At 44.0% G+C, this 72,089-nt stretch overlaps 1 protein-coding gene and 1 pseudogene across 5 annotated transcripts; both read right to left on the bottom strand.

The window, feature by feature from the left end:
* Positions 1-13,246: 13,246 nt before the first annotated feature.
* PTPDC1 (protein tyrosine phosphatase domain containing 1) lies at positions 13,247-61,035 on the bottom strand. 4 transcript variants are annotated; one of them, XM_084795075.1, is made up of 11 exons: positions 60,612-61,035; positions 46,196-46,232; positions 43,363-43,450; positions 29,996-30,167; positions 27,933-28,013; positions 27,622-27,740; positions 26,453-26,590; positions 23,140-24,383; positions 20,203-20,388; positions 17,212-17,322; positions 13,247-15,593 (listed from the first exon to the last, which is right to left on the bottom strand). In XM_084795075.1, exons 2-11 carry the CDS (start codon positions 46,223-46,225, stop codon positions 15,474-15,476), a joined length of 2,289 nt encoding a protein of 762 aa, XP_084651201.1. In that variant the 5' UTR covers positions 46,226-46,232; positions 60,612-61,035; the 3' UTR covers positions 13,247-15,473. The 4 variants fall into 4 exon arrangements, with proteins under 4 accessions (XP_084651201.1, XP_084651202.1, XP_084651200.1 ...); XM_084795076.1 differs by lacking the exon at positions 46,196-46,232 and having other exon boundaries at positions 60,612-61,034; XM_084795074.1 differs by lacking the exons at positions 46,196-46,232; positions 60,612-61,035 and adding an exon at positions 44,559-44,662.
* LOC311604875 (ras-related protein Rab-9A-like) lies at positions 37,212-38,373 on the bottom strand (annotated as a pseudogene). The gene has a single exon. The product of its transcript is annotated as a ras-related protein Rab-9A-like (transcript).
* Positions 61,036-72,089: the final 11,054 nt, after the last annotated feature.

The raw sequence follows: 72,089 nt of genomic DNA, 5'->3' as shown, positions 1-72,089 counted from the left end.
CAGGCCCAGTGTCTCAGTCTCTTCCTGCTGCCTGCAGATCCAGGTGTAGAACTCTCAGCTTCTTCTCCAGCACCATGTCTGTCTGTGTGCCGCTATGCTTCCCGCCATGATGACAATGGACTAAACCTCTGAACTGTAAGCCAGCCCCAATGAAATATTTTCCTTTATAAAGAGTTGCCATGGTCATGGTGTCTCTTCACAGCAATAAAATGCCAACTAAGATGTAAAAAGAACTTCTATTCGCCTGCTTCAGTTGTTATCTCAGAAGATTATTGGCCAAAACAGCCATGTTCTGAATTAAAATTCCTCTACACTAAGACAATAACTGTGGTCCCTGGCTCCTTACTTTAGCATTCCTGACACCCATTGCATGCCTCGCATTTAAGAAGATCTTGGAACTACAGTAGTTGTTTTATCATTAAGAAGTCAAACAACATGGCACCCTTCCCCTCTCCCCTCCCCCCATATAAAAAAAAAAGTCAAGGCCCAAGATCTGCAGAGAATGTGACCCAAAGCTCGACAGTGAGTCATTGAGCTGAGCAAGAACTCCAGCAATGCCTTGCTCTTCCTGTAAGTAAAGGGCCACGTCTTTCTAGCTTGTCGCTATCGCTGGCAGTTCTATTGTTCGCTCTTGGCTGGCCCACAGGCTTTGCGGAGGACTTGGCATTGGAGCTGAACTTGAAGGGTGGGTCATGTTTGGACATGCAAACATGAAGGAGAAGGTGCATATTCCAGAAGAGCAGTCTTTAGTGTGGGGCTGAGGCACATGTGACCCACTGTGAGGCCCCGTCAGACTTGTCAGTCCAGAAGAGAGTCCTACAAAAGGCAAGCAGCCAGGGCCAAAGATGGACACTTGCTTCAAAGACCCAAGCCCACAGTGACAGTTAGGATGATCTCTTTTGCAGAACCCTGGATCCCTGGAGAAGCCCAGGCTCACATGTTACTTACTTCCCACCCCCACTGGCCTCAATATGTTCCCAGACTCCCTAGGGCCTTTTGATCGGTCTGGTCCTGAAATCTAAGGCAACAGGATGAAAGATGACCTCCGCATCCTTTGTCCTCAGCTTGCTATGAAGCCTGCCAGGGCTCGAGGAGAGCTGCCTGGACTCTGCGCCTGCTTAGATGATCACCTGCCGCTTGCTTGCTCCAAAAGGGAAGGGTAGATTGTGTTTCATTTTGTGACAGGTTTCCTCTATGTAGCCCAGGCTAGCCCTGAACTCAGTCTTTCTGGCCCAGTCCTCCTGAGTGCCGAAATTTCAGGAATGATCCACCATGCCCAGCTGGACTGTACCACATACTAGAGCATCTCTAGCCAGGAGTGGGAGGTTGGGGGGACTGTGATGGATGGTCTTAATAGTTGGTTGATGTCTCCTGGATGCTAAGCCCGTCGTTTAATGTTCCACTGCACTGTCCTCCTCATCCTAGGGCCACCACATGAAACTGGGACGGGTTTCCTTCTACTTCAGAAGATTTACTAGATCTTCTGCTAATGTTAGGGACCAGGACAATGGCACTGAATGGCAAAGGTGAACAGGGCTCTGGCTGTGGTTTGATTTGGTGTTTGTCAGGCAATTCTGCAAAGCCTCTGAGACTTTAAGCAGGGAAGGGACATATGCTGCGGAGTCAGCCTGTGCACAGGCTGTACAGGGAGGCACAGGGAGGCAGGTGGGAGAGGGCTGGGCGTGTAGCTCAGTCGGTATTATACATGAAGCCCTGCACAAACCAGGCCCGTAGCGTGTCTCTAACTCCCAACACTTACTTACCAGGCGGAGACAGGAAGAGCAGAAGTTCAAGGTCGTCCTTGGCTACATGGTAACTGCAAGGCCAGCCTGAGAGAAATGAAGCCCTGCTTCAAAGCAGGTGGGGGTGAGGGTATTGTGTAGAAAGAGACTCCAGGGCCATCACGAGCCCTGGGACTACCTGCCAGAGACTGTTGATAGGTTAGATGGCCCTCACTTACTAAAAAGAGAAAGACTCTTAAGGAAGAGATATGTGTATGACCCTTCTAGACTTTTAAGGAAAAGATATGTGTATGTTGCAACTACGCCAGAGGTCTGTGCCTGAGCCCAGGTGAGCGACAGAGGCAGGGACGGGTGAGAGGGGAGAGTGGGGGGGAAGGGGGAGTTAGGAGCTGAGCCAGTATCTAGAGCCATGGACACAGTCTTCAGCCTTGGTTCCATCTTGGTGCTTTGGGGCCACTAAAGTATTTTACAGCCTAGAGGGATGTGGTGGGACAGAGACCCTGGGACAATAGTGGGTGGACTTAAACACGGAGGTTAAAGCTCTCTGACACCGGCTTAATAAGAACAAGGCCAGGTTTAGTGACGCACGATTTAGTGACACGTGCCAGCACCGAGACAGGGAGATCTCTAGCCAGGAGAAAAATTCTGTCTCAAAACAAAAACGTGGCAAGTACGGCACTTAGAAATTTATCACCAGAATGACCCTCAAGTTTAGTTTTTCTCTGAACTTTGTCTTCCTTGACCGGAAAGAGTATTAGTTGGTCTTCTCAGAACTAAGGAACAAAGGAATTTGCTAGGTGAGCACATGGGGCCTGCTGTGGCCTTCCCAGGCTTCACAGGACTTGGCTTGGCATATGGCTTGGCATGTCCTATGGTAAAGACTCATGCTGCCTAGGGCTGCTCTCTGTTCCCAAGTTCACCCCTCCTTTTCTGTGGGCTGTTCAAGGGTCCCTAACTGGGAGGGGGTTGGGAGGACTCCAAAGTATTTCTAGTGAGGCCTGAATGAAGGCATGGCTGCTGTGTTCAGACCTCTAATCTGCAGCTCTGACAAAGGCCCCTCTAAAGCAACATTTCTCATTAGCCCAAAGGTTTATTTTGCAGGCAGCTTTTCCCCATGACTCAGTTTCTGGCCCACAGCCAAGAGGCCTTGTGTCAGAATTCCTGTAGAGGAGGCCTCCGGGCCTTGGCCTGACCTCTCTCCGGGCCCTGCAGAAGACAGTTTGCCTGTTCCCTTTCCTAAGCAGGGTCAGGGAATCGGTATTCTTCTGTCTTCAAATTAAAATGATGTCAACATTTTAAATCATTAACCCAAAGAAGAAAATAAAAAAATTATATGGCTATCACAGCTATATCTCCTCTGTGTGTTTTAAATATAGAAAGCAGGAAGCCAAACATCTGGCAAGAGAGGTTGTGTGCTGAATGTGTGGTAGCCAGAAAAACCAAGAAGAAGAAAAAAAGCATTAGTCAGAGTCTAGAAAAATGGTGGTTTCCTTTTACTGAGTAATATTTAGAGACAGGACTGAGGAAGGATGTAAGACAGCTGTTACAACACAGATTTTTTTTTTCCAAATTCAATCCTTCAGAAATTCTCAAGGAAAAAAAACTCAAGAAATAAATGTCAATTTATTTAAAAAATAATTCAAGCCGCTTGCTTCAAAAAATACAGCAACTTGTAGAGGTTCACTGGAGATCCAGAATCAACAGGTATCAGATTTCCATTAGAATGTCTATTTCTTTTTTCTTTTTTTTAAAGATTTATTTATTTATTATGCATACAGATTACATTATAGATGGTTGTGAGCCAACATGTGGTTGCTGGGAATTGAACTCATGACCTTTGGAAGAGCAGTCAGTGCCCTTACCCTCTGAGCCATCTCTCTAGCCTAGAATGTCTATTTCTTTTTTGTTGTTGTTTTGTTTTTCGAGACAGGGTCTCTCTGTGTAGCCTTGGCTATCCTGAACTTACTTTGTAGACCAGGCTGGCCTTGAACTCACAGCGATCTACCTGCCTCTGCCTCTGAGTGCTGGGATTAAAGACGTGCGCCACCACGCCCGGCTATGTCTACTTCCTTTTAATTAAAATAATAATAGTAATAGTAATAATAATAATAATAATAATAATAATAATAATAATAATAGGAGGAGATGGCTCAGTCAGGAAAATACTTACCATGAAAGCATAAGGACATAAGAAAAACAAACAAACAAACAAACAACAGGCCTGACACTGTGTGACTGTAACCTCAGCACTTGGAGGCAGAGACAGTAGATTCTGGGGACTTAGTGGCCAACCAGTGTAGTCACATTGGTAAACTTCAAGTTCAGTGAGAGACCCACCTGTCCTAAAAAATAAAGTGGTCAGTGATCAAGAAGGACACCTGGGTGTCAACAGCTAGCATGCACATGCACACACGTGGCCATGTGCACACACAGGGGAGGGGCATGAGGAGGTGGCACTGTTAAAATTGTTTGTTTTTTTTTTTAAATCAAGCAAAGTTCACCAGACCAAGTATAATTGAAGATAGGAAGAAACTTGAATTCTGATATTGCCAGTTGGGAGCACAATGGCCCAATCACTCTGGACATTAAAACGCCACTAGGTAATCCAACTGTTCTAAATATCTACCCAGGGAGAAAACAAAATAAAACAGAAAGACTCGAATACAAGTGCTCATGGCATCTGGGAACACTGGAAGCAATGCCAGGGTCATGAGCAGGTGAGTAGGTAAACTGCATGGTGGTACCAACTATAACCCCAGTACTTAAGGGCAGAGGCAGGTGGGTCTTTGAGAGTTGAGGGCCAGCCTGGTCTACAACATGAGTTTTAGGGCAGCCAGAGCTACAGAGACTGACTATTTCAAAAAACCAACCAACCAACCAATGAAAGGGTGGGATACCCACTGAGGATGATGCTATTCATCAATAAAAAAAGAATAAGTTGCAGGTAACGGGATAATAGGGATGAACTCCAGCCGAATGATGCTGGGAAGGAAACCTGACAGAAAAAGAGAACATTCTGTCTGATTCCACTTAGGTAACACTTCAGCCAATACCCAGGCATCCTAGCAACAGAAGGCAGGTCTGCAGCTGGGGAGGGAGGTCTTGCAAAGGTCTTTTGGGAGACTCCTAGGGCCCTGGAGACATCCCAGATGCTGACTGTGGCATTGGTTTCAAGGGTGTACATATGTCAAAGTCCACTGAATCGGGGCTTGAGGTGAACCTCCTTGAAAAATCACATGCTTGCTGTGCCCCAGGCCTTGGGCTGGATCCCCCGATCTCTCTCTCTCTCTCTCTCTCTCTCTCTCTCTCTCTCTCTCTCTCTCTCTCTCTCTCACACACACACACACACACACACACACACACACACACACACACACACACACCCCTCTTACCAAATTGCCAAATACTGTGTGTCAATTCTACCTCACTAAAGCTGTTAAAATGAATAATATTTATAAATGAGGAAGAAAAAACACTCTATCGCAGGGACCACACACACACACTCACATTCTGGAAGGAGGATCGAGCTGCCATGGTAGGGGTTGCTTGTCAAAGTTGTCTAAGCTGTGTCTGCTCTTTCGCCTTTCCATATACATTTCAGAATCAGTGTTTCAACTTCTATCTGAAAAGACTGCTGGATTTAGCTTAGCATTGTATTGAAAAATAAATAAGTGAGGATGGAACACTTTGATAGTCTTGAGTGTTCCCACTTATAAATTAGGTGTGTCACTCACTCAGCCAATAGCTGCCTAATTCCTGTTGCAGTCTATCATAGTTACAGCCAGAGTTAAGGGAACCATGACCCTCACCAAAACATGCCAGAACCTGGATGTGACTTCATCTGGAGAAAAGGGCTCTGCGGATATAATCAAGCATCTTGGGAGCGTTATTCTGGGTTATCCAGATAGCCCTGCAGTCATAAAGGCCAGGAGTGAGGAAGAGGCCAGGCCAGGGATGGGGCCATGGAGAAGAGGAGGGTGAAGGTCGTGGCCATGGAGACAGAGACTGGAGCGAATCAGTGTTTTAGCAACAAGCCAAGCACCACCAACTGTTGGGTGCCAATGAGGGTGAAAGAGCGGCTGAAGGGGCCGCAGCCCTTCTACGTGCCCCTCAGCCTTGAGGGGACTCGTTCCTGGTAAGTCACCAGCTTTCATGATTTGTTGCAGCAGCTCCAGAGCTCACACAACAGGCCATTGGCTCCTGGGGTTCATGTCCTGGTAGCTTGTCTTTTAGACGCTAGGATAAATTGCACTGCCTTTGCAATTTCAAGTTTGGATTAGGGTGTTTGTAAACACTATGGACAGTCAGGCACAGGGGGGACACAGAATTCATGAGGCTTAGGTAGTTTCAGGCCACCCTTGGCTAAAGAGGGAGATACTCTTCTAAAAATCAGAAAAAGGAGGAGGTAAAAAGAAAGTCAGAGAAAGGAGGAGGAGGAAGAAGGAAGATGATAGGCAACTGATTTTTACATATTGTTTTCTGTTTGCTAAACTCATTCAAATTATTTTGTTTATGAAATAGATTATTTTCTCTCTCTCACACACAATATATATATAGTTTGTTTGTTTGTTTGTTTGTTTAGAGACAAGGTTTCTCTGTGTAGCGCTGTTTGTCCTGGAACTAACTCACTCTGTAAACCAGGCTGGCCTCGAACTCAGAGATCCATCTGAGTGCTGGGATTAAAGACATGCACCATCATATCTTGACTATAGCTCCTCTCCTCTCTACACATTTTAAAAACAAAAGTTGCAGTGATTCCTTGGTGTCACCAGATCTCCTGTGGGCATTGCCACCACCGTTTTATGATGGTTTGTTCATGTCGGGATCAGGGCCAGGTCCACAGAGTCCTCCCTTTCCTCTATACTGGTTCTTTTCAGTCTACAGGTTCTTTTCAATCTTGTGTTTATTGAAGAAAATAGGCCCTTAAACCTGTAGTTTCCCAATGAATGGATATCTACACACTGTCTCCAATACAATTTCCTGTCCCCTGATAAACTTACAGTTAAATACAACCCAGGTATAAAACTTTCAGAAATTCATAATGTCTTCTTTGCATATGTATGTATGTATGTGGTATTTGTGGATGGGCATGCATGCATGTGTGCGTGTAGTTATGTAAGGGCTTGAGGTTACATTGGCTCACTCTACCCTATATATGGAGGCTCTTGCTCAACCCAGAACTTTCTGTTTTGGCTAGCCACACTAGCCAGTTTGCTCTGAGGCCCTCCTGTGTCCACCTCCCAAAGGGCTGGGATTATAGGTGACCAACACACACACACACACACACACACACACACACACACACCAAGATGTTCACTTCTGGCATGAGTTGATTTCTATTTGCCTTTGTCTTCCCTGTAAATGTTGGCCTTTTTGTCTGGGGTTCAGAATTTTTCCTTTCCCCTTTAAAATTCAGCAATTTTTCTAGAATATTAGTCAAATGAGCTGATTTTTTAAAATATATATAAGTGGAGTGGTTTAAAAAAAAAAGAATATAGTTTTAGGTCCTATCTCACTGGAAAGAATTTTTAAACATTAACGTGCCTTGTGTTGTGTGTGTGTGTGCGCGTGTGTGTACACGCCCACATGCACTTATGTGCACAATCTTTGGGACAATCTTTAGGAGTTTGTTCTCTCCTTTCACTGTGGGTTCTAAGTATAAAACTCAGGCCATGAGACTGTGTAGCCAGTGCTTTTACACAATGAGCTATCTCACTGGCCTTTAAGTTTTTTTTCTTCTTCTTTTTAGCAAAGTAGTTGATTTGTAAAATTTTCAAATAATAAATTTTGTTGGACTTCTATAGAAGCGTTTTTCTTCCTCTTCTTCTTCTTCTTCTTCTTCTTCTTCTTCTTCTTCTTCTTCTTCTTCTTCTTCGATTTTTCAAGACAGGGTTTCTCTGTGTAATCTTGGCTGTCTCAAATTTACAGAGATCCTCCTGCCTCTGCCTCCTGAGTGGTGGGATTAAAGGCGTGTGCCACCACGCCCAGCTTAGAAGTATTAAATTATCTATAAAATTTTATTAATTGAAAAAACATATTCTCATTACTTACAGGGTTATTATTTTACACACTAAAGCATTAAATGTTTTATTCCTTTAATATGTTTATATGGAATTAACTGTAGTTCTCTGATGTCATTTAACTATTTTGATATTGATTTTTAAATCAATTTTATTTTTATTATTTTTATTTATTTTTATTTATTATTTATTTTATTATTTATTTCAAGTTTATGAGTGTTTTTGCCTGTAGGTATGTCCATGTAGCACATTCATGCTTACTGGCCACAGAGTCCAGAAGAGGTCATTGGATCCCTAGGAACTGTGAGGTGTGGATGGTTGAGAGGCACCATGTGTCAGCTGGGAACCGAACCTGGGCCTCTGTAAGAGCAACAAGTGCTGTTAACAGCGCTGAGTCACCCCATTTCTCCCTTCTCACCAACTGAATCTATTTCCAACATCCCCTCCTTGGTGGAAGGTCTTTCTTGGGTCTGTTAGTCTTGAAAATTTATAGACATCATCTATTGTTAAAGATCTCTGAGACTTCTGCATGTGTGCTCGCATGTGCACGCACACATGTATGCAAGCAGGTATACATGCACATGTGTATTGCATATATGTGAAGATCAGAGGACAATCTGTCCGGTGTTGTTCTTCAGGCACTGTCCCCCTTTTGTCTGAGACAGTCTCTTCCTGGCTTGGAAGTCACTGATTGGGCTGAGTGGGCTGGCCACTGACCGAGGGATCTGCCCATCTCTGCCTCCCCAGCACTAGCATTGGAAGCACATGACTAGCCTCTTGACATGGGGTCAGGAAAATCAGTTCAGGTCCTTGTGCCTGCAACGCCAGCACTACACCAAGCTATCTCCCAAGCACCGTATCTAGGACTTCACACTCCTTCAATGTATCAGTAAGGTTAAAACTGTTTTCAGAATTCTAAGATAGTGTGTGCTCTTTTCATTCTCATGAATGTACTGTGGAACTCTCTAGATGTAGCATCCTGCGTGGCACTATAACAGATTACATGAAAAGGCAGCTAACTATGAGAATCCAGCTGTCTTTTCTTAAATAAGATATTTGGGAAAAAAATTTTTTTAAGTACTGCTGTTGTCAGCATTCCACTGCTGGGAAAAAAATTTCTAACAGAATCATTTCAAAGAAAGAAAGATTTATGGACCAAAAGGTCCATAGTTCAAAGGTTTCCAGCCCGAGGCCTTGGCCCCACTAGCTGGGTCTGTCACGGCACAGTGCCCTGGTGGAAGTGGAGGAGGAGGATCTGTTCCTCGTGTACAGGATGTAGACAGAGACCGAGGAAGGGGAGACAGTCTAGAGGCCCAACTTTCTCTTCCAGAGATGTGGCCCCAATGACCCAACTTCTTCCACCCAGCTGCACCTCCTGAAAGTCCTGCCAGCCTGTAATAGCGCCACCTCTGGGGAGGAGGGCTTCAATGCACGGGACTGCTATAGCTTACAACCACTAAGGCTGAGGAGCAGAGGCTGGAGGTGGGCTCCAGGTCCTTCCCAAACTAGTCTTCCTCCCCAGGCCTGGGACAGCACAGCAGCTTGGCAAACCTTTGAATCACCTCCAGGATATTCTCCCTTGGGTTTTGAGGAATAGCACCAGGCTACCTTCTGGCCACACTGAGCTTTTCAAGGATGCCTGGTTTGAAGCTCTGCGCTCTGCTTGGCCCCCTTATAAATTCTGTTCTAAACAATTTCTTCTCCTGCCTTACTAAAAGCAGCTAAGCAAAGCCAGGCAGCACCTGGAACACTCTGGGGCCTAGAGATTTCTTTGACAGAAGAAATCCGTTGACTATTCTAATCCATAAGCCCTAAGTTCTGACTTCTAGAACCTTCTAGAACAGGCATGGTGCCAAGGTGATCTGAGAGCTAATAATAGTGAATAAGCTTGTAATTAAGAAGCCCATGCTTAACAATATCCAGCTGACAAGGGAAACCAGGACTACTTTACAAATTGCAGCCAAGAAAACCAGTGTCACTTGTCAATTTAGTTTACTTGATACATTCATACATTGTGAAAAGACACAAATGCCTTCTGTTTCTTGTGTAGCCAGCTCACCACACAACCACTAAGAATGAGTTGACGGTCCAGCACCAATCATGGCAAACAAAACAAGACAAACAGCAAAACCCCTCAAAGCTGTGGCAGGTCCTCACTCCCCCAGCTCCCAAGCCACCTCTACACTTTTACTTGTAGCAACACTCTACTCCTATGGTGCCAGTTTCTTAATAGCTAATGAACGATTTTACCGCTGTCGAGGCTGGGAGGTCAAGCTAAGGTGCCAGCCCCTAGTGGGAGGACTGTCTTCTGCTACCAAGAAAGTGCCTTGAATATTTCAACCTGGGGGTAGACATAGGGGGAGAACACTGCGTCCTCATATGGAGAGGGGAAAATAAGCAGACTCCTGAAGATTGGTGACTGGTGGCAAGGATCTGGCCATGAGAACAGAGCCTCATGACCTAACCACCTTCCTAGAGGTTCTACCCCCAGCACTGTCGCTGTGGGGATTTAGTCCCCAACACATGAATTTGGAGTGCGTTTCAACCATGGCACCTCGCTCTGGGATAAGGAACTCTTGACTGGGTGATTCTAGCATCAGCGCACGGCCCAGCACCGAGCAGGCACATGCTAAAAGAACCAAGGTTTCATACTGGTCTCTAGCATTTGTAAAGAAACCAGTGAAAGGGTAGGACGCTGTTTAGAATAATGGTCATCTAATCCAGACCTTACAACACCCCTGCCAGTCACAGACCCATTTAATACTAGGTGGAACTACACTCAATGGCCAATTTGACCACTTCTTTCCTACAGAATTGGCCCTCTACAGGAATCTGAAATCAAAAGCCTGGACGTTTAAAATTTTTTTCTTTCAGGGGCTGGAGAGATGGCTCAATGGTTAAGAGCACTTAGCTGTTCTTCCAGAGGAGCCGGGTTCAATTCCCAGCAGCCACGTGGCAGCTCACAACCGTCTGTAACTCCTGTTCCTGGAATTCAGCACCTTCATACAGTCATACATGCAAAACACCAATGTACATAAAATAAAATGTTTAATTTTTTTCTTTCTCTGAGGTATGTGCACATGTGCAGTGAGCATGTGCAAGCCCGAGGTTGATGTTGGTAGTTTCCCTCGATCCCTTTCCACTGTACTGAGGAAGGGTCTCTCAAGTGAACCCAGAGCTAGGAGATAGGGCTAGTTTGGTTAGCTAACTTGGGTGGGTGGGCCGTTTCTACCTTCTGAGTATTGGAAACACAGGTGGGCCTGTGTGCCCACCTTGGATTTGTGTGGGCTCAGGGGACTTGAACTCTGGACCTTGTGCTTATATGACAAAATGATTTAACCACTGAGTATTTCCCTCGCCCATTTTAACAAAGAAGACAATGAGAACAAGTCACAAGAAATCAAAGGGTAGAGGGCTGGAGAGCTGGCTCCGCAGTTAAGATGGTTATTGCTTTTGTGAGGAACCTGAGTTTGGAGTTCAGCACCCGTGTTCACAACTTCCTGTAACTACAGCTGCAGGGGATCTGATGCCTCTTCTTGCCTCTGCAGGTTACACACACACACACACACACACACACACACACACACGTGCACACGCACACACATACTCGCACACACACACACACAGAGGTAGGGGCACTTGCCTAGCATGCACACAGGCCTGGGTTTGCTGCCGTGTACTCTGCATACACCAGGCACAGAGCTACTTGCCTGTAAGCTTAGTGCTTGGGAGGTGTGGATGAGAGCTCCTGAGAGCTGTGTCTGCAGAGACTGATTAGAACGGCAGTACTGTGGAAAGATTGGAATGTTGCACTTTGTGTGTGTGTGTGTGTGTGTGTGTGTGTGTGTGTGTGTGTATGTGCATGCGCACATACTAATAACCTTATCTTGGGCTAAACCCTGGCCCTTGAACAGCTGTTCCTTGCACCCACCTCTGTGTTGGAACTTAAATCCTATGACTAAGAGATAACAGCCTGTTTTTGCAATCTACCAACTCAGCAGAGCACACGCTTGCCGCAGCCCAGAAGCTAAGAATGTCATCACATGGAATCTTGGGCTTGAGAGAAAAGTCGCCCCATCTTGCTGTGCCTGGCTCTCTGAGGTCCCCACCAACGTATTCTAAACTTGATTTATCACTTTCTCTGTTCTTTAAAACTTCATAGAACTGCTTCCACATCGGACCACAGAATCTGGAGTAACCCAAGTCTGTGCTCCCGGGCCTTCGGCACTCATATATGCTCCAGAATAAACCATATTTTTTATTCTTTTGAGGTGAGAGCTGTTTCTTTCAATGACAGAGGTGAAGGCAGGGTGATGGGAATACATCCTCAGCAATGCAGAGAGTTCAAAGCCATCCCCGAACACTGGAGACTCTCCCACCCATCCATCTATCCATTCATCAAGAGACCAGAGACAAACTGCAATCTAATGGTCAGGTTACGTAAGTAACAGTAAGTTAAGTAAGTCTGAGTCACTGGGCGAACATAAAACTTACAAGAGGTGTCAGGATATTTCAGTTTTATTGGCCCTTCTCACCCTTCTTGTCCTCCTGAAGCCAGGCCACAGGGGAGGTATGGCACACCTCCAGGTCCTTCTGCATCTCCCCGAGAAACCATCTCCTTTCCTGTAACGATGCCTGTGTCTCTGACAAGCCATTGGAAACTGGCACAAGATCCTGGAAAAGTCAGCATCTGCCCTCCAGACTCTGTGCCTGCAACACTGCGGCAGTCACAGAAAGCTGGGAAGCTGCCTGAAGATGTGACTGAGTAAATCGGCCTAGAATTTGAATTGTGCAAATAAACAAAACCAACTCTGCAGCAGGAGCAGCAACTCTTCCCAGGGGGCAGTTAGTAGCAAGCCTTGGAAGCAGGGAAACAGGCAGGAGCGAGAATCGCCTGCTTCGCTTCATGAGCATGGTATGCTGAGGGAGGTGTGCGCCGATTTCCACTTACGTTATGCAAAGTAGGCACTCTCTAATGGGATCCAGTGCTCAAGGGGGCTCTGGTGTCATGAGGGTGCTCTAGACTGGGAAGGCTCAGTGTGGCCAGGGAGCCCACAGTGAGGGATTACTAACTTGGAGTAATCACTTGGTGTCTAAATGCTTTTCAGGGTGCTAAGGGGAGTGAGGTAGTTCCTGTCCATGGAGAGAAGATACACTCATATGGTGCACTCTCAATCGCTTTTTATTAAGCAGTGTTTGCAACCTTAAAACTTCTCCAATATGTGACATTTCCATCCTTTTGGCTAGGAAGAACTCTTTATCTGTTTACATAGAGAAAGGCTAGACTCTAGCCCACCTGGGTCTTTTTTAAAAACCATTCCTCTTAGAACCCACTCTCCATCATGGTCACTGCAGCTGCAGGTGAGCATGGCTAGCTAGCTAACTCAGCTGCTAACTCAGGTAAGGGCGACCCTTCCCAGCATCCCTGGAGTACCCACGAGGCCGGAAGCGCTACAGCGAAGAACCCCAAGACCGGGTCAACAGTTGGTTCTTTTCACCTTTATTCAAACAAACACAATACTTGCACAGAGCCTGGTCGTGTCTTCTCAGGCTCGAGGGTGCCCTGGGATTTTCTGACATGCAGCGGTGTCATCACATGACTGTTGCAGAACTTAAAACAAGTATTCTAGACGCACAGGCACAGCTGGCTTTGAGGAGGGAGGGTGGCCAAGTTCCATGGTGTCACTTGCCCATTCAAGGCTGACAGAGATGAAGACAAGCATTGTCCTTGAACATCAGCTTTTAAGAGTGTACACAGGAGACAGAGTGCAAGCATCTCCCGTCATTGGGCTAGGCACTTATGAAGATGTTTCAACCCTGGGTAAGCTGGTTCATTAACAACTTTTGCATTTCATTTCCCAAGAAGAAAATTCAAGATGAAGAAAACTGCACTTATCCTTTGCCATGAGAGTTGGTGAGACTAACAATTAAAATAGTTTTTGATATACTAGACTGTAATTCAGAAATGTATAAATTAGAGAAATTTCATCTGTTCTAATTCAGTCTTGCTTCTTAAAATTCTGAGAAAGAAAGAGTTACTTATTGAATTTGAATTAGTCTAGTTATCATCTTTATCAAGAAAACTATTATAGCCAGGAGCGGTGGCGCAGGGCTTTAATCCCAGCACTCAGGAGGGAGGCAGAAGCAGGTCTGCGATCTCTGTGAGTTAAAGGCCAGCCTGGTCTTCAAAAAGTGTCCAGGACAGCCAAGGTTATACAGAGAAACTCTGCCTTGAAAAACAAAACAAGGGGCTCAGAAGTTAAGAGCACCGACTGTTCTTCTAGAGGTTCTGAGTTCAAATCCCAGCAACAACATGGTGGCTCACAACCATCTATAATGTGATCTAATGCCCTCTTCTGGCCTGCAGATGTACATGCAGGCAGAGCACTGTATACTTAATAAATCAAAAAATCTAGGGGAAAAAAAGAAAAACAAAAACAAACAAAAAAAAAAAAAGAAGAAGAAAGAAAACTATTATGGCATGGGTTCTGCAACTCCTATATATTAATTTAATAATTAATAGTTTAATCTAAAAGAACAAGTTTGAGCAGTCATCTGTTCTTATTTGAAACCAGTTAGGGTGAATGGAACCTGAGGCCAAATTCAATTTAAAAATTATAATCCTTACAGCAAAAAAGCAGCTAGCGTTAGAGGCCAAGGCAGGTGGGCTTATGAAAGGGCAGCTTGCGGGTGGGGGTTGGGGGAGGGCACAGGTCAGGCAGCAACGCCAGGACTCCTGGGACAGACAGTGGCTTGCCTGACTTGCTCCAGTTCTGAGCTGCCTGTGCAGAGTGGCCCCGAGAGAGCAGGGCTGGCAAGGAGCCTTCTCCCGGCATTACTGTCCCTTTTGCACAGGCCCTGGAAGGACAAAGGCCTGTTCTGCTCCCCAGCAGCTGCCCACACTGCCGCTTCTGATCCATTTCTCTGTACAGCAGTGAGCCAGCTCAGCAGCAGGCTGAGGAAGCAGAATAAGGCTTCTGGGTTGAGAGCTTCTCCTCCCCTGACAACCAAGGGAGACATTGTCTGGAAGCCTGACAGAACAAGGCTACTATCTAAAAGTACAAAATCCCAGTTACTCCAACCACTCTACTGCAGTAAACGGAATCATCGAGTCACTGAAAAATAATATACTTTGAAATCCTTTGCCACATCTGTTAAAAAAAAAGAAAGAAAGAAAACCAAAAAGCTTCAACATTGTTTAAAGTCCTTTAAAATGTATTAGTAGCTTTCTTAGTAACAAATATAAAACAGTTTAAGACACTTGGTGACTTTCTTAGGTCCTGTTTCTTGGAGGGGGGGGATATTTGGTGAGGTTTTACTACTAAAATGATCTATTTGGTAAAACTCCAGAAAGAGTTCTGTCAAGAAAATAACTGTTTTGGAATGAAGAATTTTTTTTTCCCAAAATGTCAAAAGGAGTAAGGTCACAAATATAACACACTTAACATTTCAACATAACAATATTAATTCACTAAATAAATAAAAGTGGCACTAACTTTATGGCAATTTTTCAAGACACAGCTCAAAGATATCTTAAAATAAATAACTACTGCAAAAAAGGAACCATCATTTTCAGCACAAGAAGACATAGCGTTGACAATGGAGTGTGGCAAGGAAGGGCAGCACAGCACGCCACATCCACACGGGAACACAAGCGCCACACTTGGGTGGATGGAGCCTTAGGCCAGATGCTTGTCCAGAGGAGAAAGCTTCAGGAGAGGCCAGGCCTAGGGCTGTCTTTTGCCATTTTTCTCTTTTCTTCTAATGTGTGCTTAAATATTTTCTTCAGGGTATTGTAAACTATTGGTCCATTTTCAGAATCAAAATTAACCTGGTGACAAAGAAAATTTCTATTTAAGACACTACAGCAAAAAAAATTTGACCAGTTTGCAAAGAAAAGATGAATTTGGGGGAAATGACAATAAAGATTTATATAAAAATACATATAGTTAAAACACACATGATACATTTCATATACTTTAGCTGAAAGACTATGTTAGAGCTGCCAAGCATGTCAACCCCACCCTCCGAGTGAAAGCTCACTGAGTGCAGTGCCTAGGGTTTAAAACAGTCCAAGCAGCCGGCCATCAGGACAGCAGTGACGCGAAGCTCAGGGACACGCCACTCAAGCTGCGAGGGGTCTCCTTACTAAAGGAAGCAAACCTGCCGTTCCGTGTCACCTTCATGAGCCCAAGGGCACCTTGGACTACAGCCTGAAGACCTGAGCACAGTGTAGCTTTCCACCTGACGCTATGCACTCCATTTTTTAATCTAAGGGCTGTGGCAGTGGTTCTCAACCTTCATAACACTGTGGCACTTAAATACAGTGACTCTCAACCATAAACTTATTTCATTGCTACTTCATAACTATAATTTTACTACTGTTATGGATGGTAATGTAAATATCTGATATGTGACTCCAAAGAGGTCCTGAGCCACAGATTGACAACCATTGGTCTATGGTCTTCAATTTTCTCATGTGAAAATATAAAACCCAGCTGGGCGGTGGTGGCACACGCCTTTAAACCCAGCACTCCAGAGGGAGAGGCAGGTGGATCACTGTGAGTTCCAGGCCAGCCTGGTCTACAAAGAGAGTTCAGGATAGCCAAGGCTGTCGAAACCCTGTCTCGAAAAACCAAAAAAAAAAAAAAAAAAAAAAGAAAATGTAAAACCCAATACCCATCACCTTAAGATTCCTGTGCGTTTAAATGTAATCTGACCCCTGTGAGTGTTTTGTATATATAAAACCCTCAGTGAGGCCTAGGGGCCCCTCTCCTTGTTGGCAAGGCATTGCTTATACACCTGGGGCCTTTGCGATGCCTTCATCCTCTGCTGAGGAGTGACGGTGACAGAACAGAGAGCCCTGAACTGTTCCCAGAACACAGTATATCCTACTGAGAAGGAATCAGGATCCTGGGTACAGCTTCTCCCTCTACAATTGTTCTTTTTTAGGCAAATTCTAACGAAGCAAAGGCTGCTCACTTCATCAGCTGCTCTACTTGCTTGCCAGTGTCTTGTAGATAGCATCCAGAAGCTCATAGCCAGAAATGAACAACTGCACTTCTCCCAGAAGCATGAGTATCATATTTTTGCCGGTCCCGACCTGACAATTTTGGACACTTAACTCTGCTTAGATAATTCTTGTTTAAACCCAAGGTGGAACTGACTGGACATGCAAATGCCCCTGACTCCCATGCGGAACAGGATTTTAAAAGGCTGGCTGAACACCCAGCTGTTTCTCTTTGCTGGTGTAAAAGCTCTTTGTTCTCACATTCCCCTTCAACAACCTGAAGGCCAGCTTTGTCCTGATACCACCCTGGGAAACTCTGTACTTACCAAACACATTTGCAGTACAAGGAAGCAGCTCAACTTTTATTCAAGAAGGCAGGTGACTCCTGACTTTCAGAGGGGTGTGAGGGGTGTGACTGGTGTGGAGGGCACAGACTCACCTTGGTGAAAGCTTTAATGGCATGTGAAAGGCAAGCTTCCTCCACCTCCACAGGAAGGGTCTGCAGGCTCACTATGCAATGCAGCACACACAGGATGGTCTGGTACTGCCCCTGTTTTGTTTTTCCCAGAAATAAAAGAAAATTAATTTTAAAATATCTCAAGAAATCAACTCAAGTAAGTAAGTGTACAGTGAGCCGCTGGCTATGAACTAGTACTCAATTTCAAAGGTTTGCTTATCAAGCACTCTGTCAAGTGTTTGCTGTATTGTATTAATACAATGTGGAAACTGTCAGGATTTTGTCACAAAGTCTGGATCGGGGAAATCTGAAGATTGGTTTTTAAACTACATGCTTCTCCTTTATTTCCTACTGTTCCTGGATGTAATCATTTCAGCGTGGTCGATTGATGCTGCAGTCCAGAAGCACAGCTCACCTGCACTCCTGGGCAGTCAATACCATGTGCCCACCTCATTGCAGATGCTATCTGCAGAGCTGGACACACGAAGCCCCAGCAACAACTCAGACGTAAGGCAGCAGCTGGAGGCCTGAGGTGAGTAGGGGAGACCTTGTAAGAGGGGTCCACTGACTTGAATACTAGGGATCGTCTACCTCAGCAAAGAAAAACACTGCGTTACCATGAACTCTGTGTGTGTGTGTGTGTGTGTGTGTGTGTGTGTGAGAGAGAGAGAGAGACACTCACTGAGATCCAGCACCAATATCTCTTCTGGTGATCTATTCTAAGAGAATAATCTGAAACACAGAGAAGCCTGTGAATGCAGACTGTCATTACAGATGGCTCGCTGTGACCCAGTACATGAGGTTGGCCAGGAAGATCCAAGTTGAGTCCTGCACAGACACCAGCCATGAATCTTGAGCAGGCCGCTCGCTCTACCTTGCCTTGTCTATAAAGGGTCCTTCTTCTCCAAGCAATCTCAAGATGGACAGAGGTGAAAGTGGAATTACTTCCCGAAGGGGCTGTCCACAGCTGCTCAACAAGGTTAATCTCCTTCCTTATCTACCATCTCCTGATTTATCTCTGATACTTGACCCCTGGGAAAATATCCTAAAAAAGGGTTCTACATGCTGGAAAAACTTACCTTATAAAGCAGTACATAGGGCTGGGAAGATGGCTTAGGTAAGTAGCTTGCTATGCAAGCCTGAAGACTAGAAATCATATTGGTAGAACCCATGTAAACAGCCTGGAGGGTATGATGGGCCTGGCTGTACAGACAGCCAGGGAGGCAGTGATGGACCCCTAGAGCAAGCTGGCTAGCCAGCCTGGCCAAATATACAAGGTAGAGAGAGATGGAGGAAGACACTGGACATAAAACTTAAGTCTTCACACACATGCACAAGCATGTGCTCACATATGTAAGCAAGCAAACACAGATATAGTGCTGCGTGTTATATCTTGATCTACAAGAATGTGAGAGGATTGCCTGCATGTGTGTTTGTGAATGCACGGTGACAGTAGTTTGTAGGTAGACACAGTGAAGACCTGGGAACAAGGAGATGCTTACACTGCAACACAGTAGGTAACTCAAGGCCATAGCTAATATGTTCTCCAAAACAAAAGCAAAGCCTATTTTGAACTAAAAACTTTGTATCCTTATGTGGCTAAAAATACTAAATTGTATAATAGAAGCTATAATGAAAACTAATTTCCGTCTCTTCCTACATCTATAGATAGTATCCTTCCCTGATGGCAAAACCAGAACCAGTTTATGGCCTCCTGATATTCTTTTCTATTTCATACATATATAAACTATATAGGTGTACACACATGTGCCTGTGCCTGTGCTACACTTCCTTTTAACCATTCTAAGGAGAGCGTGTTCCCATCTGCTTTTAGTTTTCACAGATACACACTAACAGTAAGGAGAAACCAACACTTCGAAGAGAAAAGGTAGTTAGTTATAACATAACCCCATTTAAGAGACACATTACCTGAGATGCTCATCTACTTAGGAAAAAAATCATACTTTTTTGTTTAGGTTTGGTTTTGGGGACAGAGTGTTACTATGTAGCCCTGGCTGGCCTGAAAATCACTGTGTAGATCAGGCTGTCGTCAAACTTGCAGAGATGTGCTTGAGTGCTGGGTTTAAAAGTGTGTATTACCACACCTGAAAAAATATCATACTTTAAAGCCAAAATAAAATCCAAGATACAATGACATTTACTATGTTAAAATGTATGTTGAAAAGATTAAAAAGGTTGGAAGTATAACGGAGTCTCCCAGGACGCACACTGTTAAAATGATCCCTGAAAGTGTGGTCACCTCAGTCTCCCAGGGCTGTAGATACCTTCCTTTGAGGGGTGGGAATCAAACCTGTGCCCTTGTACCTGCTACCCACCTACCATGACCTACCATGGCGCTACTTCCCCAGCTTGGGTTTTTGAGACAGTCAGGCTGCATACTACAAGATGTCCTTGAACCCACTATGTAGTCCACGTTGGGTTCAAACTTGTAATCCCACCTCTACCTCCTGAGCGCTGGGATTACAAGCATGCTCTGTCGTTTCTGTGTTTTGTACATGTTTATGCTGTGTGTCTATTTTGCTGCGTCTACAGTGATGCAGCTCAGACCCAGGGTCTTGCACACAGCAGGCTAGTCTTCCGCCACCCAGCCACATCCCCAGCCCCAACTACTGCATTAGGGGAGTGGAGAGATTGCTCAGTGGTTAGAAACATGTGCTGGTCTTGCAGAGGACCTGAAGTTTGGTCCCAGAACCCATACCAGGTGGCTCACAAAGGCCTGTAAGTTCGGCTCTAGGGGAGTTGGATGCCCTCTCCTGTCCTCTGCAAGCATTACACTCACACACAGACCATATGCACAAAATTGGGGGGGGGGGAGGAAAAGAAAACCCACCGAATTAGACCTACATAAAAATATTCATTACTTTGGAGGTGGATTTTTTTTTTTTGCACATGTGTGAAGCTTATATTAAGGGCCTTAATTAAATTCATTAGCTGTTGCAATTGTCACTTTACCTTCTCCAGTAAGAACAGGGCCTCACCAGCATCTGCCTGTCTGTCAACCAGCATGTCCACATCCTCTTTGGTGATTACAGGCTCTTTCAGTTGCTCCACCCAAGACCACATCAAACTGCACAAGATGAAAGGGTCTCTCTCACCACATATCCTTTCCCAAGCTCCCTCTCGGGAATTGAGTTCTTTCTACAAAGGAAGCGGGAGAGGGCGATGAGAACAGGGGAAGAGAGCCATATGGGCCCTACCTGGGGGACCCACATGCTGCTCGAGAGTGGAGGCTGGGCTCTGACGTGCAAGCTGGACCTTCCCCAGGGCCTGCACCTCTAGGAAGGGGCACTTGCCTATCACAGGAGCTTCCCCAAGCCCAGGCCCATCCCTGTCACAAGCAGGGCTGGCTAACTCCCGAGAGAAGAGCCACTGGAGTGTGCAGCCCTGCCTCAGATGCAGAGACCAGAAAAGTGGTTCAAGACAGCGCGTTCTGCCTCCAGCATCTGGCAAACCAAACAAAACTTCAGACCACAAATGAGGTAAAACGATAGATTAAAAATAGGCATAGATTAAAAATTAATTACAAGTTAATGTGGTATCTCAGCTAAACTTTTTAACCAAAGCTTCAAAGTGCATGTACACACAGAAAACTTGCATTTAAGTTGGCACACGTGGTGTGTGTTTTCCCAAGTACCTTTTATAATCCTACAGACCAACCAAGTGACAACCTGAGATCTGAGAAGTTAAAACAAGTAGGAAGCTTTGTGAATGCTCCCAACTATCGGGAGATAATTTAAACACGAGTTTGATTACTTATGTGTGTATTCCTGTATGCGTCTGTGCATGTGTGTATGCATGTGCGTGCCACCAGCATGTGTGTGTGTCGACCAGAAGGCAACTTTGTGGAGCTGGTTTTCTCTTTCTGTTATGTGGGTCCAGCAGAACAGACTCAAGCTTGGAGGCATTCATCTTCAGCGAATCATGCTGCCAGCCTCATATGAGACTTTAAGACTCCAACTTAGAAAAATGAGTTAAGAAATTCTGACAGGGATCAGACTTACATTTTGGTAAATCAAAGATTTTCAATGGTAAAAAACAAAGTAGTTATTAACATCCATTTAGTCACCCAGTAAATACTTGTAGCATGTACTACAATGTGATAGAAATATAACAACTTATTTCTAACTTTCACAGCAACCTCACAGGGAAGCTACTCACGGATAAACACTAGGATGGCTACAATAATGTGTGCACAGCTCAAAGCTTGATACGGCAGGAAGTATCCCATTAGCTTGCCTCACGCATGGCCACAGCACAAGAACCCTTCCGCGATGGGTCTCTCCTATAAATAAGCTGGACTTGGAGTTGTCTATATTTCTGCTTATCTCATAGATCATCTACAGAACAGGACAGCATTTTATTTAATCTTATGGATACATGAGGAGATAAACTGGGCAGGACAAAGACTGTCTTGGTGAAATGAGTCCTGCACCATGATGCTCACTGGAGCTTCCAAGTGAGGCCGAGACACAAGGAGAGATTGACTACATAGACTGTACTCTCATGGCCATGGGGGGTCTCAGTCTCCTCGCCTGTGGCACTGAACTCATAAAAGTAGCAAGAAGCCTATAAAAATCCACCTGCATCTATGAGTTACTGTGAAAAGCACACAGCATATTCACAAAAGGGCTTAGCCCAGGTACACGCAGTGCCACACCATTTAAATCATGTTTGTTTTATCTTTCTCCAGAGGACAACTGGCTCTTTTAATTACTCAAAGTTCTGAAATAAATCTAAGAAGGTAAGAAGGTAAAATGCTTTTATACATGGCTCCAGAAAATGCTTTTATACATGGTTCACATCAAAACAGCCTGCCCCAAATCAAACCTTCATCTTTGGTTGTTGTTTGAGGCAGGGTCTATATAAAGCCCTGGCTGTCCTGGAACCCTCTATGTAGACCAGGCTGGCCTTGAACTTTCAAAGATTTGACAGCTCCTGCCTCAAGTGCTTTCATTAAAGGTATGGTCAGCGGTGCCTGACCCAAAGCCATCAAATCAGCTCTCGTGGGTCCTTGGCTGAGGGACATGCAGGGCTGACCCAGGAATGGCACCATGGCATTCTTAACACAAAGATCATCTTACTTGTTAGCTCTCAACATAGAGTATTGCATGGGAAATAGTTGCTGACTGGAGGAGAGGCGTTTTGTTTTGTTTTGTTTTCAGTTTATAGTGGAGGATATAGGAACTATATTTGGAAGGAAACCAATGTGTGAGCTTCATTAGGCAAGTACTCTAATTCCCAGGGGCTTTTACTCCACCCTCTTCTCTGTGGTACACTGTAAGTTGGCATGAACTCCAAACTTCACTTCCTGCCTCTGAAGATGTCCTAGCTCCATGGCTTAATGAATCGTGGAGTGTGGGAGAGTAGCAATTACTTTAATAGCATGATCTGAAGAGACGGCCCATGGCTAAGAGCACGTGCCTCCAGAGGACCTGAGTTCAGTTCCCAGCACTTAACATCAGACGCCTAATGAATGCCTGTAATACAGCTCCAGGCACAGCAAACACTCTCTTCTGGCCTCTGAGGGTACCTATATGCTATGTACATACCCTGCCCCCAAACAAATACACATAATTAATAATATAAAATGAGTAAAATCTTTCAAGTAATCCACAGAAGAGTATGGTTGCTAATTCAGGATTTCTCTGAGTTAAAAAGTTTGAGTCAAGTCCATGCTGGGGCAAGTTCCATTGCTTCTAAATTTCCAGGGGCCCATCTTTTCTCTAGACAAGGTGCTCATTCCAGCTAAAGGCTGTCTTCCCACTAAAACACAGAAAAGGAGTTAAAATTTAAAAGTTCACATTCTAAGTAGGAGTCAAGAAACAGGTTTCTGAGTCCTCCTCTCAGATATAATGGATGTACATATATATTTAAATGAAATACAAATACCTGCCACATTTCCACTTTCCTTTTTACTTCCTCCTTTTCTACAAACTCATTTAAATTTGCCAGGGCTTTGGCTGCCAGTATTCTCCTTGCTTCAGCACTCAGTTCAGACTGCAAGCCGGCATGTGGCATTGTCTCAGACAGGTATGTGCTGTTTTGGGTTTCCTGTCTGTGTGGCAACTGTGCCTTAGGACTGGAGCCACAGTTTAGAGGGCTGCAGGGGGTCTGGCCCGCCTCATGCACAAAGCCTGGAACCCAACCACCAGGCACCTCACACTGGCAATGGGTGGCTTGCTCTGGATCCTTATGGATACTTGTAAAGTTGGGTGGCGCTGGTTCTCCAGGATTGTGCGAACAAGAAACACCCACAGAGAAGGTCCTGCTCCGCTGTACTTCCTTTGAAATGTCCTTTCTACAGAAAAGCGGTGATCCATCATCTTTGAGTCCTTCCAAGCCTCCACACTTTGACTGAGTCCAGAAAGAAAATGTGCTGTGAACCAGTGTGTCCTTATGTAAACCTAGCTCTGGCGTCGGTGGTATACAGCAATGGCTGGTGGGCTTCTGATGCTGGAGGCCGTGGCCCTGCAGCAAGTCCTGGGCAGGCACTGTCCAAGGTGTCTCCCCTTGCTCCAGGATAGCTTTGGCCCTCTTTAAGTCCGAGTCGCTGTAGCTGAGCTGCCTTTTCAGATGTGTCAGGGGCTGAAGACACTCAACATTCCTCCTCTTCCAGAGGGGGTCAAACTCAGGCTCGTTAGAAAGCATCACATCCTGATTCTCGAACACCACGGCAGTGGGGTTAAACGGGTCAGGCACATCACTGTTTTGCCTCAGTAACTCTTGATCTAGTTGCATGGTGACCATCTCAGACACAGTCTTTTCGATTTCAGCAGAGAGTTCAGGTCCTTCCAACATGCTCTGCATCACTACTGGCCTGTTCTCAGCCAAGTCAAGCAGCAGCTTGCAAACGAGGTGGATGATCTTTGGCACGTGTTTCAGAAGTCGTGCCTCATAACCATGAAGCAGGTGACGCTGGCGAATCAGGTACTGGGCTAAGGTAACAGCATGTGCTTTGGGGTCACAGCAAGAGAAAATATTACGAAGTGGAGCCAGAAACTGAGTGAATTCTCGTACACAGAGTAGCTGCCCTCTGGTTTGTATGGAATTGGGGCGTTTTGCCCGCACAAATATAATTGCCTGGTCAGCAGTCATCCTCGTTGCAAAAACTAAATAGCATGCTATTAAAACACCTAAACAGTAAAGAATATTCGTATGAGAAAAGGCTCATTTACATATCAGTCTTTGATGATTTAAAATTTGAATATTGTTAAGAAATCACATTAGCACAAGCAAATTTGAAGGACAGTAATAATACCTGTTTTTGCTGTTTTTTCATACAGAATCTCATGTATCCTAGGCTGGCCTCAAACTATGTATATAGGCAAGGATGGCCTTAAACTCATGATCCTCTGGCCTCTCCCCTCCAACTGCTAGCATTTTAAGTGTATACTACCAGGCTGGCTGGTTTTATGTAGTACTGGGTATCAAACCGAGGGCTTGACGTATGCTAGGCAAGCACCCTATCTCCTGAGCTCAAGCAAATATGACTGCAAAGACTTTAACATGTCTTTGTGGCAGTTCCTTCACGTGGCTGAGTCAGTTACACCCAGAAATGAGCTAGACACAGCTGGCAGGTAAAGGAGTGCTGGCGTGAGGAGGGCTGTAACGAGTGAGCTGAGATCTGGTCTAGCTATTCCCCTCCCCAGATCCTGATGTGTGTCCCAAGTCAACAGGTCTTGACATTTTCACCTAACTCACAGCTCGCTCTGTGCCAGAACTCCCTGCGCTCTTGTCTCTACTGTGCACTGCCGGGACATTCTAATGCCGAGCCCTCTCCTAGGTTGGGGAGGTTTGCTTTGGGGCTTGTCTACATTCCTAGCATACGTCTCTGCCTGACAGTTCCTCCACACTATGCCTACACTAACCTGCGCTTTTCCCCAGACCATGGTGGAACTCCCTTACATAAGCAAGTAGCATTAACAATGTCAGCTGCAACAGAATAATGACTGTTAATTTCAGTAGCTACTTACTGGCAAGAATTCATAATCAATTAATTATAATACAATAGCTAACAAGCCTTAATGTAAGAGGCAAGTCAAAGACATCCCACACAACATAAACTGTAGACATTTAGTATGCATGATAATCAGAACCTCTGAGAAGCTCCTTCCTCCAGTTTTCTGCGAATACAATATAGCTTTCTCACGAGGACATAGCAGATCTTTAGTATAAAGATAAACATCTACAGAGTATAACATGCAATGTCCAGGAACAAAGACATTTTGTCTCTATCCTAAGAGTTACCAATACTTACATGAGTTGAATACTAACCTAGGATGATCCTAGGCAGCCGGGAAATCCCACGGCAGGGGAGATACACTGGTTTCGTCTGACTGAATCACATAACAGTGAAACCATCGACCCCATACCCTTTATTTTTGCTATCAGAGCAGCAATGTAATGAAGTTTGCTGAGTGTTTATAAAAACCACTGACTTTTACACAGACTCTACATGCAAACAGTCTCCTTCAAGTATACAGTCCTTACACATGCCAAAGTAGACAGCACATGAAAGATGGAGCCAGTCAGCCACGGATGTAATGCTGACCTGCCACTCGTTAAATGTAGCAGATTACTTAATTTTCTTAAGCCGTGGTCTATCTAACTCCTGCTGTTGCCAACAACTTCAAAGGTAGCAAATGTAAAATACTTAAAACACAGAAGGTGGGCAGTGCTTGCTATTTTAGTTGTTCTTTGAGTTCAGAAAAATATTTTGGGGGCTAAAGACATGGCTGGGTGGCTGAGAGCACCGGCTGCTCTTGCACAAGATTCCCAGGTGCTACAGGGTAGACACACGGTCTGTGGCTCCAGGCCGGGGGAATCTCACACCCTCTTCTGACCTCAATGGGCACCAGGCATGCACTTGGTGTACAGACACATGTGCAGGCAAACGTTCAGAGACATAACATAAAAATCAACCTTTAAGAGAAATAATATTTTAAAAAATACCATTTATTAAAATGAAGTGTTCCATTTAAATAAGTAGTTTAAGAAATGCTTAAACACAATGCGTTTTCAGCTCTAAATTATTCAGAAATGCTCTTATCAGTACATGGTTATAATAGAGGCTTAAAAGACTTCAAATATCTTTTATTTCTTTAATTTCAAAACTTTGTTATGATTCTAAAAATATCTTTAAATCATGAAGTCTTATTCCTACATATTTAATTATGCCCACAAGACTAAATCTAGAATTCACCTGTTCGCCCAAGCCCTGCGTGGCAGTGGACAGCTACTTTTCCTTCTTGTAAGGCAAATGTCATCACCTTTACCATATCTAAGATGGCAGTGAGGGATGCCACACCATAATCCTTCCACCCGAAGTTGTAGAAATAAACTAGACAGTGAAAGGAAAAAGAAAAGCAAAATTAATATGCATAAAATACTTGCAAGGACAGTTGAGAAAATGATTTTCAAGGCACGGAGACTTCACTGGATGAGCAAGCTAATACTAGAGGCTTTCTTTTTTGTTTTGGGGACAGGGTCTCACAGGGTAACACTGGTCGGCCTGGAGCTTGATGGTCCTGAGGGATCGTCACAGGGATCCGCCTGCCCCTTCTTTTCTAATGCTGGGATTAAAGGTGTGAGCTGCAATGCCTATCTAACAGGATTTTTATATTTCTAGCAAGTAGTAAATTTAACTTAACATTTTTTTACAAGCACATTAATTATTAGCTAGTGCATTTTCTGCTGAAACTCAGCTGGAAAAAATTATAATAGTAGAGTTAAAAATTAAGATGGAGGCAAATAGCATGTATTCTTATTTAAGAACAGAAGTTCTTTAGGAGGCTAATAAATGGATAGATACACACACACATATATATTATATATGTATATATAGTACACACACACATGCGCGTGTGTACTTAGGGTGGAAAAAGCTAGATAAATAAGCCTCTTAATAACATGTTCCCAGACCACATGCTCATCCTCCTCAGCCTGTTTGAACAGGCATACTGAGTAGGCTCCTATGATGAGCTCTGGGCTGGCCATGAGGACATGTTCTTGGGAAGCCAGAAGTTATTCAACTTCCAATCCTCATTGGAATCTCTAAGCTTTGTGGTATCAGACAAGTTGATAACTCTAAGCCTAAGCTATCTCGCACAATTGCCGTAAAGACAAAATGAGGTCATCATGTCTGACATGGTGCAGGCACTGACTGACAGGAAGCCTTTTTACTTCAGGGCCTCCTCCCAGCCTCTCTTTTAGAGGAAAAAAAGAGACCCTGCACTCACAACAGCAACAGCATTTAAAGTCAAATTAGAAGCCCCACTACTATACAGAGTCTACTAATAAGTATTGCCCTTTTAGCCTAGCAGCCTGGAAGACTGCTTCAGAGTGGGATAATTCAGGGTGGGGAGAACTTACTGCCAGCCTCCATGAATGCTTCAGGAAGGTACGTGAAACCACTTTCTTGTTCCAGAGAGTTCCCACAGCTGGCGTGCTCACCAGGACGCTGCAGGTTGATTATTGTTTTTATGCCACGACTTCAGAGAAAAAGAGCAATCAGTTATAAGGACCTGGAGTTGTCAACAACCAGATTTTAGCATTAGTAGCATTATTAATTGCTCTCAAGCTTTTCTTTGAAATCGGCTCTTCGCCGCCTGTTTTTAACTGAAGTCATTTAGAGAAAAGCATGCTGACTTTGCTCCCGGCAGCTGTGGAGGCGCAGTCCTTACCTGAGGAACTGCTCAATGATGTGGTACTTCTCCAGCAGCTCGGAGGATGGACGAGCCATGGCCAGGATGTTGTCAGTGACCCTGAGGATGGGCATGGGACGACTGAGAAGGACACAACTCACGACACTCCACATTATAGAATTAGTAACTTTTTTCTTCTATGATTTCAACAACTTCTATATTTTTACATAAATCTAGCTTCAATTCTGTATCACAATTGGAACTCTGAGAAACCTTGTAGCTTCCTAAATCCCTGGGGAAAAAATTCTAGGACCTTAGTTATTTATGGATTTTTGACAAAATGTCTCCAAGGATTTTTAGATCCTAGTGGACATAAAAGGGAACTTCACCTTGTGACAAAGTGGTCAGTCACCTAAATAGAGGACAAGTAGGAGGCTGGTACTGGACAGCAGTTACCTGGTGTGTGAGATGGGGTGGTAATATTGGGGTCGTAGGGTAGGGGTGAGAATTCAGTATGATGTGTATGTCCAGTAATCTTTAGCACACATCCTGGACTGTGGCTATAACTAAAAACGGAGGTGCTGGAATTTAGCAAAGAAAGAGGTGGGGGTGGTGTCCAGAGTCAATTGTGCCTTACTTCAAATGTTGTATTGTTTTTTTGCTTTCTATCTGTGAAGCAAATTAATTAATTTCTCTGGACGACCAATAAAAGAGCATTAACAACTCCCAAGGCTTTATGAAAATAAGTGATAATTTGAAAGCACAGCAAAGTGCCTTGTCTTACAATCAAATCAATGTTTATGAATGAATCAATGAACAAAATAGAATGAGTCAATGAACAGCTGGCCATAAAAAGCCTATGCTCTTGTTAGACCTCCAGCTTCATTCTGTTTTGTTATCAGGAAGCTGGTTAAGGATATGTAAGGTAGTCTATCGCAAGTGTGGCTCAAGAATCTCAGAGTAACAGAGCCATGGGACTGGCAGATCAGGATACAAAAGACACAGCTTTCTCAGGAGCAATGTGTAAAACTTAACACAGACTCCCAAAGGCTTGAGATGCCAAACTCACCAGCTGTGAGATGGAGCCTGATGTGAGAGCAGCACAGATGGTGTATAAGCAAAGTGTTCATGGAGCCATGATACATTAGACATTTGCTTGTCTGCTCCTCCTACCATTAGTGTCAGACGTATACAGAAAAAGACTGGGCCTCAGGCTGTGTCACCACAGGTATACTATGTAGAGTCAGCAAGTCAAACAAGGTGGTCAACAAACATCTGATCTTACAATGGATTCTTGCTGTATATAATAATTCACAAGCACAACTCTTTTAAACAGTAAGTTCTTCTAAGTGTGTTTCAGATATGACTTTGTTTTTGAGTTTTTTGAGAGAGGGTCTCGCTGTGCAGTCCTGGCTGTCCTGGACTCACTGTGCAGACCAGGTTGGCTTTGCATTCACAGAGCTCTGCATGCCTCTGCTCCCTGAGTGCTGGGATTAAAGGCGTGCACCTCCATGCCCAGCTCAAATACAACTTGATTATCAGTATTTTCCAGATCACAAATACGTACCTAACTATTTCATTGTTACTAAGTATGCATGACTTAAGAATAGAATTAATTGCACTTATATACTAGAAACAATGCCATCATCTTATGGGTTGCCTGCTCAACTGACAGCCTGTGCTGTGTTACTTCAGTCAAGAAAGACTAGAGTATATTTCATAGTAACATACAAATGATGTGAATGCTGACCTGTAAAAATCTGAGGATTACACTTGGACCATGTAATTTTTCAAACTTATAAGTGTACATTTTTACTATTTCTAGCAATTTCTGAAATTTAAGAACTATCTAATTATCCATCAACTTAAAATACTTCATACAGATCATTTGACTTAATGTAAAAGCTTTGGGCTTAAATATTTTCGTCTTGCAAATGAGAAACTAAGATGGAGTAAACCAGTATCCCACAGCTTGCTTATTGACAAACCCAGGGAAGTGTGTGAGATCCCCAAATTCAAGGCCCGTGTCTCCCCCACATTGCCTGCCTGCTCCCTGCTTCTTCCACCCTCCACAGCTGTGCCAGGTCCTCAGCCACACTTACCAGGATGAGTAAACTCCCTTGATGGCTTGCTCCTGCTCACTCCAGCGGGCTGGGTTCTCGTACTTACACGCTCTCCCACCGCACGCCATGGAACATGCCATGTGTCCAGGGATGACATGCCGCAAACGTTCTCCCACCTTTGTGTATTTTGGTGTTGGGCGTCCTGAATTTTCTAGAATATACAAGGAAGGTAAGGGTCAAGATTCTATCCTCCCGATGGTATGGTAATCTGGGAAACAGTTTCATCTTACCTTAGCATTGTGTGAGCTGTGTAAAACCCTTCACCTAAGACTTAAAAAAGCTTTCACATACAATAATTTCTACATATTATATTGATGAGAAGACAGTGCAAAAGCTCATCTTTTTCAAGGGGACAATTTTGTCCAAAAGTACACTTACAACAACAACAATAAATTACACAAACCATTCCATCATTTTATCTCCTCTTACATATCCATTCATCTTAGCATAAGCAGAGTGTAAAGCATAAACAGAATTAACAGTCAACATTCTAAAAGTACAGACGCAACCACAGGCTATTCACATTCCTTACACTTAGATACAAAGGGTAGAAATTGTAACAGAGTTTTACTTTTTCTCTCTTGGACAGTTGGGTTCCCATCTGTACGGCGGACAGAGGACACAGCCACCATCACCTGAAGAGAAGATGAGGACAGCAGCTTGGTGGCAGAGCCAGAGCCACGCCTGGCTTGCTGTAGCCTCAGGACAGGGTCGGAAGTGGAGTGCCGGCGGCCCTGCAGAAAGGCACTGAGGAAGTGCACAGCCGAGGGCCTCCGGGACGGGTCCTGCGCCTGCATGGCACTGGCTCCGGACAGGCAATAAGAGTTGGAGGCAGGCAGAAGCCAGCTCTGGCTTGCTCAGTGAGGAGCTACACTGAGACACAGGCATCGTTCTGTATGATCTAAGAGCTTTTCAGGATAGGCTGACTCGTTTCCATAGTGACCAACAAAGAAACTACTGATTCCCACTTAGATCTGAGCAGGCAAAAATCCTACACGCACGGACTGTGTTCTGGACAAATTGTTCAAATACTGGGAAGAATAATATGCATTTAAAGTAGATTGTTCTTAAATCTAGATTATTTTGTTTCTCAAATGCACTTAAAGATCTGACTCCTCAAAGAATCACTTCTGAAATACTGAAATGAATTTTTAAATGGTTTATGTACAACATGACTTTTATACACATGAAAAAGCTTAAATTTTGTTATGCTTTTCACAGGTGGTCTCCAGGTATTTTAGAAGAAAATCCTTCTACTTTTCTTTGGAGCAGGATAGAAAAAAAGTTTATTGTAATATAGAGGTATATGCTAAATCTGACAACATTCAAATTTTCAGAAATTATAGTTCTTGACAGAACTACTAAAGAAACACTTGGATGGAACAAATAAAGACAGTTTAGAGCTAAGAAGACAGTTTCTTTTTTTTTTTACTCCCAAAAATGAAAACCCGATTCTTCGTTATACGCTGTTGGAAACAACTTGGTTGTGAGCGAGAGTAACCCCCAGCAGCCCTGCCTTTCCAAAGTTCAAAACTGTAATTTCTGCCTCTCGTTGCTATGGGAGAAAAACAGCTTCTAAGTCTCAGTGGAGGCATTTGAATAAAATGCACTAAAGTATCACATTTTTAAAGGAACTGGGTGAGGGGGAGGCGGCAGTTTGAGAATAAAGGATATAAAGAAAACAGAAACTCAACCACTGCAATGCACTTATTGTCCGCCTCCTCTCTCATTAATGTCAGGCTGTGCCCGCGCTTTCTCTCCTGCGCTCGCTGCACAAATGGTATTTCAGTGGCGTGCGGATGGAAACATAACTGCTGCTATAGACCAGGCTCTGATCTATGCTTTTAACATTCCACCCTCACATCCTTGGCATCGTGTACTTTTGTGAAACAAGGCGGAGACAGAGAAGCCTAATTTGATGCTCCAATTGCTACTTTATCTGTAGTATCATACAGAATGGAAAAGGCTTCCCACCCTCCCCACCCCGATCAGAAAGCAGTTGCTCTGCCTGAAAAATGACCCGAGAAATATCCTGGACAAGGCCTACTTGACACTTAGAATCAACCATATAGGGCAGTTCCATAAGGGTTTACATGAGAGGAAAGCATAGAAGATACTGGAAGAAAGCAAGGAAGGACCTAAAAGGCAGGAGGCCCTCAGAGCTGTGCTTGCTACTCTGGTGACAGAGTCTTGAGGAGACTTCTGAGCAAGTCCCTGGATTCTGAGTAGACAGCACAGTCTGACAGAGACAAGTGTGGGAAGCTCACTGTGGCCTGAAAAGGATGGGAGCTGAAGATGGGGGACACGTCAAGGGATGGGCTGCTGTGGGAGTCCAGCTCAAGTGACCAGCAGATCTGTCAGCTGATTGGTTCACACAGAACCCATGTACAGGTGGTGTGAGAAACATGCAAGCTCTGTTGTGGGCGCTGCTATTTAAGGCAACAGGGAGGAGGTGCCAGTCAATGAGTGATTGAAGAAAACGGGCACTGACGGATGTCTACTGAGGAACTAACAAGTGGCTCTGCTCCAAACTGTACTAAAATCCAAAGTAATCTGATGCGGGGAACTTACTGGGACTAAACTCAGGAAGGCATGGCTTATGCATCACCTCAAAAATAATTTCTGCAACTCACACTCAAATGGTTCAAGAAACAAAACCTTCTTTGTGTTGTACTTGCAACTTCATCTTGAGATTACTTCAGGATGAAAACAAATCCTCTGAAAGGCATTACACAACTGAAACTCAAGGGTCTGTTTTAGGTACTGCTCAGCGAACAGAAACTGCAGAGTCTACTTTAAATGGGTTGTCAGAGACCTCAGCAAGAGCACTTCTCAGTGGACACCAGAGGAAGAGGCCTAGCTCACGGGAGGTTAGCCAAGCAGCAGAGATGGCTGAAATAGTCAGCAGGGTCTGATAGGGATGTAGCTGTGACAGGAAGAGAAGGGTCTGGAAGAATTATAGCTGAGAGGTCTAGAAACAATCACATGTAGTAGGAATGTGAGGAGCAAAAAGGTTTAGTTAAAATTAGGAAAGTCTGGGCTGGACAGATGGCTCAGTGGTTAAAAGCACTGATTGTTCTTCCAGAGGGCCCAAGTTCAAATCCCAGCACTTACATGGCAGCTGTCTTTAGCTCCAGAATCTCACATCCTCACACAGACATACATGCAGGCAAACCACAAGTGTGTATAAAATAATTTTAAAAATTAGTAAAGTCTTGGAGAAATTGTCTTTAGATATCTGAAAACATTTCAAGTCCAAGGAATGCTTTTGGAGGAGGTGGAGGAGAGGGAGTAGAATTAGTGCTGCGAGCAAAACAGATTTGCCCCATCAGCAGCAAACATTTGGAACCAACAGCTGAATAGCTAGTTGACTTGTAGGAAGTGAGTCTCCTATCACACAAGAGAAAAACAAAGCTGGAAAGTCAGTGTGACTGCCAGCCTTCTGCATGTGGCTCACTTGTGGACCTAAGAATGTAAGTGGGTAAACCTTCCTTTCCCCTGGGTCTCCTAGAAGCCTTCCTGCTGGGTTTGTCTGAACAGGAAACAGCCCTTGCTGAAGCCCTCAACTCAGAAGAGAATGCCCAGTCCTTGGAGTGCTAGGTCTGCCTGGGATGCTTGGGATTTGAACCACCTACTGGATCAAAGTGGAACAGGCCAAGTACTCACCTGGCATTGCTTAACTGCCATATTCTCATCGAGAGAATGTATAATTTTGCATTTTGTAAATTTTCTCCTTAAGCATTACTCTAAGCTTGGTTCTGCGTAGCTGTGAAAAGGCGGTAGTCACAAAGGCTCTTAGCTGAAAATGTGGCAAAGCATCTGCTACCTCCACATTCTTATGCACTGGCTGTGGTAGGATTCCAGAGGCAGAGGCACAGGATGGTCCTGTGGATTATATTTGATATTGTTTTCCTGCCTTTTCTTGTAGCATGTCTTCTTTTTCTAACAGTAGCATGTTTGGAAGTGGAGAGAGGAGAGAGATGGGAGCCAACCCGGTGTCCTGTGATTTTATGTTCATGAAGAGAAGGAAACTGAACACGTTTTTCTGTGTGCTTATTTGGACAATGCATTGTCAGGGGAGGGAAAATCAGGTTAGTTGTTAGAAGCGAGTGAGGATGTGACGGGAGTGTTGGTTCTTGTGATCTGCACATAAATTCTAATAATGAGGATGAGGGATGCTCAAGGATGAACATGCTTTGTAAGTGGTAACTTGCTAAAGAATTGCTTGGTAAAAACCTCTTCACCTATTAAGTAAGTATCTGTAGAAAACATGACCCTTCAAAAAATTACTCTTGTACTAAAATATTTCCATGTTATACAAGACATAAAATGGAAACCAAAATAGTGCTCTGATTCTGTCACCTAAGAACATGGCTATGGGGCTAACGTTTGTATATGGCAAAAGGCATGGACCAGCATTTCTGCTGTCCTTTGTTGAAAGGACTGCCACTGCCATTGCCATTTTGAAGTCTTGCTACATTGGTTGAAAATCACTTGAGAGTTGGGAGTGTGGCTGAGCGGCAGAGCGTTTGCCTACCATACTTGAGGCCCTGAGTCCACTCCCCACATAGCCAAGTACAGCAGGTGGAGATGGCTCAGCAGGTATAGGTACTTGCCACATCAGGCCTGATGACCTCAGAACTATCACTGCTCAAGCTTAACTAGAGATTGAGCATAGAGATACAGTTTCACACACCAAAGGGGTCCAGACTCCCATAGCAAGGTGCAAACAAGTAAGGGAAGCAGCCTGGCACCAAGAGTTGTGAAAGACGATAAAGTAAGCCATGGTAAAACCACTATCATCTCAGTAGAGCTGTGTCTCCTGGGCCTCAGGCTACTGTGAGGCTTCAAACTATGGACAAAACAAACTCCACAGATAAGGTCAACTCTCAAACAAGCCAGCACCTCGGGCAGTAAAATAGGGAGAGACGGGAGAGGCTGGAGTTCAAGGTCATTATTGACTGCACAGCAAATTGAAAGCCAGCTTGGGCCATGTCAGAGTCTAAATGTTTCCTCAGATAAGGGTTATCAATAAAGACACAGAAAGGAAGTACCATAAGCAAATAGAAATTCAGAAGTGCAGAAGTACAGAAACAACAAAATATATGTGCTAGTGGAACTCAGCAACAGACAAAAACCCGGAAGCTGGAGCACTGGATGACAAAAATTATATACATGGAAGAACAGAGAGAATAAGGGATGAAGAAAAGTGAATGAAGCCTCCGTAAAATGTGGTCAGTAATAAGTGTACCAACATATATGTGAAGACTGTACCCGGAGAGGAGAGAAAGGAAGGGGGAAAACACACGAGTGAAGAAATGGTGGCTGGAAACATCCCCGATGCCATCAAGAACAAGAATGAACACAGTGAAGGGCTCAGCAGGCTGTGGACACACGGCTCCACACCCAGACACACGGCTCCACACCCAGACACACGGCTCCACACCCAGACACACGGCTCCACACCCAGACACACGGCTCCACACCCAGGACACACGGCTTCACACCCAGACACACGGCTCCACACCCAGACACACAGCTCCACACCCAGACACACGGCTCCACACCCAGACACACGGCTCCACACCCAGACACACAGCTCCACACCCAGACACACGGCTCCACACCCAGGACACACGGCTCCACACCCAGACACACGGCTCCACACCCAGACACACGGCTCCACACCCAGACACAGGTCTGGAAGACATCTCAACATAACCTACAAGAAAACTCCCAACAAAACTAACACCTAAGTTTTTTTTTAAACCAGGAACAATGGAAGTCTCAAAATAGAGGGACACATAATCAAACTGTTGAAAATAAAACACTTAAATTAAAAATCTTATAATATCATCTTTCAAAAATGAAGTAGCAATACAAGCATTGTCATATAAAACAGAATGTGCTGTGTGGCAGGCCCACTTAGGCGGTCCTGGAGGCTCTTTGTGTTAAAAGCAAGTTACCCAGGCCAATAATAAGACCTACAAGACCTAAGGAACACTGGTAAATTACAAAAGTTAGTGCGATATAAAAGACAAATGACATCATATAGTATAAATGTTTATTTTTCCTATTTTGGGGTTACTTTTAGAAAACTATACAAGTTGGGCATGGTGGCACATGCCTTTAATCCCAGCACTAGGGAGGCAGAGGCTGGAGGATCTTTTTGAGTTCAAGGTCAGCCTGGTCTACAGAGTGAGTTCCAAGACAGCCAAGGCTACACAAAGAAACCATGTCTTTTAAAAAAAAAAAAAAAAAAAAAAGAACCACACAAAACACACACGCATATAATCGTGTTCATTGTTGGTCATGCAATGGAGAAATGTGATTTATGTTAAGCACAAAAGAAGCAGGTAGGAGCAGAAATTATACGAAAATAATTAAGTGACACATGATAATTCAAAACTGATAAGGAAATAAATGAGCAAAAAGAAAAGGTGAATATAATATACTAGAGTCCAGAAGAACTCTTACAACAGACACAACTCAACAATACAAAACCAGTAATAACCCAACTCCAAAATGGACCGGGATCCGCATAGGCATTCCTCCTGGGAGAGAGAGGAGTAACCACGGGAGCTCAAAAAGACACCAGCACCACTAGTCAGAAGGGAAATGCAAATCAAAAGCACTTATTTGGTGGCTATAATTCTTCAAAATGTGAAATATGCAGTTACCACGTGAAGTCTCAATTGCTCTCCAAGGTTTATGCCTAAGAACAGTAGAAAAAAATACACCCACAGAATGGTATGTCTGCAAATATGCATAACAACATTTACTCATAGCAGCCAAAGCAGAAGCAACCTGTGTCCTTCACCCCAAGCAGATTATCAAACTGTGTTACATCCATATAGTAGAATATTACTTAGTAGTAAAAAGAATAAAGTGCTATTTTGCTTAAATGAGATTGAAGACTGACAGTATTTTTAAATGCAGATACATGATGCATTATTTCATTTATCCTAAATGTAAAAATCTATTGGCAAATCTCTAGGGATAGAAACATTAGTGATAGATACCAGGGACCTGGGAGACGGAGGACTGGGAAGTGCTTTCTAGTTACTACAAGATGGTCTGATGGAATGTTCTGGATTAACACAGTGCTGAATATTGTCCAGCTTTATATTTATAATAATATCCAGTGACTTCTTGAAAAGGGTGAAGCTTTAATATGTAAATTCTATAATAGTAATTTTTTGCATTAGATTTTAATCTTTAATAGTATTGCTGTAGGAATTTACTTCCCGGGACCAAGAATAGAATACTAATTACATAAAAATATACACATATAAAAGTAATTCTCCATTTTATTGTAGGGGAAAACCAATCTAAGTGTAACTCTAGAATAGTCAAGATTTTTGCTTGAATTACAATTTAATTCAATTCTGGGTCATCTTATTAGTGCTAACATTTTAAATTAAGGAAATATTAGACAACCATTACAATTTATAAATGTAAGGTGCCATTATTGAGTAAATAGATACCTCCAGAGTGAACATGTCCCTTCTCCCACCAACTAAAGAGACAGCAATATTCGTTAGTTGAATTTTATTAGTAGATGAACCCTGCTGCAAATACTCATTTTCCTCACACTCCTTATGTGTGTGTGATGTGCGCATGTGTGTGCGCGCGCGCGCGCGCGCGTGTGTGTGTGTGATGTGCATGCATGTGTGTAAAAATGCACCAACCATCTCTTTAATGCCATCAACAGCAGGATGAGTTTGGCTTGGGCTTTCGGTGAAGATGGACCGTGTCTGTCTGAAGCAGATGATCTGACTTATCTTCCGTAGCCATCACTCTTGGAACTGCCTCCTCAAAGGCAACATCGGTGGAATCTTCTGCACTTGTTTCAAAGTAAGGGCAGTCGCCGTTGTCCTTGCACCAGGCTTGGGCTTCTTTTGTAGACACCTGCCGTTCGTTTACATCAATCTTGTTGCCCAAAATCACAAAAGGAAAGGTTTCGGGCTCTTTCACATCTGCATAATATATGAATTCTTTCTTCCAGTTGTTCAAATTCTGGAAGCTTTGTGAATCATGGACACTAAAGTAAGCAGGTGACAGTCAGAACCTCTGTAAAACGGTGTCCTCAGAGTTTGGAACCGCTCTTGACCAGCTGTGTCCCAAATCTGCACGGTAACAAAATGTCCATCCACCTACAAATCTTTATTTAAAAATTCCACACCTATTGTGTGGAATAGCTGAGTATCAAATTTATTGGTGACATATCTATTAATAAGGGAACTCTTGCCAACTCCACCATCTCCAAGAAGAATTGCTTTAAAAAGAGATGATTTTCCTGCCATTGTTAATAGTGGAAGTTTTTATTTCAGAATCCTTAGAAGTTCAGTTCATCACTGTCTCCGTTCCCTGGAACCTCAGCAAGTCAGCAGAAAAAACGACCACTAGCCAATCCAATGCCTTGATCACCTCTCCCGTGAGAGCCTTCAGGCATATGGGGCCCTGGAAGCCACTCACAGGGTGCCCCGGGAGCTGTTTGCCAGCCCGCCTGGGCCGAAAGAGGGCTAGAGACTCGGCAGTGTCTAGAGCGATAACCAGCTCAAGCTCAAACAGTTAGACACTTGGGCCAAAGGACCAATATGGCTCTATAATAGTAATTTTTAATAGCAAGTAATCTGAATAGGAATTTCTCCCAAAATATATAGAAAATATCAATAAATAGATGAAAAATATTCAACACCATCAGTCCTTAGGAAAATGTTTATAAAAACCACAATGAATTATTTCTTTACACCTTTTAGGATGGCTACAACTGAATAGTCAGGCAAGCTCCAAGTGCTCATGGTGACAGGCAGGGAGCCCACCCTCACTGCTGGTGGGAATATACAATGGAACAAATACTTTGGAAAACAGTCTGGCGGCTTCTTAAATGATTAAACAAAGTGACCAGATGAACCAGCCTTTGACTCCTACTTATAAAGCTAAGTGAATGAAAACACAGTGTACACACAGCCATGTACAGAGTTAGTACAACAGCCAAAATGTGGGAACAACTCACTCATCAACTGATCATTTAAAATACGGAATTATCTCTGCAATTGAAGGTCAGAATTATTAGCACATGTAGCACAAATGAACTTTAAAAGTCATCAAACCAGGTGAAAATTAGTAAATCACTAGACCACACACTATATGGATAACGCCACAATTCTCCTGGAGTAGGGTCTTAGGGTCTACACTTACTTTGCAGCAGCAAGTCCTAATGGGACCCTGATGCACAGCTAGTCAATACTAGGCTTACCGACCCCTGCCCATCTGTTCCTCAGCTAAGCCTTCATTCTCACCCAGCATGAAGGAAACTAAAGAAAGCAGTGCAAGTTATGGCTAGTGAGCACTCTGGTCTTAGTGTGGCCTAGTGGGGAGACAAACCTGCACATTCCCCTGTTAAAAACAAGATTAAGCAATAAGCATGAAGCAAGACTAGTTCACAATGCTGCCCTCAGTGTTGAGGGAGCCGAGGGATCCTGAGTGTGTCCACCCTACCTTCCATCAATGAGAAGAAAGGAGGAGTGACATATGTGTTCCCATTCCTATCCCCTGGAGTTAGTGGGATCCAGTGGGGAGCTGAAATCCCAGCTCTACTTGGTATCCATGACAAAAGGGTGGGAGGTGGGAAAGTTACCATTACACTTCTCATCTCTTTCTTCTCTTGAGACTCACAGGGTACAGCAGGGAAGTGGGGTTCACCCACAACTGGAACAAAGCAGATGAATCACCTCCCATCTACCCTAGAGGGCAGTGGGTCCTAGATCACCATTTCACTGCAACCTGACCATGCAAGGCACTGCTCCCTTCTACCAGGAAGGTGTCAACAGAGCAGTGGAAGCTGCCCTCCTGTGCCACCCAGGTGCCACAGGGCTGGATGCGTAGTAGTCTGCCAGCGGGAGGCTGGACAGACACACCTCACTTGAATCTGTAGCTGACTACTCATAAGGAGGCTGCCTGCTAAGTAAGAAAAAACAGAAAGCAGGGTCCAAAAATCTGTCATAAATCATTTGTCACACCAAGAATTAAGAAAATCACAACTTGACTGAGAAGAACTTGATCAGCAGATGTGTAACCCTGAAATTATTCAATTAGGGCTATAATTACAATGTGCCTTGGCATTAATTTTTTTAAAAGAACTGGAAGCTTAGAATGTTCTCTGAACAAAAAAGAACTGAACTGGAAATCAGCAAAACTCTAACGACTTTGAGATTAAATACCAAAGGTATAAATTAATTTGTGGGCTAAAGAGAAAGTCTCAAAGGAAAGCAACATAACATACAGGATTGACTAAAAATGAGAAGGGAACATATTGAATTGCATGGGATGGTAATGAAGAAAGTTTATTTCGCGTTAAAGAAGAAAGGTCTCCAATCAACAACCCAAGCTCCAAAGCCAGTCACTAGGAAGGTATGAGGGAAAAACAAAACCGAAAACACAAAGCAAGCATTAGAAGAGCAAGAATAAGGGCAAAAGTTTTTTTAAAAAAATAAAATGGGAAAATAGTGGCAGCTTTCAACTGGCTCTATGAAAAAATTAATGTAACTGGTAAGCTTCAGAAAAGCTGACACAACTATAAAAATAAAAAAACACAAGTGGAAGGAGAATTCTTCTCAATCCCGCACTTGTTCACATATGTCCAACCTTCTGACACTGTGACACAATGTCGTACAAAAATTCACAGTGCAAAAACTGTGCAGTCAAGTTACAACACACACACACACACACACACACACACCTACAACGTTGTGTTGGGCCACGTTCTTAGCTATTCTTGGCTACATTTAGCCTGTGAGTCAGGGGCTGGAAACACCTGAAAGAATAATATGGAACTCACAGGAACAACTTTACGCTCATCCACCTGCCAACTCAGGAGAAACGCACAGTTCCCTAAAGACTGTTAAAAGCCAACACATGACATGAGAAGACCCGGGTAGTCCTACAGAAGTAAAGAACCTCCTTCATAAATAAAAGATTCTTTAAAAAATCTCCAGGCTTACATGACTATTGAGAACGCTGCCAAACATGTAAAGAAACTAGCGTACTAATCTCACCTAAGAACCCTAACGCAAGGACATAGCAGGGGCATATACCCAATCTCCTTGTATAATGCTAGGGCTTTCTGATACAAGTATCAGTCCTCAACATCTTAATTTGAAATATATCATCAAAGAGAAAATCCACTAGGCAGCCCTAAGCCAGGGCTATCCAGCAGAGTTCAGAGCTAGGGTGGGGAAAGTTGTGGCCTGAGTGGTTATAGTGCTGTGTAGGATTACAATTATGAAAGGTTAAGAAAAGTCTTCTCTAGTGCATCACAAAGGTCTCTCTGCCTGGGGCACCTGGCAACGTGTAGAGGGCTTTTGGCGTCCCTCACACCTGGAATGGCTGGTCTAGCAGCTGACACCCTAGGCTCTCTCCTGTGTAATGAGTTTACCCTATCTCAAAAATAATAGAACCTGGCCAGAAAAAATATGCTAGAAAGTAAGCCAGATACAGGAAGGAAGAAGGAAGCAGGAAGCAGGCTTGTGTGACTGCTGCCTGGGGTAGTCCTGAGGGAAGGAGTCTACACGGGAAGCTCAGGGAGCAGTCACTGCATTTAGTTTGGTTTTTGTTTGTTTGTCTGTTTGTTTGTTTAGCACTACTAAGACCAAGGAAATTAACGGGTAAGAGGACTGGCACACAAGCGTCCACAAATGGTAGTTATCAGTATTAGCTCCTCTAAAGCCAGCTGCAGCAGGCAGATGGAAGGTCTACAAGGCTAGGAAGTCAGCCGTGTGGGAAACACTACTCCTCTTGCCGTGAGAGAGGCCCTCCTAGAGTGGACAGGGCCCAGTAAGAACACAATAAGCTGAGAGCTGGTTGCGCCAGCGAACGCTGAAGGCAACAGCTGTAGCCCAAGCTCCCTCCTCTACTTTCCTATCTAGTCCACAGTTAGAAGAAATCCTGCAGTGTCTCTTATCCAATAGCACTGCAGTGAACTGGTATGTTAGAACATCCTGCAAGAGTACTGCCAATAAAATGCTCAATGTCTCTCTGGCTATCACGCCATGGCCACCGGGCCATGGTATGGTTAGGATAGTAAATGTCCCTCACAGACCCCTATGTTCAGAGCTTGGTTATCAGTCTGTGGTGGTACTGAAGGTAGTGGAAACTTTAAGAGGTGGATTCCTGCTGGGTAGTGGTGGTGCATGCCTTTAATTCCAGCACTCGGGAGGCAGAGGCAGGTGGATCGCTGTTGAGTTTGAGGCCAGCCTGGTCTACAAAGCAAGTCCAGGATAGCCAAGGCTACACAGTGAAACCCTGTCTCAAACCCCCTACCCCAAAAAAGAGGTGGGTTCCAGTGGAAGTTAGTCACTGTGTGAGCATGCTATTAGCAAAAACACTGGGACCCTGACCCCTTCCTCTGTCCCCAGTCCAGTAAGCAATTTTCTCTGCCATATATTACCATCATGATGCTGGGCCTCACATAGACTTAAACAGAATGGGCAGCTGGGCATGAGTTGAAATGTTGGAAACCATGACCCAAAATTCACCTTTTTGCTTTTAAATTAATTACAAGTTTTATTATATATTACATTTACTTATTTGGGGGTAGTGTACAAAATTGTGGAGTTCAAAGGACAACTTGCAGGAGTTGGCTCTCTCTTTATAACAGGTGGGTTCTGGGGTCAAACTCAGGTACTCAGGCCTAGAGGCAAGTATCTTTACCCACTGAGCCATCATCTCATCGGCCTCTAAGTTGATTTTTATTGGCTATTTTGCTTGAGCAATGGAAATCTGCCAGAGTGGAACCATGTCACCCATTTCCTAGCTCAGAACTGCAAAAGGACGAGAGGCAAGTATGACAACAGGGGTATTAAGTTAGGCCATGCCTCCTTGTCTGGGTACCAAACACACACACACACACACACACACACACACACACACACACACACACACACACGCCTACACACTGGCAGAGTAGGGCCTGGATATTTCTGAATATGCTTTGTAAGTGACGCTTACATGTGACTGAAGGAGAAAGAAATGAATGGCTGGTTCACAAGTAGGGGTTTGCTGAGAGGAGCAAATGTGTAATCTCAGCCTAAGATAACAACGCAGGAGATGAACACTGTTTGCAACACCTCTTCCTCAAAAGGCCAAGCACACTATTCAGAGTTGTGTAAAGGAACTCTACCAGGCCAAGCAGTAAGGGAGGAAGAAAAGACTGCAAACAGTACTTAGACCTGGGCTTCTAGAGTGAAGAATGGAGCTTTTTCTTTTAGATCCTTTCAATTAATTACTTTTATTAAATATAAATTTCCACAAAGAGACAGAAGGTACACCAAATAGATCATTACCATTCATGTCTGCAGCATATCCACTGTTGTTCCCCAAGGTAGAATATGGTTTTTCATTCTGTGGCAAGACTCCTGCAGCCATTGTGGTCTGTTGGAAAATTTAAAAAAGATCATTACTTAACTAATCATGTTCAGCATCTGCTACCCAGTATGGCTGTCATTACCTATGTGGGCTTTCTTTTTTCCTCCCTTTCCTGTGTGGCTGAACTCAGGGCATCACAAATGCTAAGCGGGTATTCGACTACTGGGCTACATCCTGGATGCCTAACACTTGAAACACAGCTAGTCTAGATTCAGATGCACTATCTGAAAACTTAGTACAAAGGAAGGTAAACTAACATTGGGCATGGTGGCACATTCCTTTAACACTGGGGAGGAGAGGCAGACAAATCTATCTCTTTGAGTTCGAGGCCAACCTGAGTTCCAGGACAGCCAGGGACATGTAGAGAGAGCCTGTCCATCTTACTAATAACTTTTTTTTTTATAACCAAGGTTGTCCTTTGACCTCCACATGTGCCCTAACATCACACATCTGCACTTGTTCTCTCTTCTTCTCCTTCTCCCTCCCCTTCCCCTCTCTCTCTTCTCCCCCCCCATACACACACACACACACACACACACACACACACACACACACACACTCACAGAGAGAGCACACACACATTACAGACAAACACACAAAAAAATTAAAGGCAAACCTAGATGCTGATATTGTACAGAAATTCTTACATTTTTATTTATAATCATGATAATGTTAAACTGCTGAAACCTTTTCTTTGTCACATTTAGATTTAATGCTTTATGTTCCTGAGTTTACAGTGAAAATTCACTTAGAAATGAAAATTCAAAACTGCCCATACCTGATTTCTGTGCCCTACTGTTTTCACTTACAATCATATACTTGGGCACATTCTGATTGCTTGGGAAAAAAAAAGAATACACTAACAGAAGAATGGAGGCGGGGCGTCTTTGTTCCTTAGAATGAAATGTCTCTCCCATCATAGTGGCTTTGTAAGCACAGTCTCCATTTCTCCACAGGTTCAGTGGGCCAGCTGCATGTCTCGGGTTGGCAACATTGTTATGAATGTGGCTGGGATAGCAGATTGGTGTCTTCCAAAGGGCCAACCACTCAAGGGAGGTAGGCAGGAGGGTCTCAAAGTGAGGCACCATCTCAAAACAAACAAGAGAACTCTTGCCTGTGATGCAGCAGTGAGAGCTAAGCCTGGCATCGCACATCTCCTTGGATACAGGGGGCACGGCTTGGTGCTAGAGTGCTTGCCCTGCATGCCGGAGGCCTGGGGTCAGTCCCTATCACTGTAAAAAGCCTCCACCAAAACAAAACAGTGTTGAAGAATAGAAAGCTTGACTTTGTTTTAACTGCTTATCTAATCACTTGGGTTAAATTGTCAATTTTCACAAGCCTGAGATATGTCATTAAAAGTCAGTCACCTTGGGAAACAGACTGTGAGATCGTCAATATATGAGAAGAGAAAATGAGCTCTGCTTGTACGTGCACGGCCCTAGAGTGGAACACAGCCTGCAGACTGCCTTTTCACTGTGTGGGTGTCAATCGCCTTCACCTGGGGATCTGCTTGCCTCAGTTTTATTGCTTTGGAAATTTAAGCTTTCCTCTTTGCCCAAACACCTGTAACTTTCCCCCACTTTCCCCTTTTAAACGCCTTCTCATCTACCTTCCAAAGGAGATTCTGGTTACTTTCCCGTCGGGTCTTAACTAGCTACTTCCTTTTCTTATTAAAGGAGTCAGCTGGTTTCTGTGGCAGCATTCTTTGCTATCTGGGCTGGTTTAGATGCCCTGCTAATCTGGCCAAGGCCTTCTCACCGTGGCTCGGGGAGCAGAAGTACTTGTAGCCAGTTGACTTCCTGTATTTTCCTGGCCTCAGATGGTCTGTACAGATCAGTACTCACCAGACTGCAGTTCGGCAAAGCTCTGAGGTCCTTCTGGGGTGGGGTCCTCCTCTCTTCTCTCTGAGACCCTAACTGTACAAATCCTAGCTACTTTGGCTCCACTGAGTTCATCCCTTTGTGCATCTCTGGGAAGGGCCGTCTCCTCCCTAAGCTCTAATCTGGAAACTGTCCCCAGGGAGGCAGCTGGTGCAACCTTAAACTCACCATGTTCACATCTCTTCTCTAAGAGACCAAAGCTCTGACTGCTTGCTTTCCAGTCATTTTTATAAGGTTGTCTAGAGTTTTAGTTAAGGTAAGGAGAACACATCTGCCGTATTCATCTGTTAGGAGAAGAAATCTCTCCACTCATCTCTGAAGCTCAAATCTTAGATGCCTGAAGCAATGTCTACTGTATGCTACCAATGCATAGAAACACAGTACAAGCTGGCCATGGTGGCGCACGCCTGTAATCCCAGCACTCAGGGAGGCAGAGGCAGGCAGATCTCTGTGAGTTTGAGGCTACCCTGGTACAGGCCAGCCAAGGCAACACAGAGAAACCCTGTCTTGAAAAACCAAAAATAAATAAAAAGAAAGTATGTTTAAATCTTAATTTTTCAACTTCCATCTAATATGAACTGGGTTGAGCTTGGATTTCTTTTGCAAAATGAAGATGATATATCTACTTTCAAAAGTTGTAAGGATGAGAAAGATTATGTGTGCATATGTAAACATATCTAAAGCAATGCCTGACACAAAGTAAATACTGGTTATCTTACTTTGCAATACTGTACTTTTTCCCATTCCTTTCCTAGGCTACAGTCGCTTCTTTTGCTCCTACCTTACACAGTGTGTAAGAGATGCTCTGCATTATCTGTCTAATTGTCCTGCTAGTAGTAACAGCTGAGCCTCCAGGAACTCTTACGAAAACCTTAGCTCCATTCACAACGGAATTATTCATATGCTACCTACAGAGCAAGGAGAGTTTCAATTAATCCTGACTTTCACTCTGAGATCACTCGTTATGTAACTTCACTTCCTGACTCAATGACAAGTGTTTTTGCCCACTCTATCCTACAATTCTTTTACCCCTAAAGTCCCCGCAATGACTCAACAGTTCAGAATTAGTCACACATCTAACTAATTAGTACCTACTGCTCAAAGCTTGAGTACAGCGGTGAAATATTACTCACAGTTATGGAGAAAGTCACCAAGTGACTGTTTTCTGGGAGCAGCGGTGCTATGCATACTTCTTAGAGAGAATCTGTGAGGCTTGGGTTGAGCGGGTGCTCCACCTTCCCCTGCTGCTCCCCGCTGCAGCACCCTACCTTGGGATCACCCCTGGGCACCTGGGGAAGTGCAGATTCCTTGTCTCCACTTCCAAGTCTATCACCAATTTATACTCTCCTCCCTCATTCTGTCAATATGGTAAGATTCTAGACAGTAATCCCAGCTCAAGCATGGGGATGAGTTTACCCAAGCCGTCTAAACACTATGATGCTCAAATGAAAGCATGTTTTGTGGCCATCCACAACATGACAATAACCACACGATACTAGCTTCCTCCACGTCAGGAACTATCCCACTTCCTTTATATGTCTGTACCTCATCTAGTCCTTATCACAGCCTACTACATAAGATAGCACAGTTATTGCTACTTTTAGCAAACTTTTGTGTTTTACATGTATTTGGTGTGTATGCACAGGTCACAAGCACATATATAGAGAGGTCAGAGGACAACTCTCTCCTTCTCTCATGTGACTCCCAGGGATTAAACCTAGCCTGTCAAGTTTAGTAGCAACTGCCTTTACCCTCAAACCATCTTGCTAGCCCCTGGACTTCGTTATTTTTAGATTTATTTATTTTAATTTTTATGTAATGTGTTTGTGGCTGACTACATGTGCACCACATTTATGCAGGAGCCCACAGAGGCCAGATGAAGGGTTTGGATCCTCTGGAACTGGAGTCATGGGCAGTTGTGAACTAAACCCTGGTCCTCTGCAAGAACAGTATGTGTAACTGCTGAGCTCCGACAATGTTTTTAGAGCAGTTTTAGACACAGAAAAATGGAGTTAAAGTAAGAGCTTTCCCTGGGCCCTTTTCCACTTCCCAATACATCCTCTCCTATGACCAAATCATCCACAGAGTAGGGCAGTTATGACTACAACTGATGAGCCTAAATTGACACATCACTATCACTCCAAGGCCCTAGGTCACACTAAGGTTCTCTTTTGTTGCTGTGCATTCTATAGGTTTAGAAAAAGCCACCCTTACAGTACCATACAAGGTAGTTTACACTTTTTAAATCTCCATATGTTCTTCCTATCCCTCCCTTTCCTAGCTCCTGGCAACCACTGACCTTCTTCCTACTCTCCAGTTTCGCCTTTTCCAAAATGTTAGGCTCACACAGTAGGAAGCCTTTGCAGATAGACTCTTCCACTTATAAATGCCATTTAAGGTTCTTCCACTTTTTTTTATGGTCTGACAATTAATTTATTTTGGTCGTGGAATAATGTATTAGTTACCTTCCTGTAGTTCTGATAAAACTCCACGACTAAGGGGACTTATACAAGTTTGACTTATGCTTTCAGAGGGATAGATAAGGGTTGGTGATGGCAGAGCCGAAACACGGCAGCAGAAGCAGAAAGCAGAGACAACCTGAAATGGTATCTGCTTCCATCACTGGAAGACCTTCTCCAGGAAGACCAAACCTACTAAACCTACCAACTGGGGACCACTGTTCAAACATCTGAGCCTATGGGGGACGTTCTCATTCAAACCACCACATTCCATTCCCTGACTCCCCAAGCTCCAGCCATATCATAACTTGAAAAGTATTTAGTCCAATCTGAAAAGTCTCCATAGTTTTTCATAGTCTAAACAATACTTAATATCCAAGTCCAAAGTCTCTTCTGAGACGCAAGGCAACTTTTAATTGTAAGTCTTACGTAATTGATTGATGGTGACCTTGAACTTCTGACCTTGTATCTCCACCTCCCAAGTACTATGATCTCTAGTATATCCAACCACACCTAACATGTCACTTCACTTCCAAAAAAACAGTTCCACATAGCCCACCTTAAAACTTAAACCACCCTCACTTGTTAATATATCTCAATAGGATCATGATAAACATAGAGGACTGTATAATTTATTTGTTCTGTCTATTTTCTGCTCACCAGCATCTGTACTTCTGGAACCCACACCTGGCCCTAGCAAACGGGAAGGACTCAGGATTAGATGAGAACAAGAATGAGCATCCAGCAACAGGTACCTCCTACCACCACCACCACCATCACTTAACATCTGAGTCCCCATTTTCCATCCACAAAGCAGGAACTATAATCATGCCTTACTTGTCTCAGCAACACGGACAGCATATTATTGCATGACAGAACAATGCAAATACAGGAATGGCATCACTATCTTTTTGACTTCTGAACACGTTTAAGCCTCTGATTTCTTGTAAATCTTTCACCTTGACAAATTTGTGTTCTAATTCCTCAAGAGACTGGATATGTTTTCTTTTTAGCCCCAGCCTACATTTCCTCTCTGGTATGATACCTTCCCTAAAATGCCAACTATATATTTTATTCACATCTTCTTATCCTGCAGAGCGAGTAAAGGCTTACCTAGGTCTGTGCAGGCTTGGACACTATTACAACGGCCTCTTATAATCCTCAGGGAGAGAGCTGAAGGCCATCTTAAAAATATCATCTACATGGCAGTTTACTACTATCTTCACTGGCTCCTGTGATCTCACAGCTAACTACACCTTAGGGAAGACTGCAAGGCTCCCAAAAGACAAGTTACACATCATGGAAAAACAACAGTCCAAGAACCCTCCTATTTCATCATTTAAAGAAATATGCGGCTGAATTAATATTCTTCAGAAAATACTTCATGACAAAACAAATGAGGTAAACGAATAGCAGCAGCTGAAGCTGGCTCATATTCCCTAGCTTTTTCCCACTAGTAGCTGCACGTGACAAGTTATCCTCCAGGTCTGAACCAATCTCAAATTAAGGCACAAATACTCTGCTTTTGACTTGAGGACTGAGCATAGTCCAGACACCAATTCTCCCCAAACTCACCTACAGGGTTAAAGCACAGCCTTTAAGTCCTACCTGAATTTTTAAAAATGCATCCACGAGCTTACTCTAAAACTTATCTAACCAATTCAGTTCTGGAAAATTAACTTCAGAGATGGTGGATTCACATCATCAATCTCAAGACTTACTATAAAGCAACAGCAGGGAGTACAGAGGGGCGAGGAAAAGGCATCAATCTACGTAGCAAAGCAGACTAGAGCAGGGTCCAAAAATACAGTCAACCAACTAAAAAAATTAAGTTTATAAACACAGAGGTATTTTTATTTAGAGTGTGTGTGTGTGTGTGTGTTGTATCTACACACTGATATGTACATGTGAGAATGCAGGGTGCCCATGGAGCCTAAAGACCCCACAGACCTAGAGTTCCAGACAATTGTGAGCCACTGATGTGGGTACCATGACTCAAATTAGGGTCCTCTTCAAAAGTAGTATTTACTCTTAACCATCTCTCTAGCACCTTAATTTCATTTAAAAATGCCTAATTTTATGTGTGTGCACATAAGTGCACATGCATGATGTGAGTGTGAAGAAGGGAGGCAGGCGCCTCAGTGCTCGCGTGGCGATGAGAGGGCATTTTAGTGGAGCAGGTTCTCTCCTATCACTTCGTGTGGGCTTCGGGGTGGATCTCAGGTTGCAAAGCTTTTGCAGCAAGTGCCTTTACCCACTGAGTCACCCCAAGCACTTCTAAAATATACAGAGCTGGGGTGAGCTTTAAAATACAACACCTAAAGTTTTAATTTAAAGGTTAGGCATATATATTTCAAACTGGACTGCCCAGAGACCTAGGGTAAAACCAAATACTACTGGTCTTAAAACACACACACACACACACACACACAGACAGACACACATACACACAAACACACACACACACACACACACACACACACACACACACACACACACGACTCCTAATGATAGTCTGCTATACTCATAGATTGGTGCCTTATTCAGCCATCACCAAAGATGCTTCCTCCTTCAGCAGATGGCAGTGTTAAATACCGAGATCCACAGTCAAACAATGCAGAGAGAGAGAGAGAGAGAGAGAGAGAGACAGACAGACAGACAGACAGACAGACAGACCGACCGACCGACCTTGGAACATACACAGCTCCAAATGGGCTGTCTCTATCAAATCCTTCCCCTCAGAGCTCAGGGAAGCCATGGAAGAGGATATGGAAAGAGTGTAAGAGCCAGAGAGGACGGTGGACACCCTGAGAACAAGGCTCCTGTGAACTCAGAGACTGAAGCAGCAAGAAGGAGAGCCTCACAGGTCGGCACCAGGTCCTCTGTGGATGTATCAGCTTTCTGCCTAGTATTTTCATGGGACTTCCGAGTGTGTGAGTGAGAGAGTCTCTGATTCTGGTGCCTGCTCTTGGGGCTCTTTTCCTTCTGTTGTTTTGCCTTATCCAACTTAGGTGTGATGGTTTGTCTTATCTTATTATATATTATTTTGTTATGTTTGTTTGATATCTCTGAGACGCCTATTCCTTCCTAATGAGAGACAGAATGGGAGTGTATCCAGATGGGAGGGGACATGGGGAGGAGCTGAAAGGAACAGAGTAAGGGAAACTGTAATCAAGATAGACTGTATGAGAAAAGAATCTATTTTCAATAAACAAGGGAAAAAAGCATCAAACTTTCCTTCTGTCAAAGACATTAAGAGACTGAGAAGAGGAGACAAGACTGGGAGGAAATGTCTGCAAGTTACACAGTGATAAAGGCCTTGCATCCAACTCATTCAATTTACACAAACAAGGTAATTTAAAATGGTGTTATCTTTGCTATAGAAAGTAAACTGGTAATAATTAGAATATTTTAAAGAAAGAAAATGAATAAATGGTAGCATAGGCTGGGTGTAGTAGCAAATGTGTATAATCCCAACACCCAGGAGGCAGAACCAGGAAGACTGCAAGTTCAAGGCCAGCATGGGCTATATAGCAGCAATTTGTCTTGAAAAAAATTGTAAGACAAAGAAAAAAAAATTAGCCGGGCGATGGTGGTGCACGCCTTTAAGTCCTAGCACTTGGGAAGCAGAGGCAGGTAGATCTTTGTGAGTTTGAGGTCAGCCTGGTCTACAAAGTGAGTCCAGGACAGTCAAAGCTACATAGAGAAACCCGGTCTCAAAAAAAAACAATAAATAAATAAGTTATGTACACGATACACACAGCTACATTTAAATCAAACTGATACATAATGACCTAAAAGTTGGCTCTAACAAGTTAAAAGGTAAAATTAAGTTGCAGTGTAATATTTTTCACATAACTATGTGAAAAAATGCCAAACAATGGGAAAGTGATGTTTGTATTATTAGGAGAACAATAACATATTGAGAGGGAGTTAGGTTCAGGACAAAGAAAATAGTACACTGCATTCCCTTTACACATCAGTGCATTGTTTGAACTTTAAATCACAAGTACAATTTTGATGTAAGAGATAAGGAATAAATAAGAAAGAATAAAGTAAAAGCAAATATATGTATGAATATGGCAAAATGAAATGCATCAGTTTATATGCTAACTTTAAAAAGAAATGGTCCAAGACCTGAACAGGCACACCATCAAGAACTTTTAGACAAGCAATTGTGCACTCAAGATAGGGAAAGTGGAAAACAAGCCACGATATATACCACTGAACATGAATTAGCATGGTTAAGGGGGAAAGACCCTGGGCTTGGCACCTGCTGTGTAAGCCTGACAACAAAAGTCCAATCAGAACTGACATGGTGGATGGAGACTGGACTCCCCAAAGCTGTTCTCTGCCTCTGCATACATGTCATGCAAACACATGTGTGTACACATACAATGACCATATAAAATACAAGTCAAAGTGTACAAATAAGTCCAGCAATAATCTATCAATGCTGGCAAAGATGGAGAGTAATGAGAACTCTCCTTTACTGTTGGCGAAATAAATACAAAGTGAAGAAAGTTCCATAGTTGCTTATAAAGCTAAACACTGTGCTAGCATGAAATGCAGACATGGTGCTGCCAGCTGACGTTCATCCACTTAAACACCTGCCTAGGAATCTTCGAAGCAGCATTATCTGTGACAGTACAAAGCCAGAGGCAGCCGTGCTGTCACGGTGTGGAAGGGACACTTTTCTGTGACCATAATGAGCTGTTTATCTAAGCAATATGGGTAAGTCCCAAAGGAAAGGTGTCTCTGATCGCCACATGTGTTCTGGGACTGTGCTAAGTTAAAAAAAAAAAATCTGGTTTGAAAAGGCTATATATCATATAAATATATTTATAGACTTTCTGAAAAAGACAAAAACTACGCAAATAGAAAAGTGGCCAGTTTTTGCAAGGGTTTTCAGAAGGGTAAAGGGCTGACCAGATAGATACAGCACAGATTATTCTCAAGACCAAGAAACTATTTTGTTTACTAGTGTCATGATAATTATGTTATCTAGTTATAAAGACCCATAGATTTTTACAACAGCAAGAATATCTACTAATTTTTTTTTTATTCAAAAAATTTAAAAATTTAACCAAGAAGGGGACAGGTTGCAGCATGGACCCCAGACTTAGGCAAAGGAATTTAATTGCATCACAAAGGTAAGACAACCTCACTGAAGGAATGGTCTAAGTAACTTTGGAACAGACACTGTGAGAGAAAAAGAACTAGCCACATGGACTCAGTTAGACTTCTTATGAAGGCCAAGTGAGCAGTTCTAATATAGCCCACGTACAGTGAAACAGAAAATGCAAGCGAGAAGATGGCCCACGTAGGAGCAACACAGACTGTGGGCTGGGAAGTTACAGGTAAGCAAGGGGGAAGTGAACCCTGTCTGCATCGTCTGCACACTGTACGGAACTCTGGTAAGCTTAATAGAGCAGTCTCCCCTTATCTGCACGGACATGTCTCAGGGCCTGTCAGAAAATGTCTGAAACCACACATAGTAACAACTATAGATGCCCTCCACTCTTTTTAATGCCTGCAACTATAGAATAATTTATAAAATAGGCAAATGAAAGATTAACAATAACTAATGAAATAGATATATTGCTAATAGTTATGTAACTGTCTCAAAATACCTGATTATATTCTATCGACTCTGTGAGAAGATAATGCCTCCATGATTAGATGAAATGAGGTGAGGGACACAGGCACTGTGATATAGCCATTAGCCTGCTACACAAAGGTACATGTGTATTGCTATATAATTGAACACAGCATTGTGACAGCCTTTAAGTAAGTGACTAATGAGTGGGTAGCATTCACAGCATGGACACACTGGACAAAGGGATGACTCAGCACCAGGGCAGGAGAGAGTGGAGGAGTTCAAGACTGCTAAATGTTGCTCAGAATGGCATACAGTTTAAAACTTACAATTTATTTTTATTTCTGGAACTTTCCACTTCATATTTTCAAACTATGGTTAAGTAGGTAACCAAAGCCATGAAGAACAAAACCACAGATAAGAGATGACTGCAATACAGGCATGTATGTTTATACAAGTTTGTGTACACACACACACACACACACACACACACACACACACACAACTATAACTCTGGTCACAGTTACCTGATAACAAGGAGACCCTAGCTGTGATGAGCACATCAGAGCAAATCTCCGCCAAAGGAACCCAGGGACTCCTGCTGAAATGACATGTTTTAAGGCTAGAACAGAGAATTTTCAAGAGAGCCTAGATCATCTTGTAGTGCTACAAAGCAGTGAAAAGCTCAGAACTCTAGCTGATAAGAATATCAAAGGAACAGAAGCCACATGAAAGCACTCCTAATGGCAAAGCTGGAGCAGCCCAAGGGCCAGAATGAACAGTGCAGCACTGCTGTCACTGGCTCTGCAGTCACTGGCACTACAATCACTGGCTCTGATGTCACTGGCTCTGATGTCACTGACTCTGATGTCACTAGCTCTGCCGTCACTGGCGCTGCAGTCACTGGCACTACAGTCACTGGCTGGGCTGTCACTGTCCAGCATCAACAATCCCTCATACACACAGTAATAAATTCAGTCCATTTTTTTTGCACCTCCCAACTCTTGATAACATAAAATCATGCCATTGTGCAGGTATAGTTTTCTAAAGTAGGAGAAAGGCATATACAGAAACACAGGTTAAAGGGACATAAGCAAAGTAGTACATGTTCAGAGAGAAAGACACCATGTGACAGGCACACATGAACCAATTCAACCTGATAAACACTAGAGCCCTTAACAGGCACCACAAACACCATGAAATGCAGGGCGGTGGGGCGCAAGGATGAACAAAATAGTCCTTGTCCTTTAAAAAGTAAGTGCTTAGTAAACTGGATGAAAGGCTACACCCTGAAATTAACGAGGGCAGATACTCTAAGGACTGTTGTAAGCTAGAGAAATCAATCTGAGTATGATCCGGGCTGCACTGGGCTCTAAGACCTCTTCCCCACATGACCAACACAGAATTTACTCTGTTTAATGTAATGTCGTTTTTTAATCTATGAGTGTGCAGACACGCATGTGCTATAGTATGAGTGGAGAGAGAAGACAAAGTCAGGTATGGTTCCCTGCTTTCTCCCTTGTTTGAGACAGTCTCTTATTTACTGCTAGTTATGAATATTAGAGCTACCATGATTCCCTCGTCTCCACCTCCCATGCTGCCACGGGAGCACTGAGATGACTAAAGTCATGTGCCACCTCGTCCACCTTACCCGGGATCCAAACTCAGACCCCCATGCTTACACAGCAAGCCCTTTATACACAAAGCCATCTCAACCCCTCGTCTTAATTTATACTAAAAAAGACTGTTGTATTCTAGAATTTGATATCACCTAGACAAGTTAATTTTCTAAAAATAAACATTCAGAAGTCTACATTTTAATACAGAGAAAAATAGTTCAACTTTTGAGGGGATGATTTGTTTGACAAGAAGTCTACACTGATCTAAGTAATGGCCATTGACAAAACAGAAATAGGAGGTATGGGCTAAAAGTACAACTATTCTGCCATATCAGCATGGGCATTCGCCCTTTAAAAACCCACAGTGGTGAGCAGTATTCTGCTTTCCGTATTTTGAACCACGTAATCGTTTGCATCGGACAGGGAGAAGCAGGTAAATGATGCACTTTCCCCAAGTGCATCAGGAGCGAACGGCTGACCAGAGGGAAACGCGCTCCCTGTGGTCCTTGTCATCCCTCGTTGTAAAAAGCTCCTGCTCAAAGAAAAGCAAGCCCTGAGCTAAAGTCAGCTTACTCGCACTTGCCTTGCACAATCAGGCAGGCTAAGATGGTGGCATGACAGGACCTTTACAAACTAGTCACACAGACTCTCAGGACTGAAACGAACTCAGCTACGGGGTAGAAAGAAAGACACAGCAGCCGATTAATAGTTTTCAATAGGAAGAAAGGTAAGCTTGTTCACGTAGGCCACTCAAAGAACTAAACAAACGAGAAGCATTCAGGAAACAACAGTAATGATAAAGTATCTAGTTAGGACAGTCAGCATATAAGAAGCCTCATGTAAGAGGAGTTTAGGAAAGATATGGGCTGGCATTTACTATGGCGTAGTATTTTGGCAATTACAGTGAAACATGAAAAATCAATGTACAATGGTACAAAAAATCTAGAATTCAAAAGAAGTCAAACATAAAATTCTATATATAGAAAGTAAACATAAATGTGCATAGGAAAGTGCTTTGTCTTCGCAGCTGATCACAGTTCTCATTTGTCCCCTGCCTGCTGTCTGCACAGTGAGACTACATCCACACTCTGTCTGCACCTTTCTGGCTTCTCCTGTGTTTTGAGCCCTAGTTCTGAAGGCAACAGCTGATCTAGAGGGCTGAGCCAGCCTTCCTTCCCTTCCACTCCCAGTCTGAGGCCTTTGGACCAGCTGCCCCTTTGATACAGAGGCTTGGGACTAGAGCCCGGAGCTGAGCAGTAGCCAGCCTGCCATAACTGTAAGCTCAGGCAAGAGACCTGCAATCTGGCCGCAGCAAGGGCTGGGCAGGCAGGAAATGTCTTCTGAGAGGCGCCAAAATTCAGAAGTGCCAGGTAGGGCCATTGTTCTTGATTTACTCTGACTGCTGGGCTTGGCCCTGTCCTGTCCTCAGTCAAGGTACTCAGCCTAGGGATGGACCCACATACGCCACAGGCAATACAGAGATTACCTGTGTAGAAGCAGGCAGGCTCCCCCTCCCTTTACTCTCCAGATGGGTGCTTCCTGACTTAACAATTTAGACAAAATTCAAAGCTGACATTTCAGGGCAGCTGTTGGGATTGGGTTTGTCACGTGTGGATTTAACTTTTGAATTTTTAAGGCACAACTTTGGTACAAAGTTACTTAATGTTTGTAAAAGCAAATTCTCCTTTTAAATGTAGCTTAATAATTCACACAGATGGAAGCAATAACTTGTAGCTTGTGATCAAGTCTGTTGGTTACTTGTGCTCAATAAACAGCCCTGGAATTCATGAGAGAGAGAGAGAGAGAGAGAGAGAGAGAGGGAGAGAGAGAGTCTGACTCACTCAGTCTGTCACAGACAGAGACAAAGAGAGCTTTTTCCTTATGTTTCTACATTTTATACTACATAATTTCTGTTGTATTATTTTATTAAGATGCTGGACTAATTTTTTAAAGTTAGTTTAGTCACCTTTCTTCAGGGGCTCATGGTGGCCTAGATATCTGGAGCTATCCAAAAGCCTACCCATTCTTAGAACAGGTTAAAATACTTCATGGCAGCCGGGAGTGGTGGCTCACACCTGTAATCCCAGCACTTAAGGAGGCAGAGGCAGGCAGATCTCTATGTTGTTGAAGGCCAGCCTAGTCTATGAAGCGAGTCCAAGGCAGCCAAGGCTACACAGAGAAACCTTGTCTTGAAAAACAAAAAACAGCCGGGTGTGGTTATGCATGCCTTTAATCCCAGCACTTGGGAGGCAGAGGCAGGTGGATCGATGTGTTTGAGGCCAGCCTGGTCTACAAAGCAAGTCCAGGACAGCCAAGGCTACACAGTGAAACCCTGTCTCGAAAAACAAAAAAGAAACTGATACAGTTCTTGTGTAACACGCACCAGGCCCTGATTTTTGGTTCCTGGCATGGAGATGTAGATGGATAAAAGGATAATATATTTAACACACACACACACACACACACACACACACACACACACAGACACACACACACACAGACACACACACACACACACACAGACAGACACACACACACACACACACACACACACACACAGACACACACACACACACAGACACACACACACACAGACACACACACACACACACACAGACAGACACACACACACACAGACACAGACACACACACACACACCCCAATTCAGATAATGAGGCTGGCAGATTAACAGATGCAAGAGGTCAGTGCTTTAGACTGTGCTCTTGTACTAGGCCCAGTAGGCCAGGCCCAGCCCAAATGATCACTTGCGTTAGATATCAGATTATGAAACAAAATTCATAAGGAACCAGTCTTCCAAGAAAGAGAAGATTAACAGCAGCTAATCAGAAGGTCAGTTTGCCCAAAATAGCATGATACAAAAATATCCCATTCTAAACCTGCAAATTACCTGCAGTTACCTCTGACAACCAATCTGGTTTCTGTTCTTTGCTTTTCTTCTTTTCCTACCTATAGAGCCAACCTCTTCCACTAGCTTTAGCTATAGAAACACCTTTTATATAAACAGGATACCCACAGATCCAAGAATTTCTATCAGAGCCAACTACATCCGGAAAAACTTGTAGGAGAACTACAGTGTTGATTATGTATTTCATTAAAACTTCCTTCGGGGGCGCCACCAACAGAACCCTGCTGTCCCGGGACTAGGAAACTGGAAATGGGGCAGGAATGAGTGAGTTTCTCAATTTGTCCTGTACAGTAATTTAATGACAGGATTCTGTTAGTCCTAAATCTGGCAACAAAGCTGTTCTATAAAGACCTGGAACCGTGTGAGTGAAGAACATGCTTATTTACTATGAATCATCATATTTAAAATGATGTTGGGCACACCTGTAAACCCAGCACTCAGAGGGGCAGAGGCAGGCAGATCTCTGTGAGTTCAAGGCCAGCCTAGAGATCCAGGACAGCCAGGGCTACACAGAGAAATCCTGTCTTGAAGGGAAAAAAAAAAGGTCACCAATCCAAGGTCATAACTAGAAAGTGTCAGCGCTGTGATTAGTGGACCAATCTTTCCTTAAATCCAAACCCATTTCCCTTTCTTTATCTCATATTGCCTCTACAGGAAACAGAAAGGTGAAATACTAACTTTATCACTAATATAGTCAATGCATCACATTTCTAATTATTACTAAAAAAGAGATGTTTTATCTTTCTACTTATATCACTTCAGGAACAGGAAACATAAATATATATATTTTGATTGAAGTTGAAGAGATGAGAAATGACAAATATTCACTAACAAAGATGATTCTTCGGAAACATTTCAGTTAATATATGTTCATATTCCCTCCCTCCATACTGCTTACTTCAGAACTGGAAAAAGAAAAAGAAAGCTTTGGACCTGGGGACAGGTTTTGGGTTGAAAAAAGGCTGAAATGTGCTTTTACGAGAACAGTGATTTGAAATTTATCTTCAGAATAATTTTTGGAACTCCCCCCTAACCCCAATTTGAGATTGTGAAGTTCAAACTCATCTGTGAGGATTTTTAAATTTTATGACCCTGAACAAGTTATATGTCATCAGGGACATTATCACTAGTGATGATATAGCTAACCACAAACATCATTATCATTTTGTTAAACTGGTGGTATTATGAGTAAATTATGCTTTTTTTTTAACTTAAAAAAAACAACCTTTTTTTTCCATAGGGTTTAACAGAGATTTACAATGACTTTAAAACAAATACCTTGAGCCTTCTTCTTCTTCTTCTTCTTCTTTTTTTTTTTTTAAGAAAAAAACATATTCAGTAGCACTCAAGGAAGATCATATAAAAAGTGAGAAAGCAAACTGTCAGGACTTCTCCAAAAGAAGAGATACTCAACAGTGCTCTCTCATAATCTTTGGATTCCACCAACAAAGCATTTTCTTGTGAAGAAAGTCATCCTGTCTTATAGGGAAAATGGAAGCACTGCTTGAGATAGGGCATTTGAGCCTCCAGGACGCAACTCAGTGAAGGCATTGGAATCGGGCTGGGAACTAGTTACTAAGATGGCCTACGGTTACCAAGTGGGAATGGTCTATGAGGTTTTTTATGCAAATTTCAGGCTGATCCCAGTTTTTCTTCAAGACCTGGGTATCCATGATTTTCAAAAGAGCCACAAGTGGGATTCCTGGGTGTAGAGAAGTTTGGCTGCAGCTGAACAGGGGTGGTTTGGGAGGCCATATATTCGTGTTTAAAGCCTCTTTCTTTCAGTTAACGGCTCTGATTGTGGCAAGTCACCCAAGCCTTCCACTCTCAACAACAAACCGGAACAACAAACCGGAATGACACTTTGTTGGTAACATCGAATAAGGCTGTTCTGTGTGCGGGGTGGGCTGTGAGGTGTGCATGAGGTGTGCATGTGCACACAGCTGTGAGGTGTGCATAAGGTGTGTATGTGCACACAGCTGAGGTGAGCCTACCATGCTAACAACTTGTCAGGCTCTTTCAGCTCCTAGTCAATGAATGATAGTTCGTTTTCATTTTTTGGCCTTGACAACTCTTGCTGGAGTATGTGAGCAGCTGTTTCCCTAGTGTACCGTTTCTACAGCTTTCCCTCCTTTTCCCCCTGGGCCTTTCTTTGTTTACTATATTTCCTTTTCCGTTAAAATGTAATGCCACGGGTACAGTGCATCTATGTTGTGGTCCTCTGAAAGGCCACAAAGCCTGTATTATATAAGACCCCCCCCACACACACACACACAAAGGGCATCATCATCATCAATGCTGAGAATGCACGTCGGCCAGAAAAGTGACTCGGTCAAGGTCAAGTGACTCGTTTAGTGCCCGATTTAGGTCTGAATTAGAGATCACAAAGTGGTAGTCTGATACCAGCTTGTGACGGGCTTGTTCGGTGTGTTTTTAAATGAAATATTAGTTCCCAATATTTCTAACCAAGAGATTTCAACTAAAACACCCAGGCATCCAACTGCTCGTGAGAAATCGGAGTGTCGCAGCAGCACTGAGCAGGACAGAGGGGCGCCCGGTGGCCCTGGCTCCCCGCCCCGCCCCTAGGGATGCATCTACGAAACGCCTCCCTTAATAACCCGCCTCCTAGGGACAACCATCTGGGGACCGCTCGGCGGGCGCCTAACTGGCTGCGGACTCCGAACCTCTTGGCGCGCTTCGCTCTCCGGCTTCGGAGCCCTGGAGCCGGCGGGTCCGTCTCGCAGGTCTAAGGGCCGGGAGGTGCGGGCGGAGAGGACCGGCCGGCCCAGGGCGCTGCTCTGGTTCGGCGGCGCCGGCCCGCCCGCCCGCAGCTCCGCTCCGGCTCACCGGCCGCCAGGGCCGGGCCTCCCTGCCGCGCCTCTTGCAGCGAGACTCCCCGCCGGGCGCGCCACACAACGTCTCCCTCCGGCGCGCGCGCACGGGCCACTCCGCGGCCCCGCAGCTGGTGACGCCGCGCCGCGGGCGCTGCCTTGCGCGCGCCCGGCACGCCAGCCAATCGCCGGAGCTGCTCGGTGCGCGTGACACTCGCCAGCCAATGGAGACTTGCGGCGGGCCCGTGACGCCACGGACGGCTCCGGGGGGCTTTCGAACCTGCGCGCGCGCGTGGCTGGGAGCCGGGTCAGGTGCTGATCAGGGGCTGTGTAGTCTGGTGGGCCTTAGGGGTAGTGTGCGCCAAAAGCCCGGGGACCCTCAGAGCCATGACGGGGCGCAGCTGTCAACCTGCATCATGGGGGCACCGGCTCCCCACAAGCCCCGCGCAGAGTCGCAGGTGAATAAGGAGGAGCGAGGACTGCCCTGGAGCTTTGCTGACAGAACCACACGCTCCCTCCAGCTCCCAGGGAAGAAGAAGGAGAAGGAGGAGGAAAAAAAAACACATTGTGCATCTAATATCTTGAACGTGCACCTTAACATAACTGAACCATTGTCTTGCACTATGACAGTTTAAATATGTTTCTGCACTAGAGCTGCACTAATAGGGAAAGTTGAATTGTGATGGGAGAAAAATGGAGAATACGGGCTGTCAGAAGTGGTTTCCATAGCTGTGCCTGCAGCAATCCACTTTGCCAAAGAAAGTCCGGACTGCCACCGCAGTATCTGCTTTAAACATGTTTTAACTGCAGTGGAAATTTCCCCTCAGCTTGCCGTGAAACAGAGCATCTGCAAATGGTCACGTAGGCATAAAGACAGAGGTGCTGCAGCAGCTCACCCAGTGGGGTAGGCGAATAAAGCTAAGTTATCCATCTCTCAGAGTGCTGTGTGGTTCTTCTTTGGTCAGTTTTCTGTAACACCAGAGCCACTTCCTTCTGCTCTCTTGCGGTTCTTAGCTTATCTTTGACCAAGCCTTCCGAGCATCCTAGCCTCTTGTGACTCCAGGCCTGGAGAAATCCACCCAGAAGCAGAACCCATTGGCCAACTTGGCCCTCCCTCTTGTAACAGAAACCCCAGGTTCCAGAATCCTGGCCTAAACCTACAGACAAGCCTTCTCTTCTCACTAAAGAGCTAGCTATACCAAGGGAGCCAAACGGTCTTCTTTGTTGCCTTAAAATTTAGGTTTCCTTCCAGTTTGTGTCATGGGTCCAAATGGTAGCTGGAGCATTATCCACCATGTCTTATTTTAGTAAAGAAGGGCCTTTCTGATAGGTATTCTCTGCTGACAGAATGAGCCAAGTCCAGCCAAATTAAAGTATAAAGGCAGATTTATTAGGGGCAGCACGCCAAACGCGGCCAGGGAAGTCACCATGCAGAGGGAGACAGAAAAGCTGAGGGCAGAGAGAAAGAGCCAAAATGTCTGGAAAACTATATAGTAAAAAGCTTTGGAGGAGAGGAAGCCCAGTCCCTGGGCTGGGAAGTCCAGATAGGGACTGAGGGATGCTGGGAGGCCAGGTGTGTTAAATAGTCACCTCGGCTGCTTGTCGAGGGTCTGATTCCCAACCCTTTCTAGAAGCCCACCCAAAAACTCAACCATCTTGTAGATCCGACTCAGTACACTGGCCTCGTGTAGTTGCAACATGTCTTCAGCAGGTGCGTTGCTGTGCTTAAGGGAAACCCCATCTGGATAGCATCTCGCAGCATCTGCATCTTTGGTCTCCAAACCCTACAAGAAGAAGTCCTGTCATCTCATATAGCTCCGCAGAAATGTCTTTCTAGTGCAGAACAGTTGGCTGGGCAAACTCTGTGCACCCTGTGCTCTGTGTTTCACACATATGTCCTATTTAGTTCATGCCATCGCTGGCTTCCTGACGACACAAGTGACACTGAAAGGTGTGAATGGTGACAAACTAGAATGCAGAGGGGCTTAGGGTGTACTGAATGATTGGTCTGTGTTGAATTAGCAGTACAGTACTGCAAACATGTAAATATACATTTCTGTATTCAGTTAACAAAGCCCACCCTGTCTAAAGTTAACCGCAATGAACAAACAGAATAAGGAAAAAACCACCACCTAATAGGCCAGGAAGCAGGTCTCATATAAATACACACACATACACACACACACACACACACACACACACACACACACACACACACACACGATTTTCACATTAAATTATCAATTCAGTGTTGGAAAAAAACAACATGGAACATGGAAATTGACATGGTATTTCTTATTACTATCCAAGGAAGAATAGTGCGCACATTCAGGGTTTTTAGTAAGTGTGATTTGTTTATGCTTTAATAATTAGTGCCTAATATATACTTATGCTACACTGTAACATCAACAACTAGTGACAGACAGGTGTACAGATAAAATGATCCTGTGGAGATTATTTGCATATGGGTTGTGTGGATGAGAAGGATCTAATCCTGACAGGAAGAAAAGACTTGTCAGAGAAGCCTTGCTGGGAAATACCAACTGAGCTAAATCTCCATGCCGACTTGAAAGAATCTAGCCAGGAAGGATGGCAGTCCACGTACCAAGATGAGTTAGTACAAAAAGATAGCATGTATGACCGATGGTTGCAAACAGGAGCACAGAGTAGCAAACAGAAGGGGTAGACAATTCGCTGTTGTGCAGTTGTACATTGTCCTGGGAGTTTGTATTTGGCCACTAGCATCCATTCTGTCCCTTGTTTTGAGGGGGGATTACTTCTTGTGTGCAGTCTTATGTGGCATTATGATGCCCTGTCCCCCAGGCAGTGGATGGGTGAGTGACCAAGTAGGCCAACATGCTATTTGCCAAGAATAAGGGAAAACATGGACCAGAAGATAAGAACTGTTTAAATATGCTGTTGTACAGCAGCAGTTTCTTAGAAACTGAAACACCCTAGAAGGAGGCTCATTAAGACTCAGGGAGCAAACAAACTTCTAAGACCTAGGAAGTAAACAATTGATAATTCGTAAGAAGTTCCTGAAGCTTACAGGATCCACAAGGGCCCTCGTAGTTACATAAGCCATAAGAACTGCTAATGAGAATAGAGTTTCCACTGTGTACAGTTGACCGCAAGTCATGCCAGATACTTTGGGGATGCATTTTTTTTGTGTGAGTTATCACCATATGGGAAGATATGGGGAAGACTTTTGTTGTTGTTTGGTTTTTCAAGACAGGGTTTCTCTATATCTTTCGCTGCTCTGGGACTTGTAGACCAGGTTTACCTCAGACTCATAAATCTTCCTGCCTCTGCCTCCTGATATGTAAGGTGTACACCCCCACCCAGTTGATAGGATGAGACCTTTAGGTGATAGAGACGCCTTTAAGTCATCCATGCTACCATAAATAACTGTCACCCATACTCCTATAAGTAATCCAGATAAATGAATTGTTTCAGCAAATTGGAATTTGGTAGAATTATTACTTTGGTCTGTGTGCTAGTTTGTTTTCTATTGCTGTGATAAGCACCATGACCAAAAACAACCTAGGGGAGGAAGGAATTTACTTGGCTTACAGTCTATCACTGAGGGAAACCAAGACAGGAACCTGGAGGCAGGAACTGAAGCAGATCAGCTGGAAAACTATTTACTGGCTTGCTTTCTCTGACTTGCTCAGTTAACTTTCTTATAAAATATATTAATTGAAAATATATTTTAAGAAAGGCAGAAAATATGAATAGACACAGTAAGTTTATAGTGTCAACATTTTTGGGTTGGTTGGATTTTTTGTTGTTGTTGTTTTGGTTTTGTTGTTTTTTGGCTGGGGTCAAGGGCTTGCTTTTTGAGACAGGCAGATCAAGCTGGCCTAGAACTTGTTTTTAAGGTTAGCCTTAAGCTCCTGGTTACAATAAAACCAGGTTAGGGCTAAAAGGAACGTAAGGGTTGAAACAATGGTGTCTGGGACCCAAGAGGTGAGAAATAGGAGAGTTAGCAGCCAGGCATGAGATAGCAGAGCTGAACAGATAAGACGAAGAACAGGGCTCTGGACCAGGGTCAGGAGGTCATCCCCCTGAAAATCATACAGAAAGCACCCCTGGCCTTTTATATAATCTTGCCTCCAGTGCAGCTAAATGTAACAGACTAAGCTGTAAGAAAAGATAACTTCTAGCAAGCTTCCACCTATTCCAAAAGGGCTATCTCCCCAACATCCCACAGACAAGGCTATGAATATGGGGTAATCAAGAAAGACTGCACCTACATCATGGTGGCTGCGATGATTACCCCTGCCACATAGAGTGAGGACAAAGGCAGCATAGCCTAATGTGCAGGTTTGCCACCACCTCCCCCAACACACACACACACACACACACACACACACACACACACACACACACACAAGCTGAGACCAGCAACATGGCAAGATCTGTGTGATTAGCATGGCCCATGCTAATGGCCAGCTGGTTAGCCAATTGAGTCAGACAAACAGGGGCTTCAAAGCATGACCGCTCCCCATCCTGAGTGAGCAAAACATGAACTACATGTCATCATCTCCCTGAAGAGATCGAAGAGCCTGTGGATCCTCTATTGCCTTAGAGAATTAGCCAATTTCAATAGAAATGACCTCAGTCTTCATTCAGTTTCTACAAGTCCTATAAAAAGCACTTATAGAAACAGTCACATGTTGTTGTTGTGGTTGTTTTTCTTTCTCTTAGGGCACTGTCTTAGTGGTGAAGAGACACCATGAATGACCACAGCAGTTCTTATAAAGGAAATGACTTAATTAGGCCTTGCTTACAGTTTCAGAAGTTTAATCCATTATCGTCATAGCAGGAGCAGGGAGACACTCCCAGCAGGTGTGGTACTGGAAAAGTAGCTGAGAGCTCTTCAGATCCATAGGCAGCAGAGGCCATTAGGCCTGGCTTGAGCTTTTGAAACCTCAAACCCCGCTCCCAGTGACACACTCTAAAAGGCCACTGTAGGCTTAAATTTTTCAAAACCTACTTTTTAAAAGGGTTCATAAACACTCCACCCTCACTTCTAGCCCACCGAGCAGAGGAAGGGGAGAAAGAGTGTTAATAGGTAAAAGAAGCTGTGGACCTGTCTAGACGTAGTTGCCAGGATGCCAGCTGTTCAGTCCGATAGCCAACGCCAAATGGCAGCGTGAATCTGTAGAGGTGGCACAATCCAGCGGAAACAGTAAGGCTCCACCCAATGGGCACAGGTCAGCAGAAGTGGCCAGAATCAGCCAGAGTACTCTAAGTTTTCTGGAACATTTCTCTCTGTGAACTGAAGAGCAGCAAAGATTTGCACAGTGTAGCAAAGCAAGAGGCACCATCCCACTGTCCTCACTGTCCTCAGGGTTCTGTTTATCCCTTCCAAACATCACACACCCTCTCCCAAGACCCTTCCTAAACACTGCCCCAGCTGATGGTCAAGCATTTCAGCACATGAACCTATGGGGGTTCCTATTCAGACCGTCACAGGCCCCTCTGGAACTTTGGTTACTTTCTGCAGTAGATGTTTTTTTTTCTGTTGTAAAGCATTCTGTTTATAATAAAACTCCTTTTAGAGCTCATCCTTCTGGTCTGTGAATTTCATTCTCTTAAGTTTGAGAGCAAGAACTCAGTCACAGGCTTAGTTGGCTTGTGAGACTGAGTGTCCAGCACCCTCCTTCCTAAAGCCGACTCCTCCCCACCAAAGGACACTCAGTTCCCCCCCAGTTTCATTGCTCCTCCTCTACTTCTGAAATGCTGCAATTATAGGCATTCACCACTGTGCTTGACTTTCAACCTTTCTTTAAGGATTTCATGTTTTCTTAAAGACACCTCTCACTAAAACTGCATGAACATTTTACCTTCACGAAGTTTCTTCTAACGTCTTCATGATGATTTTTTTTTTAATTTTTAAAAGCTTTAGTTAAGTAACTGGTACTCTTGTTACTGCCCAACCCCTTTGCAAAGTATTCAATAGACCTATTTATATTTAATTATTCTAGAATTACTGTGCTGTAAGATACATTGATGAAGGTTTAGTGGCTGTGAGAAATGGGGTTTTAGTTTGGTTTGGTTTGGTTTTTTTGAAACAGGGTTTTGTTTTTTGTTTGTTTGTTTGTTTGTTTGTTTGTTTTTCAAGCATGGTTTCCACGTTTAACAGCCCTGGCTGTCCTGGAACTCACTCTTGTAGTCCAGGCTGGCCTCAAACTCATAGAGATCCACCTGCCTCTGCCTCCCAAGTGCTGGGATTAAAGGCATGTGCCACCATGCCCAGCTTCGAAAAAGGGTTTGTGTGTGTGTGTGTGTGTGTGTGTGTGTGTGTGTGTGTGTGTGTGTTCGTGTGTTTTCTGAGTCAGGGTTTCTCTGTATAGCCTTGGCTCGCTTTGTAGACCTGGCTGGCCTCTAACTGACGGAGATCCACCTGCTTCTGTCTCCCTGAGGGCTGGGATTATAGTAGAAATGGTTTTATATTTAGGTTTCGATACTATACGTGGTTGAAGAAGCGTGTAGGTATCCAGGAGGGAACTTGGCTACGTACTGCATTAGTTACTCGATGCCATCACAAAACACCTGAGCAAACAACTTAAGGAAAGAAAGGCTTGCTTTGGCCCACAGTTTAGGGGCGCCGTCCATCGCCGTAGGGAAGCTGTGGCCAGAGAAGCATTAGGGCAGCGTTTGCCTTCCTGCCTTCAGGAAGCAGAAGGAGAGATTCTGGCGGTGAGCTTTTTTTCTCTTTTTTATTCAGCTGGGACACCAGCCCATTCAATGTTTTCATCCACATTAGAGTGAGTTGAGTCTTTCCGCTTCAACTAACCTAATTGAAAAAAATACTCAGGACATGCCCAGAGGTTTGTTTCCATAGTGATTCTAAATCTCATCAAACTGACATCAAGATGAACACCACATACCAATGATCACAGTAGCCCACTTGTTGAATGTGCTCTGTTCTAAGCACAGTGCACATTTCTTTGAGATTCTTGGTAGCCCTAAAGAACTTCTTTTAAAATATTTATTTATGTGCCTGGCAGTGTGTATACGCACACACATATGTACACCAGAAGAGGGCTTCAGACCTGGAGGCGGAGTTGTGAGCTGCCTGACATGGGTGCCAGGAACCAAACTCCAGTCTGCTCTTCCGCAAGAAAAACAAGGACTCTTGACTGCTGAGCCATCTCTCTAGTCAGCTTTTTATCCCCACCAATTCTCCATCCCCTTTCTTCCCATCACCGCACTGTCTGGGCTGGTCTCTAAATCATGAGCTTTTTTGACCGCTGGCCTCAGCTTCTGAAGTAGCTGGGACTATGCACCGCACCACACCCATCCATTTCCATTTTACCTGTGAAGAAACGGAAGCCTAAAGAGACAGAAGGACCCAAGGTGACACAGCTAATAAGTGGAGGGGATGGAGGATTAACACCCGACATGAGTGGCTGCACTGTCCACGTCAGTTTTCAGCATTACAGGACAGCCTCTTAAAAGTGCACCAACCACCTAGCAGGAGAACTCTGGTCACTGAGTTGTCTTTAGCACGCTCCAGGCGTTTCAAGTGGATGTTTGGCTTCTACATGGATGAGACTCAACTGCACAGACTAGGAGCTGGCAGGAGCCGGAGAGGACTCCTTAGCCTCCTTGACTGCCACCAGCTCCAATGCCCAGAGAAGCAAGGCAGCAGAGAGGGTGCTGCTGCTCACTTCCGCATTTGTGTTGGCCATTTGTGCATTCTCACACTACTTATTTATCCTTTGAAATTCTCATGCATATTGAATGTGTTTTGATCGTACTACTTCCGCCTCGAACTCCTCCTGAGCACCCAGCATGTTCCCCACCTTCATGTCCTCTTTGACGTTTAAGGAGCCCGCGAGTCCAGTTAGTGCTGTCCATGTGGACATGTGTGCAGGGCTGCCCACTAGAGCATGGACAACCCTGCAGGGGCCACACCCCAGAGAAAAATGACTTTTAACCTTCCCCAGCAGCCATCAACTGCCAGTAGACCCTCAGCTAAGGAGAGGAACCCCTCTCCCATCCAGCATGGCTGCTTTTAGAGGCAGTTTCAACTAGAAAGGCCAACCTGTTTGTTTGTTTTTCTTTTACTCTGTGTGTGTGTGTGTGTGTGTGTGTGTGTGTGTGTGTGTGTGTGTTGGTGTACATACATCGGTCAGAGCACAACTTTTGGGAATGGGTTCTCTTCTTCCGCTAGTGGGTCCCAGGGATTGAACTTGGGTCGTCGGACTTGATGCCACACTCCCCTAGCTGCTGAACCATTTTCCAGGTCCCGTCACATGAAACTTCTAGGGGCTGTTGGAGCTGGCACATTTCAGTCCAAAGCCGTACTGCTTGCCTTTTACTTATTGAGCAAACACTTCTGTGTGTGCATGAGCATCTGCATGTGGATGCCGGAGACCACCTATTTGGGGTGAGAGTCTGTCGCTGGGACCCAGGGCTCACTGATTATGCTAGGCAGGCCTATGGAGCCCTGAAGAGCCACCTCTCTCCATCTCCTCAGTGCTGGGACACACAACCACACCTGCCTAACTGAACTATCTCCCAGCCCTGCAAATGCTTTTTAAAACATTCCCCTTTATGAGGGAGGTTCTGTATGTGGTTTACGTGCATTTAGCAAAACAGTGTTGAGGCAAGAGTAGGTAAGATGCCTCAGCAGGTAAAGGCACTTGACACCAGCAAAATGTCATCTTACCTCCATGTGCCTAGCATGCTGTGTGGACACACACACACACACACACACACACACACACACACACACACGTATAAACATATTTTTAAAGAAAAGGTTGAGGGAGACATCATCTAATAATATCACTTCCTAAAGAGGAGATGGGGCCTGGAGAGATGGCTCAGTGGTTAGGAGCACTTGCTCCTCTTGCAGAGGACCAGGTTCAAGTCCCAGCATGGTGAGTCATGACTATCCATTATTCCAGGACCAGGGGCTCTGATGGCCTCTTCTGAGCTCCACAGGCACCAGACATGCACACGGGCCACATACATTCATGGCAGGCAAAACACTCACACATAAAATAAAATGAATACATTTAATTTAAAAAGTTCAAAAATGAAATAGGTCTGATAAAATGTAATTATCCTTAATCAAGATGTATGAAGGTCTTCCTGCTTCTTTCTAAAAAAAAGCAAGCCACACTGGAGAGAAACAAACAAACAAACCAAAGCTGGGGCTTCCCTGGATGTTTGTGCTGGCTTACAGACCACTGAGAATCTTCCTCTCGGTCTTCAAATTAAGAGTTATGATTAGATGCTATTGCTGCTCACAATTTCTTTCTTTCTCTATCTATCTATCTATCTATCTATCTATCTATCTACATATATACGTACATATGTACGTACATACATACATACATACATATATCCTTGCTGAGCATTAGTTGTTCAGGCAGTGGACACCATGGAAACAAGCCTACTCCAGGTAGTGGGATTCTCTAAGGCAATGGAATTTTAGGTGATGAGGTAAATGTGAGTTAGACAGGGGATTGAGGGAGGAAAATGTGAGAGAGATTCAAAGCCAAAGGAATAATGACATTAAAGTAAAATAGTTCTTTAAGGACTTGAGGAGTTCAGGGCTGAGTTCCTAAAAGACTGATGTTCTATCTGAACAACACTGAGTTATGAGATTTCCATCTTGGACCAGCCGGAGTCTTTCCTGAGAATGGCACCACCTTGTGGCATGTGGTTGTTAGTGCACATTGTACCCACAGGTCTCAGCCGCTGTCTCTGCTGTGAAAGTATTAATTTTACTGAGTACCACTGATCATGTGCCTCACTTTATGCACCCATGTTTTGAATAGAATGTGTCAAAATGTGCACTTCTTTTTCTAACTAGATTATCTTGGTTAATAAGCTGATACGGTTTTATTTTAAAGAAAACACCTTGTTTTCGTATTTAACCTTGTAAATCCCCTAGCCTCTCTTTTACGAAGTCATAGTTGCTTCTGGCATTATTTCCTTTTCTAAAAATGAGACTGGTAAGTAGGCTCTTTAAGATATTCCTTGCTTACCCTCTAATGAGCATAAGTTGGTTTTATTAAAGTCGATGATCCCCATTCATGTCTTTGGGAACCTGGTACAAATCCAAGTTGGACCAAGAAGTCTGTCTACCTCTAATCCTGCTTGACCTCCATATCATAGAGATATGATCCAAGAGACGGAGATCCAAGGAAAGGGCTCTTGATGTCAAACTGTGTGTCAATATGTCTGTGGTCATTATAAAGGAGCAATTAGTGAAGATGAAACTGGGTACTTCTGGGCAAGAAAAGAGCCCAAAATGGCAAGTCAGGAGGGAGAGGGCCATGTGACGGGGTGAAGAAAGCAGGAGCCTTCACTGTGGCGACTCCTGGGACCACTTGAGCTCCTGATTCCTAACAGAGCTTGGGAAGACAGCAAATAATGTGAGTTATTATTTAAAGCCTAGAAATCTCTTGACAGCTCAAGTTTTTGTTTTTCGTTCCTATGTATGGAAGTCAAATCATGGGGTTAAAGTTCTCACGCAAGCTAACATCGAGACTTTATTTCCAGTGAGGACCAGGACCAGACAATGGGCCTGAGTAGACAAGATTTTAAGTGGAATGTGGAGGGAAATTCTTAAACAAGTATTACTCGACCATGAGCATGTTACCGGTGCTTCCCTACCCTTGAATAGCATCCCTAGGCTACAGTTTCCTTAGGAGTGAGCATTATCTCAGGGTTAATGCAAGAGGAAGGTATAAATGATATACAGTAATCCTTACAATATAATTTAGACAGTGCAAATGTTTATTTGATTGGAAGTATGAGTGGGAAGTTTGAAAACCTATAGGTATCCTTTCATTTAAATTTTTTAAAAACAATTTTAAATGTGTGTGTAAGCATGTATGTGTGTGTCCATGTATGTAGAGGCCAGGGGTCAAGACTGGGTGCCTTCTTCAGTCACTTTCCACCTTAATTTTTGAGGCAGTGTCTCTCACTGGACTGGACATCACTGACTTGGCTAGACTGGTTAGCCAGGAAGTTCCAGGGCTCTACCTGTCTCTGTCTCCTGAATGCTAGGACTACAGATACTTTTTTACATGTGTTCTGGGGGTCTGAACTCAAGGCCCTCCTGCTTCTGTGGTAAGTGCTTTACTGACTCAGCTGTCTCCTAGCCCTTGGGTGTAAAGTATCTCTCATACTAGTGGTAATATAATAGCAGGTTAATATTTATCCCTCTGAGGTCTCCAGTGCTTTAGAACTCCATACTTAATGTCTGTATCCCACAGGTACCTTCTAAGGCAGAGTGTAAACTGTCTTAACGTTCTAGAAGTCAGTCCTTCACCCCAAGACTGCTTCTTCTGAGTG

This window comes from Acomys minous (genome assembly GCF_964271855.1).
Source record: "Acomys minous genome assembly, chromosome: 9".
In the NCBI taxonomy this organism is placed as follows: domain Eukaryota; kingdom Metazoa; phylum Chordata; class Mammalia; order Rodentia; family Muridae; genus Acomys; species Acomys minous.
This window is presented reverse-complemented; position numbering and strand designations above follow the sequence as displayed.

What these genes read in the sequence shown, in the direction of transcription:
- PTPDC1 (XM_084795073.1), bottom strand. Translation starts at nt 30,813, where the DNA reads ATGCAGGCGCAGGACCCGTCCCGGAGGCCCTCGGCTGTGCACTTCCTC. An exon ending in AAGGGAGTTTACTCATCCTG is followed by an intron (nt 28,014 to 29,995) that starts GTAAGTGTGGCT and finishes GCCCATCCTCAG; the next exon opens with GGTCACTGACAACATCCTGG. An exon ending in CGCAGGGCTTGGGCGAACAG is followed by an intron (nt 24,384 to 26,452) that starts GTGAATTCTAGA and finishes TTTACTGTTTAG; the next exon opens with GTGTTTTAATAGCATGCTAT.